Source organism: Salvelinus namaycush, chromosome 1 (genome assembly GCF_016432855.1).
Source record: "Salvelinus namaycush isolate Seneca chromosome 1, SaNama_1.0, whole genome shotgun sequence".
In the NCBI taxonomy this organism is placed as follows: domain Eukaryota; kingdom Metazoa; phylum Chordata; class Actinopteri; order Salmoniformes; family Salmonidae; genus Salvelinus; species Salvelinus namaycush.
In genome coordinates, this window is record NC_052307.1 from 82,059,157 (window position 1) to 82,131,245 (window position 72,089).

At 44.2% G+C, this 72,089-nt stretch overlaps 4 protein-coding genes across 4 annotated transcripts in view; 1 reads left to right on the forward strand and 3 right to left on the reverse strand.

Annotated features, from left to right (window-relative positions):
- Positions 1 to 5,287: 5,287 nt before the first annotated feature.
- Positions 5,288 to 21,203, reverse strand: LOC120049902 (APAF1 interacting protein). Its single transcript, XM_038996400.1, has 8 exons — positions 21,135 to 21,203; positions 20,409 to 20,599; positions 19,883 to 19,983; positions 19,677 to 19,725; positions 17,118 to 17,235; positions 15,544 to 15,679; positions 5,957 to 6,124; positions 5,288 to 5,761 (listed from the first exon to the last, which is right to left on the reverse strand). Exons 1-8 carry the CDS (start codon positions 21,169 to 21,171, stop codon positions 5,644 to 5,646), a joined length of 918 nt encoding a protein of 305 aa, XP_038852328.1. The 5' UTR covers positions 21,172 to 21,203; the 3' UTR covers positions 5,288 to 5,643.
- Positions 21,204 to 30,484: 9,281 nt separating this feature from the next.
- cd44a (CD44 molecule (Indian blood group) a) lies at positions 30,485 to 37,445 on the forward strand. Its single transcript, XM_039005538.1, has 5 exons — positions 30,485 to 30,639; positions 34,612 to 36,060; positions 36,554 to 36,616; positions 36,797 to 36,875; positions 36,986 to 37,445. The coding sequence occupies exons 1-5, from the start codon at positions 30,552 to 30,554 to the stop codon at positions 37,152 to 37,154; spliced, it is 1,848 nt and encodes a 615-aa protein (XP_038861466.1). The 5' UTR covers positions 30,485 to 30,551; the 3' UTR covers positions 37,155 to 37,445.
- A 5,947-nt stretch (positions 37,446 to 43,392) lies between these two features.
- On the reverse strand, positions 43,393 to 52,629 carry slc1a2a (solute carrier family 1 member 2a). The gene is made up of 9 exons (XM_039005550.1): positions 52,497 to 52,629; positions 51,313 to 51,465; positions 49,249 to 49,608; positions 49,018 to 49,144; positions 48,542 to 48,775; positions 47,643 to 47,837; positions 45,756 to 45,890; positions 45,356 to 45,566; positions 43,393 to 43,485 (listed from the first exon to the last, which is right to left on the reverse strand). Exons 1-9 carry the CDS (start codon positions 52,624 to 52,626, stop codon positions 43,393 to 43,395), a joined length of 1,638 nt encoding a protein of 545 aa, XP_038861478.1. The 5' UTR covers positions 52,627 to 52,629.
- Positions 52,630 to 68,744: 16,115 nt separating this feature from the next.
- Positions 68,745 to 72,089, reverse strand: part of si:ch211-102l7.3 (inactive serine protease PAMR1) — a 22,414-nt gene continuing 19,069 nt past the window's right edge. The window contains exons 9-11 of the mRNA XM_039000420.1: positions 71,479 to 71,741; positions 70,754 to 71,070; positions 68,745 to 69,317 (exon numbers count right to left, since the gene is read on the reverse strand). Of these exons, the coding sequence (XP_038856348.1) occupies positions 68,745 to 69,317; positions 70,754 to 71,070; positions 71,479 to 71,741 (1,153 nt within the window). The remainder of the gene's footprint in view (positions 69,318 to 70,753; positions 71,071 to 71,478; positions 71,742 to 72,089) is intronic.

Sequence of the window (72,089 nt, forward strand, 5' to 3'; positions counted from 1 at the left end):
TTGAAAATCTATGTCAAGGCTTGAAACCGGCTGACTAGCAATGATGAACAACCAACTTGCAAATATTGTACAATCCAGGTGTGCAATGCTCTTAGAGCGCTGTAATCGCTGCCTAAGGTGGTTCTAACATGTATTGTCTAAGGGGTGTGAATACTTATGTGAATGAGATATTTCTGTATTTCATTTTCAATAGATTTGCTAAAATATCTGAAAACACGTTTTCACTTTGTCATTATGGGGTATTGTGTGTAGAATTCAGGCTGTAACAACAAAATGTGGAATATATGCCACTCCAAATTGAGTTCAGGTGCACCCAATTTCCTTTGATTATCCTTGAGATGTCACTACAACTTGATTGGAGTCCACCTGTGGCCAATTCAATTGTTTGGACATAATTTAGAAAACATTTCTAGAGTGTTGAAAGTTTCCAAGAGCACAGTGGTCTCCATCATTGGTAAATGGAAAAAAAATATGGAACTACCCAGAGAGTGGCCAGATGGAAGCCACTCCTGAGAAAAGGCACATGACAGCACGCCTGGAGTTTACAAAGACATGTGAAAGACTCAGAGCAAAAACAAACAAAAATGACTCTTTGGCCTGAATGCAAAGCGCTGTGTCTGGAGAAAATCAAGCACAGCTCATCACCCCATCCCTACCGTGAAGTATGGTGGTGGCAGCATCATGCTATGGGGATGCTTTCCAGCTGCAGGTACAGGGAGTCTGGTAAGGATAGAGGGAACAATGAATGGATCCAAATACAAGCAAATCATTGATGAGAACCTGCTTCAGATTGCAAATGTCCTTAGACTGGGGAGAAGATTTACATTCCAACAGGACAACGACCCCAAGCATACAGCCAAAGCAACGCTGGAATGGCTTCAGATCAAGAATGTGAAAGTCCTTGAGTGGCCCAGCCAAAGCCCAGACTTGAATCCCATGGAAAATCTGTGGAAAATCTGTGGAAAAACTTGAAGATTGCTCTTCAACGCCGATCCCCATCTAACTTAACAGAGCTTGAGAAAATCTGCAAGGAAGAATGGGAGAAAATCCCCAAATCCAGATGTGCAAAGCTGATCCAGACATCCCAAGACGACTCAAAGCTGATCCAGACATCCTCAAGACGACTCAAAGCTGATCCAGACATCCCCAAGATGACTCAAAGCTGATCCAGACATCCTCAAGACGACTCAAAGCTGATCCAGACATCCCCAAGACAACTCAAAGCTGACCCAGACATCCCCAAGATGACTCAAAGCTGATCCAGACATCCCTAAGATGACTCAAAGCTGATCCAGACATCCCCAAGATGACTCAAAGCTGATCCAGACATCCCCAACGCGACTCAAAGCTGATCCAGACATCCCCAACGCGACTCAAAGCTGATCCAGACATCCCCAACGCGACTCAAAGCTGATCCAGACATCCTCAAGACGACTCAAAGCTGATTCAGACATCCTCAAGACGACTCAAAGCTGATCCAGACATCCCCAAGACGACTCAAAGCTGATCCAGACATCCCCAAGACGACTCAAAGCTGATCCAGACATCCCAAGACGACTCAAAGCTGATCCAGACATCCTCAAGACGACTCAAAGCTGATCCAGACATCCTCAAGACGACTCAAAGCTGATCCAGACATCCCCAAGACAACTCAAAGCTGATCCAGACATCCCCAAGATGACTCAAAGCTGATCCAGACATCCCTAAGATCACTCAAAGCTGATCCAGACATCCCCAACGCGACTCAAAGCTGATCCAGACATCCCCAACGCGACTCAAAGCTGATCCAGACATCCCCAAGATGACTCAAAGCTGATCCAGACATCCCCAAGACGACTCAAAGCTGATCCAGACATCCCCAAGACGACTCAAAGCTGATCCAGACATCCCCAAGATGACTCAAAGCTGATCCAGACATCCCCAAGACGACTCAAAGCTGTAATCGCCACCAAAGGTGCTTCTACAAAGTATTGACTCAGGGGTGTGAATACTTATTGAAAATGAAACACAGATTTCATTTACATAAATGTACTAAGATTTCTAAAAACATGTTTTCACTTTGTCATTATGGAGTATTTTGTGTAGATATATTTAATCCATTCTGAATTCAGGCTGTAACAATAAAATGTGGAATAAGTCAAGGGGTATGAATGCCCTGATGGCACTGTATATATTGTTTGTAGGCTTGTTGGGCTTTATGAATAGTTTATTTCTATGTGTTGGGCTGTAGCTGAGATCTTTACAGAGTCAAGTATATTTGTCCAGGTCTCAATTGTTCCCTGACTTGCACCATTTATTCTCGCTGTCGCTAATTATAATGTAGTAACTTCTAATAGTAACTGTAGCCCTTGGCGAATTGGGAGTCAGGTGATTGCCATCTAAGAGCCAGCAGTAATCGTCTCTGATTAATTGATTCAAGGGGCTATCATCGTTAAGTAACAGATGCAAAGCATTGGAATATTTACATTTATGCACTTCGAAATGAATTGAATCACTTTGCCCCAAAAGCATTTAACTGCAGGGCTGTCCCATATCACATGGAGGAATGTGCCTACCTGATTTAGGGGACACAGTGAACAGTTGGGAGTTCTGGCCAATTTCATCAAAAAACTTTTTCTTGGTGTCAAATACAGTCTGTATAAGTGTATAAATTTATGGTTCGGATTATGGGATGCCAAGATCATATTTTTACATATTCTATTCAGGTTAAAGGGTTGTTCAGATTCAATTAGGTCTGTGTACCATACTTTAATGGCTAGCTCAGAATAAGAGCTTTCCAAAAGGGAGATCTTTTCTTTGGGAGCCCAGATAATTTATTTATAAATCCCATCATTGGATGGTTTGCAAATTGGATTTCCCAAGGGACTCTAGCCAGCATTGCTGACCTACGTTGTAAATATAGAAAGAAAAAGGATTTGCCTGGTAATGTGTACAGTATGTCTTTCAAATCCTGGAACGTTCTCAAACCATTACTGTCCACGATTTCGGCAAGGGTACGGATTCCACATTTGGACCATTGAGGAAGGGGGATTCAAAAGGCCACCCTCCAGATCACATGGCATTTTGATTCCCAGTAACAATGTTTTTAAATGTTGCATCAAATTTAAATTGTGTGAGCAATAATAGGACCAAAGTGTAGTTTACTGTTTAAAGGATATATCAGTGGAGACCACCTCATCCAGGGCAATAGGAGACACCATATAACATTGTTTAAGGGATATATCAGTGGAGACCACCTCATCCAGGGTAATAGGAGACAACATATTACATTGTTTAAGGGATATATCAGTGGAGACAACCTCTTCCAGGGCAATAGGAGACACCATATTTATCTCTATACTCAGCCAGCGGGCAGAAGAATCATGTCTAAACCAATTTATGATGGGGTGAAATGCTTGTGCCTGGAAATACAATTCAGACTTACCTTGCTATATATATATATGGCTCCCGAGTGGCACAGCGGTCTAAGGCAATGCATCTCAGTGCAAGAGACATCACCAGAGTCCCTGGTTCGATTCCATGCTGTATCACATCCAGCCATGATTGAGAGTCCCATAGGGCGGCGCACAATTGGCCCAGCGTGGTCCGGGTTTGGCAGTCATTGTAAATAAGAATTTGTTCTTAACTGACTTGCCTAGTTAAATAAAGTTTCAATTAAAATGTTTTATTTTTATACACACTTTGAAACCACATTATGGATTTAATTCCAATAACCAGAAGGGGCAAACAATTGGGATTCCATTGGTAGAGATGGAGTCCTCCATCGGGGTTGAGAGAGGCAGTAGGGCAGATTTGGTTAGATTTATTTAGTTGAGATGGAGCTGAATTTGTCTATGATCTTCAAAGCTCTTGGGAGGAATTAGGATACACTGTCTAGATAAAGATATCGTCGGCGTATAATGATGTGCTATGAGCCGTAGATTTGAGATATTGGTGTAATTTTGGGATTGTCCAATTGCCTGGGCCAGGGTCTCCCTAGACAAAAACAGCAGAGGTGAGATGGGATCACCTTGCCTGCTACTTCTAGGGTATGAATACTTTCTGAAGGTACTGTCTAAGACATATATATGATTTTATCTAAACAAAAATCAGAGAGAGGGTATCAACACTTCTAATTCAGGTGAACCTAACATTTAACCTGCTATGCTGAACAGTCAAGCAGAGGTTGGTTACCCTCAGTAATCGCTCTTAATAAAATCCCAGTACTTAAAAACATATAGAATGCTAGATCTAAACAAACAAGGACACAGCAGTGATCTGAGATTCAGCACCATGGAACACGGCAGAATCAGAATCCTGGAATTGGAGAATTCAGCACCATGGAACACGGCAGAATCAGAATCCTGGAATTGGAGAATTCAGCACCATGGAACACGGCAGAATCAGAATCCTGGAATTGGAGAATTCAGCACAACATGAACAGCGACCATGCAATGACTGGTAGAACCCATTAGATAAAGGAAGACAAATCCAGGAAGAGACCGGGCTGAATTGGAAGACTCCCGCACCAACTATCTTCTATGTAACTTTCTTTGTCTCAGAGCAAGTATTAACCAATCCAGGCACACATTTAAATTTCATAATAAAATTGGGGGGGAAAAAGGTTGCACACTTTAACCCTCATCTTTATTGATCAGACATGATTCATGTTTTGCTTTATTATGTGAACATCTGTTCGCCTGTGACCAATCCACATCTGTCAGGTTGTTTGACCTGCAGTATGCAAGACAATAACCCTAGTTGACTCCCGCTAAATTTGAACTCTAAGTGCAGACAGGCGTTTGTGCGATATGACACACCAACCGCCCCTATAGGTCTTGTTCTTTCAGATGACACTGAATGCTCAAGAGACTTTAGAGAGAATAGACACTTAACAATCTTGTAATACCTCAGATGGTAGTGATACAGACTGTCTGGTCAGAGTACGACCACATAGTCAACTTTAACAGATCAAATGTTTCTTTGCCACCCATGTTAACATGAGACAGGCTCCTCATGTTGCTCTACAACTGCACTATGTCAATACGACAGGCCAATAGAACTGGCGTTATTGTGGAAAGGCTGAGCTTTAAAAAGAGATGAGTTAAACTTACACCACAAAGAATTTTTAAAAGGAGCTACATGTCATATTTTTGAGGCCAGCAAATCTCGTCAAATAAAGCCTGTGGCTGTAGCACAATGGGTTAGTGTGTGGCTCAGGCCCAGTCAATTTGACAACAGCCAGTCAGTTTTGTTCACAAGCTAAAAAAAAAGACAATGTAAGTAGCCAAGAAACACAAGGACAAGGTTTCACTTCAGTAGACTTTCTTTTCAAGTAAATTAGACCAACTTTTATGCCTGTGCACAGCGCTTCTAAAAATGTAATCTTTCACTCAGCTCTTCACGTGCGCACAGCCAAGCTGTGTTGCAGAGCGAGGTGGAATAGGCTATATATTACCAGCTATGAAACAAAAATGGCAGAAATATTTTGAAAACAGCTACTGCAGCATATATGTTACTATAAATGTGATCAAACTTGACTTTTTATATTCACAAATGCGAGTGAAATACTTGCACTGTGGGTCCTGACCACCCGGCGACACGGCTGGAGGAAAATCCACATTTGGCAAGTGTTAATTTTAGGCCATGATTGTTTGCCTCCATTTATTGGGATTGTTGGACATCGTAGTAATGGTTCTCTTCAATGGGTGGTGCTGAAGGGTCCATTCCACTCTGCTTCATTTGGACGGCGATGTCAAATAGGTAGTCATAACATTCACACCTGGAACAAGACACAGGGATAATCCATTACCACACAAACCTCTAGAAAGCACCAATGATGCATTTAAAACAGTGATACATTCAGTCTAAATGACACAGTAATACTTCTACAAACATTACTTTTACCCTATTTATAATTATTAGTTAATCACTTCTATAAAACATTGTGTTACTTCATAATTATTCATTAACTCACATGGTCTTTGCTTTCTCCCAGGACTCCCCCCACACGTAGACGCCGTGACGCCGGACGAGGACCGCACAGGAGTCTGGGTATTGCTCCATGGCCAGCGCCATGCGCTCCTTCAGGTCCCGCTCCTCCGGGGTGTTCTCAATGATGGGGACCACCAGCATTTCATCATATCTACACACACACACACACACACACACACACACACACACACACACACACACACACACACACACACACACACACACGTGTATCAGCAGAATGCACAGTCATAGGGCCACTATCTAAAATCAAGTGTCAGTTTCCCCTGGATGAAAATGTGCCAAAATTGACAGGAGTTACAAGGTAACATCCAGATTTCCACATTCATCTCCATAACCTGTCTGGGTATTGCTAGCAGACCCCTCCAGACTGTTTCAGTACAGACATTCACACTGTAGTACATTGGCAGGTAGCTTAGTGATTAGAGCGTTGGGCCAGTAACGGAAGGTTGCTGGATCGCATCCCCGAGCAGACAAGGTAAAAATCTGTCGTTCTGCCCCTGAGCAAGGCAGTTAACCCAGTGTTCCCCGGGCACCGAAGACGTGGATGTCAATTAAGCAGCTCCCCGCACCTCTCTGATTCAGAGGGGTTGGGTTAAATGCGGAAGACACATTTCAGTTGAACAACTGACTAGGAAATCCCCTTTCCCATTGAGCACTTATACAGCCGTCGTTGGCGCTGGAGGGGGTCTGCTAGCCTCTTACCTGACTGTTGGTGCTGGAGGGGTCCTCGAGCCACTTACCTGCCTGTAGTTGGTGCAGGAGGTGTCCGCTAGCCACTTACCTGCCTGTAGTTGGTGCAGGAGGTGTCCGCTAGCCACTTACCTGCCTGTCGTTGGTGCTGGAGGGGTCCGCTAGCCACTTACCTGCCTGTCGTTGGTGCTGGAGGGGTCCGCTAGCCACTTACCTGCCTGTCGTTGGTGCTGGAGGGGTCCGCTAGCCACTTACCTGCCTGTCGTTGGTGCTGGAGGGGTCCGCTAGCCACTTACCTGCCTGTAGTTGGTGCAGGAGGTGTCCGCTAGCCACTTACCTGCCTGTAGTTGGTGCAGGAGGTGTCCGCTAGCCACTTGCCCGCCTGTAGTTGGTGCAGGAGGTGTCCGCTAGCCACTTGCCCGCCTGTAGTTGGTGCTGGAGGTGTTCTAGCCATGTGCCCACCTGTAGTTGGTGCTGGAGGTGCCCTCGCCATGTGCCCACCTGTAGTTGGTGCTGGAGGTGCCCTCGCCATGTGCCCACCTGTAGTTGGTGCTGGAGGTGTTCTCGCCATGTGCCCACCTGTAGTTGGTGCTGGAGGTGTCCTAGCCATGTGCCCACCTGTAGTTGGTGCATGGAGGTGACCTAGCCATGTGCCCACCTGTAGTTGGTGCTGGAGGTGCCCTCGCCATGTGCCCACCTGTAGTTGGTGCTGGAGGTATCCTCACCATGTGCCCACCTGTATTTGGTGCTGGAGGTGTCCTCACCATGTGCCCACCTGTAGTTGGAACTGGAGGTGTCTTAGCCATGTGCCCACCTGTAGTTGGAACTGGAGGTGTCTTAGCCATGTGCCCACCTGTAGTTGGAGCTGGAGGTGTCTTAGCCATGTGCCCACCTGTAGTTGGTGCTGGAGGTGTCTTAGCCATGTGCCCACCTGTAGTTGGTGCTGGAGGTGTCTTAGCCATGTGCCCACCTGTAGTTGGTGCTGGAGGTGCCCTCACCATGTGCCCACCTGTAGTTGGTGCTGGAGGTGCCCTCACCATGTGCCCACCTGTAGTTCGTGCTGGAGGTGTTCTAGCCATGTGCCCACCTGTAGTTGGTGCTGGAGGTGTTCTAGCCATGTGCCCACCTGTAGTTGGTGCTGGAGGTGTCCTAGCCATGTGCCCACCTGTAGTTGGTGCTGGAGGTGTTCTCGCCATGTGCCCACCTGTAGTTGGTGCTGGAGGTGTTCTCGCCATGTGCCCACCTGTATTTGGTGCTGGAGGTATCCTCACCATGTGCCCACCTGTATTTGGTGCTGGAGGTGTCCTCACCATGTGCCCACCTGTAGTTGGAACTGGAGGTGTCTTAGCCATGTGCCCACCTGTAGTTGGAGCTGGAGGTGTCTTAGCCATGTGCCCACCTGTAGTTGGTGCTGGAGGTGTCTTAGCCATGTGCCCACCTGTAGTTGGTGCTGGAGGTGTCTTAGCCATGTGCCCACCTGTAGTTGGTGCTGGAGGTGCCCTCACCATGTGCCCACCTGTAGTTGGTGCTGGAGGTGCCCTCACCATGTGCCCACCTGTAGTTCGTGCTGGAGGTGTTCTAGCCATGTGCCCACCTGTAGTTGGTGCTGGAGGTGTTCTAGCCATGTGCCCACCTGTAGTTGGTGCTGGAGGTGTTCTCGCCATGTGCCCACCTGTAGTTGGTGCTGGAGGTGTTCTCGCCATGTGCCCACCTGTAGTTGGTGCTGGAGGTGCCCTCGCCATGTGCCCACCTGTAGTTGGTGCTGGAGATGTCCTCGCCATGTGCCCACCTGTAGTTGGTGCTGGAGGTGTCCTCGCCATGTGCCCACCTGTAGTTGGTGCTGGAGGTGTCCTCGCCATGTGCCCACCTGTAGTTGGTGCTGGAGATGTCCTCGCCATGTGCCCACCTGTAGTTCGTGCTGGAGGTGTTCTAGCCATGTGCCCACCTGTAGTTGGTGCTGGAGGTGTTCTAGCCATGTGCCCACCTGTAGTTGGTGCTGGAGGTGTTCTCGCCATGTGCCCACCTGTAGTTGGTGCTGGAAGTGTCCTAGCCATGTGCCCACCTGTAGTTGGTGCTGGAGGTGTCTTAGCCATGTGCCCACCTGTAGTTGGTGCTGGAGGTGTCTTAGCCATGTGCCCACCTGTAGTTGGTGCTGGAGGTGTTCTAGCCATGTGCACACCTGTAGTTGGTGCTGGAGGTGCCCTCACCATGTGCCCACCTGTAGTTGGTGCTGGAGGTGTTCTAGCCATGTGCCCACCTGTAGTTGGTGCTGGAGGTGTCCTAGCCATGTGCCCACCTGTAGTTGGTGCATGGAGGTGACCTAGCCATGTGCCCACCTGTAGTTGGTGCTGGAGGTGCCCTCGCCATGTGCCCACCTGTAGTTGGTGCTGGAGGTGTTCTAGCCATGTGCCCACCTGTATTTGGTGCTGGAGGTATCCTCACCATGTGCCCACCTGTATTTGGTGCTGGAGGTGTCCTCACCATGTGCCCACCTGTAGTTGGAACTGGAGGTGTCTTAGCCATGTGCCCACCTGTAGTTGGAACTGGAGGTGTCTTAGCCATGTGCCCACCTGTAGTTGGTGCTGGAGCTGTCTTAGCCATGTGCCCACCTGTAGTTGGTGCTGGAGGTGTCTTAGCCATGTGCCCACCTGTAGTTGGTGCTGGAGGTAGCCCTCACCATGTGCCCACCTGTAGTTGGTGCTGGAGGTGCCCTCACCATGTGCCCACCTGTAGTTCGTGCTGGAGGTGTTCTAGCCATGTGCCCACCTGTAGTTGGTGCTGGAGGTGTTCTAGCCATGTGCCCACCTGTAGTTGGTGCTGGAGGTGTTCTCGCCATGTGCCCACCTGTAGTTGGTGCTGGAGGTGTTCTCGCCATGTGCCCACCTGTATTTGGTGCTGGAGGTATCCTCACCATGTGCCCACCTGTATTTGGTGCTGGAGGTGTCCTCACCATGTGCCCACCTGTAGTTGGAACTGGAGGTGTCTTAGCCATGTGCCCACCTGTAGTTGGTGCTGGAGGTGTCTTAGCCATGTGCCCACCTGTAGTTGGTGCTGGAGGTGTCTTAGCCATGTGCCCACCTGTAGTTGGTGCTGGAGGTGCCCTCACCATGTGCCCACCTGTAGTTGGTGCTGGAGGTGCCCTCACCATGTGCCCACCTGTAGTTGGTGCTGGAGGTGCCCTCACCATGTGCCCACCTGTAGTTCGTGCTGGAGGTGTTCTAGCCATGTGCCCACCTGTAGTTGGTGCTGGAGGTGTTCTAGCCATGTGCCCACCTGTAGTTGGTGCTGGAGGTGTTCTAGCCATGTGCCCACCTGTAGTTGGTGCTGGAGGTGTTCTCGCCATGTGCCCACCTGTAGTTGGTGCTGGAGGTGTCTTAGCCATGTGCCCACCTGTAGTTGGTGCTGGAGGTGTCTTAGCCATGTGCCCACCTGTAGTTGGTGCTGGAGGTGTCTTAGCCATGTGCCCACCTGTAGTTGGTGCTGGAGGTGTTCTAGCCATGTGCACACCTGTAGTTGGTGCTGGAGGTGCCCTCACCATGTGCCCACCTGTAGTTGGTGCTGGAGGTGTTCTAGCCATGTGCCCACCTGTAGTTGGTGCTGGAGGTGTCCTAGCCATGTGCCCACCTGTAGTTGGTGCTGGAGGTGTTCTAGCCATGTGCCCACCTGTATTTGGTGCTGGAGGTATCCTCACCATGTGCCCACCTGTATTTGGTGCTGGAGGTGTCCTCACCATGTGCCCACCTGTAGTTGGAACTGGAGGTGTCTTAGCCATGTGCCCACCTGTAGTTGGAACTGGAGGTGTCTTAGCCATGTGCCCACCTGTAGTTGGTGCTGGAGGTGTCTTAGCCATGTGCCCACCTGTAGTTGGTGCTGGAGGTGTCTTAGCCATGTGCCCACCTGTAGTTGGTGCTGGAGGTGCCCTCACCATGTGCCCACCTGTAGTTGGTGCTGGAGGTGCCCTCACCATGTGCCCACCTGTAGTTCGTGCTGGAGGTGTTCTAGCCATGTGCCCACCTGTAGTTGGTGCTGGAGGTGTTCTAGCCATGTGCCCACCTGTAGTTGGTGCTGGAGGTGTCCTAGCCATGTGCCCACCTGTAGTTGGTGCATGTAGGTGCCCTCGCCATGTGCCCACCTGTAGTTGGTGCATGTAGGTGTCCTCGCCATGTGCCCACCTGTAGTTGGTGCTGGAGATGTCCTCGCCATGTGCCCACCTGTAGTTGGTGCTGGAGGTGTCCTCGCCATGTGCCCACCTGTAGTTGGTGCTGGAGGTGTCCTCGCCATGTGCCCACCTGTAGTTGGTGCTGGAGGTGTCCTCGCCATGTGCCCACCTGTAGTTGGTGCTGGAGGTGTCCTCGCCATGTGCCCACCTGTAGTTGGTGCTGGAGGTGTCCTCGCCATGTGCCCACCTGTAGTTGGTGCTGGAGGTGTCCTCGCCATGTGCCCACCTGTAGTTGGTGCTGGAGGTGTCCTCGCCATGTGCCCACCTGTAGTTGGTGCTGGAGGTGTCCTCGCCATGTGCCCACCTGTAGTTGGTGCTGGAGGTGTCTTAGCCATGTGCCCACCTGTAGTTGGTGCTGGAGGTGTCTTAGCCATGTGCCCACCTGTAGTTGGTGCTGGAGGTGTCTTAGCCATGTGCCCACCTGTAGTTGGTGCTGGAGGTGTTCTAGCCATGTCCCCACCTGTAGTTGGTGCTGGAGGTGTTCTCGCCATGTGCCCACCTGTAGTTGGTGCTGGAGGTGTCCTCGCCATGTGCCCACCTGTAGTTGGTGCTGGAGGTGTCCTAGCCATGTGCCCACCTTTAGTTGGTGCTGGAGGTGCCCTCGCCATGTGCCCACCTGTAGTTGGTGCATGTAGGTGTCCTAGCCATGTGCCCACCTGTATTGGTGCTGGAGGTGTTCTAGCCATGTGCCCACCTGTATTGGTGCTGGAGGTGTGTCCTAGCCATGTGCCCACCTGTAGTTGGTGCATGTAGGTGTCCTAGCCATGTGCCCACCTGTAGTTGGTGCTGGAGGTGCCCTCGCCATGTGCCCACCTGTAGTTGGTGCTGGAGGTGTCCTAGCCATGTGCCCACCTGTATTGGTGCTGGAGGTGTTCTAGCCATGTGCCCACCTGTAGTTGGTGCTGGAGGTGCCCTCACCATGTGCCCACCTGTAGTTGGTGCATGTAGGTGTCCTAGCCATGTGCCCACCTGTAGTTGGTGCTGGAGGTGCCCTCGCCATGTGCCCACCTGTAGTTGGTGCATGTAGGTGCCCTCGCCATGTGCCCACCTGTAGTTGGTGCATGTAGGTGTCCTAGCCATGTGCCCACCTGTAGTTAGTGCTGGAGGTGCCCTCGCCATGTGCCCACCTGTAGTTGGTGCATGTAGGTGCCCTCGCCATGTGCCCACCTGTAGTTGGTGCATGTAGGTGTCCTCGCCATGTGCCCACCTGTAGTTGGTGCATGTAGGTGTCCTCGCCATGTGCCCACCTGTAGTTGGTGCATGTAGGTGTCCTCGCCATGTGCCCACCTGTAGTTGGTGCATGTAGGTGTCCTCGCCATGTGCCCACCTGTAGTTGGTTCATGTAGGTGTCCTCGCCATGTGCCCACCTGTAGTTGGTGCATGTAGGTGTCCTCGCCATGTGCCCACCTGTAGTTGGTGCATGTAGGTGTCCTCGCCATGTGCCCACCTGTAGTTGGTGCATGTAGGTGTCCTCGCCATGTGCCCACCTGTAGTTGGTGCATGTAGGTGTCCTCGCCATGTGCCCACCTGTAGTTGGTGCATGTAGGTGTCCTCGCCATGTGCCCACCTGTAGTTGGTGCATGTAGGTGTCCTCGCCATGTGCCCACCTGTAGTTGGTGCATGTAGGTGTCCTCGCCATGTGCCCACCTGTAGTTGGTGCTGGAGGTGTCCTCGCCATGTGCCCACCTGTAGTTGGTGCATGTAGGTGTCCTCGCCATGTGCCCACCTGTAGTTGGTGCTGGAGGTGTCCTCGCCATGTGCCCACCTGTAGTTGGTGCTGGAGGTGTCCTCGCCATGTGCCCACCTGTAGTTGGTGCTGGAGGTGTCCTCGCCATGTGCCCACCTGTAGTTGGTGCTGGAGGTGTCCTAGCCATGTGCCCACCTGTAGTTGGTGCATGGAGGTGCCCTAGCCATGTGCCCACCTGTAGTTGGTGCTGGAGGTGTCCTAGCCATGTGCCCACCTGTAGTTGGTGCATGGAGGTGCCCTAGCCATGTGCCCACCTGTAGTTGGTGCTGGAGGTGCCCTAGCCATGTGCCCACCTGTAGTTGGTGCTGGAGGTGCCCTCGCCATGTGCCCACCTGTAGTTGGTGCTGGAGGTGCCCTCGCCATGTGCCCACCTGTATTTGGTGCTGGAGGTGTCCTCACCATGTGCCCACCTGTAGTTGGTGCTGGAGGTGTCTTAGCCATGTGCCCACCTGTAGTTGGTGCTGGAGGTGTCCTCACCATGTGCCCACCTGTAGTTGGTGCTGGAGGTGTCCTCACCATGTGCCCACCTGTAGTTGGTGCTGGAGGTGTCTTAGCCATGTGCCCACCTGTAGTTGGAGCTGGAGGTGTCTTAGCCATGTGCCCACCTGTAGTTGGTGCTGGAGGTGTCTTAGCCATGTGCCCACCTGTAGTTGGTGCTGGAGGTGTCTTAGCCATGTGCCCACCTGTAGTTGGTGCTGGAGGTGTCTTAGCCATGTGCCCACCTGTAGTTGGTGCTGGAGGTGTTCTAGCCATGTGCACACCTGTAGTTGGTGCTGGAGGTGCCCTCACCATGTGCCCACCTGTAGTTGGTGCTGGAGGTGTTCTAGCCATGTGCCCACCTGTAGTTGGTGCTGGAGGTGTTCTAGCCATGTCCCCACCTGTAGTTGGTGCTGGAGGTGTTCTCGCCATGTGCCCACCTGTAGTTGGTGCTGGAGGTGTCCTCGCCATGTGCCCACCTGTAGTTGGTGCTGGAGGTGTCCTCGCCATGTGCCCACCTTAAGTTGGTGCTGGAGGTGCCCTCGCCATGTGCCCACCTGTAGTTGGTACATGTAGGTGTCCTAGCCATGTGCCCACCTGTAGTTGGTGCATGTAGGTGTCCTCGCCATGTGCCCACCTGTAGTTGGTGCATGTAGGTGTCCTAGCCATGTGCCCACCTGTATTGGTGCTGGAGGTGTTCTAGCCATGTGCCCACCTGTATTGGTGCTGGAGGTGTGTCCTAGCCATGTGCCCACCTGTAGTTAGTGCTGGAGGTGCCCTCGCCATGTGCCCACCTGTAGTTAGTGCTGGAGGTGCCCTCGCCATGTGCCCACCTGTAGTTGGTGCATGTAGGTGTCCTAGCCATGTGCCCACCTGTAGTTGGTGCTGGAGGTGCCCTCGCCATGTGCCCACCTGTAGTTGGTGCTGGAGGTGTCCTAGCCATGTGCCCACCTGTAGTTGGTGCTGGAGGTGTTCTCGCCATGTGCCCACCTGTAGTTGGTGCATGTAGGTGTCCTCGCCATGTGCCCACCTGTAGTTGGTGCATGTAGGTGCCCTCGCCATCTGCCCACCTGTAGTTGGTGCATGTAGGTGTCCTAGCCATGTGCCCACCTGTAGTTAGTGCTGGAGGTGCCCTCGCCATGTGCCCACCTGTAGTTGGTGCATGGAGGTGCCCTCGCCATGTGCCCACCTGTAGTTGGTGCATGTAGGTGCCCTCGCCATGTGCCCACCTGTAGTTGGTGCATGTAGGTGTCCTCGCCATGTGCCCACCTGTAGTTGGTGCATGTAGGTGTCCTCGCCATGTGCCCACCTGTAGTTGGTGCATGTAGGTGTCCTCGCCATGTGCCCACCTGTAGTTGGTGCATGTAGGTGTCCTCGCCATGTGCCCACCTGTAGTTGGTGCATGTAGGTGTCCTCGCCATGTGCCCACCTGTAGTTGGTGCATGTAGGTGTCCTCGCCATGTGCCCACCTGTAGTTGGTGCATGTAGGTGTCCTCGCCATGTGCCCACCTGTAGTTGGTGCATGTAGGTGTCCTCGCCATGTGCCCACCTGTAGTTGGTGCATGTAGGTGTCCTCGCCATGTGCCCACCTGTAGTTGGTGCATGTAGGTGTTCTAGCCATGTGCCCACCTGTAGTTGGTGCATGTAGGTGTCCTCGCCATGTGCCCACCTGTAGTTGGTGCATGTAGGTGTCCTCGCCATGTGCCCACCTGTAGTTGGTGCATGTAGGTGTCCTCGCCATGTGCCCACCTGTAGTTGGTGCATGTAGGTGTTCTAGCCATGTGCCCACCTGTAGTTGGTGCTGGAGGTGTTCTAGCCATGTGCCCACCTGTAGTTGGTGCTGGAGGTGTTCTAGCCATGTGCCCACCTGTAGTTGGTGCAGGAGGTGTCCTCGCCATGTGCCCGCCTGTAGTTGGTGCATGTAGGTGTTCTAGCCATGTGCCCACCTGTAGTTAGTGCTGGAGGTGTCCTCGCCATGTGCCCACCTGTAGTTGGTGCATGTAGGTGTTCTAGCCATGTGCCCACCTGTAGTTAGTGCTGGAGGTGTTCTAGCCATGTGCCCACCTGTAGTTAGTGCTGGAGGTGTTCTAGCCATGTGCCCACCTGTAGTTAGTGCTGGAGGTGTTCTAGCCATGTGCCCACCTGTAGTTAGTGCTGGAGGTGTTCTAGCCATGTGCCCGCCTGTAGTTAGTGCTGGAGGTGTTCTAGCCATGTGCCCACCTGTAGTTAGTGCATGTAGGTGTTCTAGCCATGTGCCCACCTGTAGTTAGTGCTGGAGGTGTTCTAGCCATGTGCCCACCTGTAGTTGGTGCTGGAGGTGTTCTAGCCATGTGCCCACCTGTAGTTGGTGCTGGAGGTGTTCTAGCCATGTGCCCACCTGTAGTTGGTGCTGGAGGTGTTCTAGCCATGTGCCCACCTGTAGTTGGTGCTGGATGTGCCCTTGCGGATTCCCTTTATCATCTCCTGGTGAGTTATGCGGAACTCCTTGCCAGGATACAACAGAGTTGCCATGACGGCAGCCTTGGAGTGGGTGTGGATGACGGCCTGCGCCGCTGAGGAACAGGAGGGAGACAGTTAGCATGTTGGCCTACAGTCTCATTCCATCCATCAAAGCTGTTGAAATAGGGCAACTAAATATATTATCTAGCGACAGTCCATCAAGCAGTGACATCAGCTCCTCTGAAACCTAAAGTAGGAAGCTTGCGCTTATGACAACTTTGTGGGCACAACATGTTGTTGTGAAGGTGGGTTTCTTTCCCAGGTAGTCAGACAGACCTCACCTCTAATAGTGCATCAAACATGAAAAGAGAGAGCTCACCTCTCATAGTGAAGGCATTCATGAACAGAGAGGGCTCACCTCTCATAGTGAAGGCATTCATGAACAGAGAGAGCTCACCTCTCACAGTGAAGGCATTCATGAACAGAGAGAGCTCACCTCTCACAGTGAAGGCATTCATGAACAGAGAGCTCACCTCTCACAGTGAAGGCATTCATGAACAGAGAGCTCACCTCTCACAGTGAAGGCATTCATGAACAGAGAGAGCTCACCTCTCATAGTGAAGGCATTCATGAACAGAGAGAGCTCACCTCTCATAGTGAAGGCATTCATGAACAGAGAGCTCACCTCTCATAGTGAAGGCATTCATGAACAGAGAGCTCACCTCTCATAGTGAAGGCATTCATGAACAGAGAGCTCACCTCTCATAGTGAAGGCATTCATGAACAGAGAGCTCACCTCTCATAGTGAAGGCATTCATGAACAGAGAGCTCACCTCTCATAGTGAAGGCATTCATGAACAGAGAGCTCACCTCTCATAGTGAAGGCATTCATGAACAGAGAGAGCTCACCTCTCATAGTGAAGGCATTCATGAACAGAGAGAGCTCACCTCTCATAGTGAAGGCATTCATGAACAGAGAGAGCTCACCTCTCATAGTGAAGGCATTCATGAACAGAGAGAGCTCACCTCTCATAGTGAAGGCATTCATGAACAGAGAGAGCTCACCTCTCATAGTGAAGGCATTCATGAACAGAGAGAGCTCACCTCTCATAGTGAAGGCATTCATGAACAGAGAGAGCTCACCTCTCATAGTGAAGGCATTCATGAACAGAGAGAGCTCACCTCTCATAGTGAAGGCATTCATGAACAGAGAGAGCTCACAGTGAAGGCATTCATGAACAGAGAGCTCACCTCTCATAGTGAAGGCATTCATGAACAGAGGGCTCACCTCTCATAGTGAAGGCATTCATGAACAGAGAGAGCTCACCTCTCATAGTGAAGGCATTCATGAACAGAGAGCTCACCTCTCATAGTGAAGGCATTCATGAACAGAGAGCTCACCTCTCATAGTGAAGGCATTCATGAACAGAGAGCTCACCTCTCATAGTGAAGGCATTCATGAACAGAGAACTCACCTCTCATAGTGAAGGCATTCATGAACAGAGAGCTCACCTCTCATAGTGAAGGCATTCATGAACAGAGAGAGCTCACCTCTCATAGTGAAGGCATTCATGAACAGAGGGGTGCACTGGCTCTTCTTCAGCTTCTTCCAGGGGGGTGGGGAGCTGATGTCTCTCTCCTCCACATCACAGACAAACATGTCATCTGGCTACAGGGTGCAACACACACACAAAAAACATATCTCCAGAAAACTGTCAAACTAAGTACTCCAAGTTGGCTCTACGATGATATGAAGGCAAAACACCAGCCCTGCTCACCTGTAGTCTCACCTGTCTCTATGATATGAAGGCGAAACACCAGCCCTGCTCACCTGTAGTCTCACCTGTCTCTATGATATGAAGGCAAAACACCAGCCCTGCTCACCTGTAGTCTCACCTGTCTCTATGATATGAAGGCAAAACACCAGCCCTGCTCACCTGTAGTCTCGCCTGTCTCTATGATATGAAGGCAAAACACCAGCCCTGCTCACCTGTAGTCTCTCCTGTCTCTATGATATGAAGGCAAAACACCAGCCCTGCTCACCTGTAGTCTCGCCTGTCTCTATGATATGAAGGCAAAACACCAGCCCTGCTCACCTGTAGTCTCTCCTGTCTCTATGATATGAAGGCAAAACACCAGCCCTGCTCACCTGTAGTCTCACCTGTCTCTATGATATGAAGGCAAAACACCAGCCCTGCTCACCTGTAGTCTCTCCTGTCTCTATGATATGAAGGCAAAACACCAGCCCTGCTCACCTGTAGTCTCTCCTGTCTCTATGATATGAAGGCAAAACACCAGCCCTGCTCACCTGTAGTCTCACCAGTCTCTATGATATGAAGGCAAAACACCAGCCCTGCTCACCTGTAGTCTCGCCTGTCTCTATGATATGAAGGCAAAACACCAGCCCTGCTCACCTGTAGTCTCGCCTGTCTCTATGATATGAAGGCAAAACACCAGCCCTGCTCACCTGTAGTCTCGCCTGTCTCTATGATATGAAGGCAAAACACCAGCCCTGCTCACCTGTAGTCTCTCCTGTCTCTATGATATGAAGGCAAAACACCAGCCCTGCTCACCTGTAGTCTCACCTGTCTCTATGATATGAAGGCAAAACACCAGCCCTGCTCACCTGTAGTCTCGCCTGTCTCTATGATATGAAGGCAAAACACCAGCCCTGCTCACCTGTAGTCTCTCCTGTCTGTATGATATGAAGGCAAAACACCAGCCCTGCTCACCTGTAGTCTCGCCTGTCTCTATGATATGAAGGCAAAACACCAGCCCTGCTCACCTGTAGTCTCACCTGTCTCTATGATATGAAGGCAAAACACCAGCCCTGCTCACCTGTAGTCTCACCTGTCTCTATGATATGAAGGCAAAACACCAGCCCTGCTCACCTGTAGTCTCGCCTGTCTCTATGATATGAAGGCAAAACACCAGCCCTGCTCACCTGTAGTCTCACCTGTCTCTATGATATGAAGGCAAAACACCAGCCCTGCTCACCTGTAGTCTCGCCTGTCTCTATGATATGAAGGCAAAACACCAGCCCTGCTCACCTGTAGTCTTGCCTGTCTCTATGATATGAAGGCAAAACACCAGCCCTGCTCACCTGTAGTCTCTCCTGTCTCTATGATATGAAGGCAAAACACCAGCCCTGCTCACCTGTAGTCTCACCTGTCTCTATGATATGAAGGCAAAACACCAGCCCTGCTCACCTGTAGTCTCTCCTGTCTCTATGATATGAAGGCAAAACACCAGCCCTGCTCACCTGTAGTCTCTCCTGTCTCTATGATATGAAGGCAAAACACCAGCCCTGCTCACCTGTAGTCTCACCTTTCTCTATGATATGAAGGTAAAACACCAGCCCTGCTCACCTGTAGTCTCACCTGTCTCTATGATATGAAGGCAAAACACCAGCCCTGCTCACCTGTAGTCTCGCCTGTCTCTATGATATGAAGGCAAAACACCAGCCCTGCTCACCTGTAGTCTCGCCTGTCTCTATGATATGAAGGCAAAACACCAGCCCTGCTCACCTGTAGTCTCTCCTGTCTCTATGATATGAAGGCAAAACACCAGCCCTGCTCACCTGTATTCTCACCTGTCTCTATGATATGAAGGCAAAACACCAGCCCTGCTCACCTGTAGTCTCGCCTGTCTCTATGATATGAAGGCAAAACACCAGCCCTGCTCACCTGTAGTCTCTCCTGTCTGTATGATATGAAGGCAAAACACCAGCCCTGCTCACCTGTAGTCTCGCCTGTCTCTATGATATGAAGGCAAAACACCAGCCCTGCTCACCTGTAGTCTCACCTGTCTCTATGATATGAAGGCAAAACACCAGCCCTGCTCACCTGTAGTCTCACCTGTCTCTATGATATGAAGGCAAAACACCAGCCCTGCTCACCTGTAGTCTCGCCTGTCTCTATGATATGAAGGCAAAACACCAGCCCTGCTCACCTGTAGTCTCACCTGTCTCTATGATATGAAGGCAAAACACCAGCCCTGCTCACCTGTAGTCTCGCCTGTCTCTATGATATGAAGGCAAAACACCAGCCCTGCTCACCTGTAGTCTCTCCTGTCTCTATGATATGAAGGCAAAACACCAGCCCTGCTCACCTGTAGTCTCTCCTTCTGCACTCCAGACGGGGCAATATAGATCTGATCTCTAGGTACAACAAAATGGGGAGATGAATGTTCATTAGCTTCCATGCATATATATATTCTCTCTCTCCCCTTCTCTCTTCGTTTAACTAAAGACCAAGTCATGATTGAGGTCCTGAATTTAAAAAATGATTCAACAATATTAAAGCCAGAGCACTTACCCACGTCTCAAACTTAGCCCTCCTCCTGTCCCAGTAACCCAGCCGAGTTGGTAGAAAAGACGACATAACTCTGGGATGAGAACCCGTGGATGTTCCTTGTCCTGAAACAAGGTGATGGGGAAACAGTACATTACCCAGACACCATAATGGCTCATCATTTACCTTCAGGCACTTGTGCAAATTATGAATGTTGTGATGTGGACACATCCATTTACCTCTCCTCACTCTTTCTGGGTCTCAAACTGGAGCTGTGTGTATTCTCTCTCGCTCTCTCCCTGTTAAAGTCCCCCCTGTTGTTTCTCTCTAGCTCTCTGGCTTTGGACTTCCCAAAATATCTTCCTCTGACTTCCCTCATTGTTTCTATTGTCCTTATATTCTTGCTCTACTCACTATCTAGCCTACAAGTTAAGGTGTGAATCTAGCTAGCTATTTGTTTGCAATTTCAGATTGCAAGACTTGTTTTAAATGTGTTACTTAGCCTAGCTAGATAACCTACTACTGTTAGCAGTCGTTCTAAAGCACATACCTGAGACTCCGTCGACTCTGAACCATTTTCCTTGTCTTCATTGGTGGCATCACAAACAGATGTCATTTTATTTTGGATAGATGCAGAACGATCTGCTTTTTCAACCGGTGGAACCAGATTCTTCTTGCGACCACGTCCTGGGAGGTTGACTACAACTCCATGGACAGCATGCTTCCTGATAACATTACGAACTGTGGAAACAGCAATCCCAAGGTCTCGGGAGATGGACTTGTAACCTTGCTTAAGTCCATGTTTGGTTATAATCAAATTCCTTACATCCTCAGAGAGTTCTTTCCCCTTCACCATGTTCACAGTGGTAACGTTATAATGAAGCGGAATATCCTGTTCTCTTTTCAACACTATTTGAATGGCTGTTTTTACCTTGTAAAAATACCTGCAACTTACCACAGTACACGTGTGAACACGTTTATTTGTATATTTTTTTTTATTGTAACTTATATTTGAAGACGTATTGAATTATTTAAAATAAACGTACAAAGGTGCCAATACACTAGAGCGCAACTGTAACAGGCTGGCCAAAAAGCAAACTAGATAGCCAGTTAACGTTAGGCTCTGCTAGCTCGCTAACTAACAGGTACTACTTTAACATGCAAACACACGTGACGTTATTCCTCCTCAACGAAATCTAAAACAACATATCGTTTAAATACAATATTTCGCCACATGTTTACATGGAACAATTCAGTTTTATCTCTTTTTAAATACCTTTGTGTGTTTGTTTGTAAGCAGTGGGGGTCGTCATTAGTGCGACAGGATATAGTAAGGACCTCCAGATCTCTTGCACGTGGCCTTGTATTGTGCCTGAAGACAATTATGGAATAATCGCAGAGATCTTTGATAATCGGCGAAAATAAGATCAAACAATTCTTAGCAATTCAAAATCAAACGTGTTTTATTATTTGTTCATATTTTTGTTAGTACAAGTATATCCTATATCTGGGTATCTTCTACTTGGAGAGGGTGTTGCACAAGTATGCCCAACAAGCACTAGGTGGTAGCAGAGCCCAAATAAATTAAACCAAATTTATGGCAAGGACAGGTATTTTTTTCTTGTCTAGTTATGAAAAGTGGTCTCTCTTCCCAACTAGAGTCACCAATTTACATCATGGTGCTTGCAGGCTGCAGTCTAATTACAGTGTAGATGCTTACTAGTGCATTATATTATTATTATATAATATTTTTGTCATTTAGCAGATGCTCTTATCCAGAGCGACTTACAGTAAGTGCATTCAAGAGACCTGAGCTGGCAGAACGGAGTGCTTGGGTTAGGGTGTAGGGTTTGAGCATAGCCTGAAGTGGCAGTTCCTAGTGCTGTTCCGTAGATAAGTACCATGGTCTTGTAGTGGATGTGAGCTTCAACTGGAAGCCAGTGGAGTGTGTGGAGGAGCGGGGTGACATGAGAGAACTTCGGATGGTTGAAAACCAGGCGGGCTGCAGTGTTATATTACTGTATCTATCAGCATTTGAGTGGATAGTGTGGCTGTGACATGAACTCTTCATAACAAACATCTAGTCCTGCATGCATCTATTCCTGCAACCTGAAACATGACCATTAGGCCTTTAACATAATGTTGGTTTACAACCTTGTTGTCGGCCCATCCATCCCAGGGGGAGGGATGTTTCCTTGGGACAGCTTTACTTCACCAAAGTCGTCGTTAGATACATTATAATGGACAGATGACCATGTTTGTTATCAAGAAACATTTTCCACAAGTCTGCCTTTTACTTTGTGGTTTTTTGGACTGACAGTGTGTAGGATATCATGGGGATGTAGCCTATAGATGGCTGAGGTGAAAAGTGGAGGGGTAAGTCCAGGCCAATAGGGATTTCTAGGTTCTCGTCAGACAGGATAAAATGCCTTGTGTTGACAGACGTGCCGGGGACACGTGACAGGCATTGGATCGTTGCATGCTGAAGGCTTAGGCCGTCACTTAGGGAGTGGATATTTAAAGGCATGGTAACAGGCACGTTCACCAAAGCTGAGTTTACTGACAAGGAACAGATAAGACTGATTTAGACACAGTCTTAATGTATACTATGGCGATACTATGGTGTTACTATGGGATACTACAGTGATACTATGGTGATACTGCGGTGATACTATGGTGATACTATGGTGATACTATGGTGATACTATGGTGATACTATGGTGATACTACGGTGATACTACGGTGATACTACGGTGATACTATGGTGATACTATGGTGATACTATGGTGATACTATGGTGATACTATGGTGATACTATGGTGATACTATGGTGATAGTATGGTGATACTATGGTGATACTACGGTGATACTATGGTGATACTATGGTGATACTACAGTGATACTATGGTGATACTATGGTGATAGTATGGTGATACTACGGTGATACTACGGTGATACTACGGTGATACTACGGTGATACTATGGTGATACTACGGTGATAGTATGGTGATACTATGGTGATACTATGGTGATACTACGGTGATACTATGGTGATACTATGGTGATACTATGGTGATACTATGGTGATACTATGGTGATACTACGGTGATACTATGGTGATAGTATGGTGATACTACGGTGATACTACGGTGATAGTATGGTGATACTATGGTGATACTATGGTGATACTACGGTGATACTATGGTGATAGTATGGTGATAGTATGGTGATACTATGGTGATAGTATGGTGATACTACGGTGATAGTATGGTGATAGTATGGTGATAGTATGGTGATACTACGGTGATACTACGGTGATACTACGGTGATACTATGGTGATAGTATGGTGATACTATGGTGATAGTATGGTGATAGTATGGTGATACTATGGTGATACTACGGTGATACTATGGTGATACTACGGTGATACTATGGTGATAGTATGGTGATACTATGGTGATAGTATGGTGATAGTATGGTGATACTACGGTGATACTACGGTGATACTACGGTGATAGTATGGTGATACTATGGTGATACTATGGTGATACTACGGTGATACTATGGTGATACTACGGTGATAGTATGGTGATACTATGGTGATAGTATGGTGATACTATGGTGATACTATGGTGATAGTATGGTGATACTATGGTGATAGTATGGTGATACTATGGTGATACTATGGTGATAGTATGGTGATACTACGGTGATACTACGGTGATACTACGGTGATAGTATGGTGATAGTATGGTGATACTATGGTGATACTACGGTGATACTATGGTGATAGTATGGTGATACTATGGTGATAGTATGGTGATACTATGGTGATACTATGGTGATAGTATGGTGATACTACGGTGATACTACGGTGATACTATGGTGATAGTATGGTGATACTATGGTGATAGTATGGTGATACTATGGTGATAGTATGGTGATACTACGGTGATACTACGGTGATACTACGGTGATAGTATGGTGATACTATGGTGATACTATGGTGATACTACGGTGATACTATGGTGATACTACGGTGATAGTATGGTGATACTATGGTGATAGTATGGTGATACTATGGTGATACTATGGTGATAGTATGGTGATACTACGGTGATATTACGGTGATACTATAGTGATAGTACAGTGATACTACGGTGATACTATGGTGATACTATGGTGATACTATGGTGATAGTATGGTGATACTATGGTGATACTATGGTGATACTATGGTGATACTATAGTGATATTACGGTGATACTATAGTGATAGTACAGTGATACTACGGTGATACTATGGTGATACTATGGTGATACTATGGTGATAGTATGGTGATACTATGGTGATACTATGGTGATACTACGGTGATACTATAGTGATAGTACAGTGATACTACGGTGATACTACGGTGATATTACGGTGATACTATAGTGATAGTACAGTGATACTACGGTGATACTATGGTGATACTATGGTGATAGTATGGTGATACTACGGTGATATTACGGTGATACTATAGTGATAGTACAGTGATACTACGGTGATACTATGGTGATACTATGGTGATACTATGGTGATAGTATGGTGATACTATGGTGATACTATAGTGATATTACGGTGATACTATAGTGATAGTACAGTGATACTACGGTGATACTACGGTGATATTACGGTGATACTATAGTGATACTATAGTGATACTACGGTGATACTATGGTGATAGTATGGTGATACTACGGTGATACTACGGTGATACTATGGTGATACTATGGTGATAGTATGGTGATACTACGGTGATACTACGGTGATACTACGGTGATACTATGGTGATACTACGGTGATAGTATGGTGATACTATGGTGATAGTATGGTGATAGTATGGTGATACTACGGTGATACTACGGTGATACTACGGTGATACTACGGTGATACTACGGTGATACTATGGTGATACTACGGTGATACTACGGTGATACTACGGTGATACTACAGTGATACTACAGTGATACTACGGTGATACTATGGTGATACTATGGTGATACTACGGTGATACTACGGTGATACTACGGTGATAGTATGGTGATAGTATGGTGATACTATGGTGATACTATGGTGATACTACGGTGATACTACGGTGATACTACGGTGACACTATGGTGATACTATGGTGATAGTATGGTGATACTATGGTGATACTATGGTGATAGTATGGTGATACTATGGTGATACTACAGTGATACTATGGTGATACTATGGTGATACTACGGTGATACTACGGTGATACTACAGTGATACTACAGTGATACTACGGTGATACTACGGTGATACTACGGTGATACTATGGTGATACTACGGTGATAGTATGGTGATAGTATGGTGATACTATGGTGATACTATGGTGATACTACGGTGATACTACGGTGATACTACGGTGATAGTATGGTGATAGTATGGTGATACTATGGTGATACTATGGTGATACTACGGTGATACTACGGTGATACTACGGTGATACTATGGTGATAGTATGGTGATACTAGGTGTTAAAATGGCCAGCTCTTATGTAGCAGTTACATCAACCCTAATCTAGTAGTTAGTTGTACTTGTTCTCATTAGTGGTACCTACAAGACCCCACTTGTATCAGCCAATCACAGTCCACCATTCCCTGTGCACCTCACTGAACCTCGCTCCTATCTTCAGAGTGAGATCGCGGTCAGAAGAAAATGGACTCAATAATTATTTTAGCAACAATGTTTATCTTTAATTTACAATCTGTAGAAACTATGAGAATAGAAAGGGTCAGAACCTTTGTGAAACATCACAGCACAGTTGAAAAATATATATGGCAAATAGAAATCAAAACTGGATGGTGTTAAAGTTAGATGTGAGGGGTTGAATGGAGCTGAAGGGTGGGACTAATAACAACAAGATAACTCATTTGAAATATACTGTGTCCGTAAAAAGTATATAGGTTCAAAACTTCTGTGAAACAGCACAGTTAAAATATATATGGCAAATAGAAATCAAACTGGATGGACATCAGAAATAGATGGGAGATGACCATGTTTGTTATCAAGATGTTGCTAAGGTGGTCAAATTCATATTCACCATATTTATCAGGTATTTTCCTGTCATGTGTGTCATGTTACTGCTAGCCAGCTAAGCCAGAATGTGAGCCTCTAGCTCGTTAGGCTTGGTGATGAAGCTCACATGTACCGTTTCAAGGGAAATATATTCTGTTTATGTTGTCTGTTTATGCGTAGAGCTGTGTTTATGTACATTTACAGTCTTTATGTAGCCTCATGCTACCATGTACTGTGTGTAGCCTTATGATGTATGTATGTAGCCTAATTTAGCCTGTGCCTTCGCTTGTGGTGCAGTTGCTATTCCACGTTGGTCGTGGTCTTGTGCACATGCGCAGACCTTAGTTACATGGCAGTCATGTTTCAATTGTATATATGCTTACCAGTAACTGGGCCTTTGTCCTGTCAGTGTGTTCTACTAGCTGTGTGTATTTGGCTGTGCCCCGTACGTTGTCTGGAAGCCCCTACTTATGCTTATTATTTTCTTGTATCTTTCCATTGAACAACTTTTAGGAGTGTGGCGTGTTGAACCCGATATCTGCAATAAACCTGTTCTGAAGACATCTGATCAGTTCTTGCCAGACAGACCTGTGGTGGCTGAACCTTATCCACTACCACTTGTATCTCTCTATTAGTGCTGCTCTACATGGTCCCGACCCATCAGCCTTTAGTATTGCTCACTGTGGTGGAAGTGTTTCACTTGTCATCTGGCACGAACACACACAGACGCACAGTGTAGCCACAAGTAACCACATACAGGAAACTTCAGTCAATATGAAGCATGTTTGGAAATTCCCCCACAGGATTAATGATCCTTTCCACATCCTCCGTCCTTGTTACAGACATTTCTTTCCCCATCATCCTTCCATGGTATGGACATCTCTTTCCCCATCATCCTTCCATGTTCTGGACATCTCTTTCCCCATCCTCCTTCCATGGTATGGACATCTCTTTCCCCATCATCCTTCCATGTTATGGACATCTCTTTCCCCATCATCCTTCCATGTTCTGGACATCACTTTCCTCATCATCCTTCCATGTTATGGACATCTCTTTCCCCATCATCCTTCCATGGTATGGACATCTCTTTCCCCATCATCCTTCCATGGTATGGACATCTCTTTCCCCATCATCCTTCCATGTTATGGACATCTCTTTCCCCACCATCCTTCCATGTTATGGACATCTCTTTCCCCATCATCCTTCCATGTTATGGACATCTCTTTCCCCATCATCCTTCCATGTTATGGACATCTCTTTCCCCATCATCCTTCCATGGTATGGACATCTCTTTCCCCATCATCCTTCCATGTTCTGGACATCTCTTTCCCCATCATCCTTCCATGGTATGGACATCTCTTTCCCCATCATCCTTCCATGTTATGGACATCTCTTTCCCCATCATCCTTCCATGTTCTGGACATCACTTTCCTCATCATCCTTCCATGTTATGGACATCTCTTTCCCCATCATCCTTCCATGGTATGGACATCTCTTTCCCCATCATCCTTCCATGGTATGGACAACCTCTTTCACCATCATCCTTCCATGTTATGGACATCTCTTTCCCCACCATCCTTCCATGTTATGGACATCTCTTTCTCCATCATCCTTCCATGTTATGGACATCTCTTTCGGTGAAAAAGCAATAAAAACATGTATTGTAGTCATACATGGTTTGTTCTACTGGAAAACTAGGTCAATTGAGTCTGTCTGTGTGCATATGTAAATACTGTAAATACTGTACTCACAGGCATGCGTGTGTGTGTGTGTGTGTGTGTGTGTGTGTGTGTGTGTGTGTGTGTGTGTGTGTGTGTGTGTGTGTGTGTGTGTACATGCTTACATCTAGGTCTGTCAGCGTGTGTGTGTGTGTGTGTGTGTGTGTGTGTGTGTGTGTGTGTGTGTGTGTGTGTGTGTGTGTGTGTGTGTGTGTGTGTGTGTGTGTGTGTGTGTGTGTGTGTGTGTGTGTGTGTGTGTGTGTGTGTGTGTGTATCTTCAGCATGCATGCATGTGTAACCGGTGTGAAATGACTAGCTAGTTAGCGGTGCACACTTGTAGCGTTTCAATCATTGACGTCACTTGCTCTGAGACATTGAAGTAGTTGTTTTCCCATGGCTTTTGTGGAGAGAGATAGTTAACAATGCTTTTGTCAATGTGTTCAGAGAGTCCCTGGTTAAAGCCCAGGTTGGGTGGAAGGAGAGAGACGGAAGCAACACGTTACACATGGGAGGTGTGTCTGCGTGCAGGAGCAGGCCCTGTACCTTTTATTTTCTCTCAGGCTGTCTAAAGCTTCAAAGGCCTTAGTACTCAGACCAGGAAGTGATGACAATTCTGCTTTAAGACAGAGGGGGTGTGGTGGACGAGACGGGACAGGTGTCTACTACCCAGCCCACACATGTTTAGTCATCTGAGAAACACACCTCTTTACGTAGGTGCTGCTACTGAGTCATCCCGGCTTCCTGTTGGTCCTGACTGGGCCACCAAAGACCCTCTACTGCATGCCTGGGCAATTCCAGTCCTCGGGGGCCTGAATGGTGTCACTTTTCCCCCATCCCTAGCAAACACACCTGATTTAAACTAATTGCATTTTTAACTGAAGATCAAGATGAGTTGATTATTGGAGTCAGGTGTGTTAGCAGGGACTGGGGATAAAGTGTGACCCCAATCAGGCCCTGAGGACTGGAGTTGTCCAGACCTGCTCTACTGAGTTCTCCTGACTTCCTGATGGCCACCAAAGACCCTCTATTCCCATCAGGTACTGCAGCTCAGTGACTAAAGAGAAGAATGGGGCATGTTGAGCCATTTTTTACATTCAGCATCACTACGTCAAGTGAAATATAGCTTTCTTTCTAACAAAGATATCTACAGTACATATATTTTAGGATGTTGTGTATCCCTGGAAATAATCATCATTTATGTAAACATAACAGTTTTGAAAACATAGCTTGGTCTATTGGTATAACAGCGGGTATGGGGTAGGTTGAGCATAGGGACAGAGTCAATTGAGCTGCCTTGGGGTAAGTGAGTAATGGTGTCCTGTGACATGGTGCTGGTAGGTCAAAGTTTCATTCATGGAATGGAGTTGTGGTATATTGTATATCTTAAATGTATGCATACATTCAGATATAGATTCTCTCTGTTCAATATCACTTACCCTTCCATTTGTTGACCAGTTGTCAGGGACAGGGATGTTGTTTTGATGTGCCAATTCGTAGACAAGTTCTCTGTGTTTGAGGCTACTAAGCCCATGAGACGGATCTGTGAGACTCCATGTCATCAGATATGAACTCGTGTTCCTCTGCTACTCTATCTTTGCTGCTGTTCCAAAGGACTTCTTCCCTTCGCTCACTTCCTCTCTCAACAACGTCAAGGGGAACTAGACCACTGCTTGTTTTACGTTTGTATACATGGGACATGATGATGTCTGCTCTGTAACAATACAAATGCACTATCTTGAGTTCATATGCATGACATATCGCAAAAATACGATGCATATTATGCATAAAACTGACCAAATGTAATCAACAAAATACAATCATCATTTGTATGGGTTGTGGTGGCTATTGGCTCAACTTACCCCGAGGCAAACATATAGACTATGTTAATCCACACAGCTACAAGGATGCACTTTCCTGCTAGGTTTAAGACCTCATATTTGAGCCAGTTTTCTACAGCAGGTAAATAATCATGCTGCAACAGAAAAAGTGAAATATTATGTGAATTATAATTATTGGACATTTTTGCAGCTGTTTATATTTTTTTTGTAAGGGGAAATCAAGTCTGAAATTTAAAAGTTTAAATCACAAACTTCAGAAGCCTTTTTAAACCTCAAATACAATACACATCTTAAATGTCCCGAAGTTCTCCTGAAACAGGGTGATCAAATGAAGATCCTACATCTGTAAAGCAATCTTAAAACGATCTACTTTGGTTGAGATACAAGCATCATGAAACATATTAACACATTCACTTGACTTGGTGAAAATCAGTTTTTTTTAAGTGCTTACCACTTTTCCCGTGTGGTGTCGTCCTTCACAGACTCCATGAAATGACAACCTCTTCCTAAATATTTGGTCATGATTAATATGGTTGGATAAAAAAAATTATTAAGTTTCCTATTGGTAATGTGAGAAAGGGAGATATGGATAGTTAAAGAGAGAGACAGAGAGAGAGTGCGTGTGTGTGTGTAAGAAAGAGATAGAGAGAGGGAGAGAGTGCGTGTGTGTGTGTGTGTGTGTGTGTGTGTGTGTGTGTGTGTGTGTGTGTGTGTGTGTGTGTGTGTGTGTGTGTGTGTGTGTGTGTGTGTGTGTGTGTGTGTGTGTGTGTGTGTGTGTGTGTGTGTAAGAAAGAGATAGAGGGAGAAAGCCAGAGAGGGAGAGTTTTTGAAAGAGAGGGTGTGTTCTGTGTTCTTGCCCACCTCCACCAACCAATCGACTGTCACTAGCCATCAATGATGCCCTGATGTGACTCGCATCTCAGTATAAAAAGTTTAGCTACACCCTTCAAACCACTTCAGTCACCCCACAGATACTCCTTGGAAAACAAGCCTCTTGGGAACAGAAGCACAGAGCACAGCGGTACACGTTCTCTCATCTCTCCCTCCATGCCTATCTCTGATCTCAGGATGTGGACTCTACTGCTTGGGGTCGTTTTGGGACTTCTGACACCTGTTCAGTCCGACCCTGTTCCTGGTGAGTAACAATGTATTACTGTCCCAGGAAACAAATTAGTGAAACTCTGCTCTTTGGCTCAGTTGGTAGCGTATGGTGCTTGCAACGCCAGGGGTTGTGGGTTCAATTCCCAGGGCCATCCAAATGTAAAAATGCATGAGAAATTGTGTTCACATTAAACAAGATCAGATATTATTGTTGGGGTAGCTTGTCACAGTCTGACAACCATCCCCATTGTAACAACATACCCAGTAAGCTAAATTACGTTGAAAAGACACCTAGAAGTCTTATTTTCCAGACGTTGAAAAGACATCTATGTTTCACAAGTTTGGACAGCACAGTAGAGTACAGTCCAATGGAGTTTAATTCAGCACAGGCCAGTACAGTCCAATGGAGTTTAATTCAGCATGGTACAGTACAGTCCAATGGAGTTTAATTCAGCAGAGTACAGTACAGTCCAATGGAGTTTAATTCAGCATGGTACAGTACAGTCCAATGGAGTTTAATTCAGCAGAGTACAGTACAGTCCAATGGAGTTTAATTCAGCAGAGTACAGTACAGTTCAATGGAGTTTAATTCAGCAGAGTACAGTACAGTCCAATGGAGTTTAATTCAGCATGGTACAGTACAGTCCAATGGAGTTTAATTCAGCATGGTACAGTACAGTCCAATGGAGTTTAATTCAGCATGGTACAGTACAGTCCAATGGAGTTTAATTCAGCAGAGTACAGTACAGTCCAATGGAGTTTAATTCAGCATGGTACAGTACAGTCCAATGGAGTTTAATTCAGCATGGTACAGTACAGTCCAATGGAGTTTAATTCAGCAGAGTACAGTACAGTCCAATGGAGTTTAATTCAGCATGGTACAGTACAGTTCAATGGAGTTTAATTCAGCAGAGTAGAGTACAGTCCAATGGAGTTTAATTCAGCATGGTACAGTACAGACCAATGGAGTTTAATTCAGCAGAGTACAGTACAGTCCAATGGAGTTTAATTCAGCAGAGTACAGTACAGTCCAATGGAGTTTAATTCAGCATGGTACAGTACAGTCCAATGGAGTTTAATTCAGCATGGTACAGTACAGTCCAATGGAGTTTAATTCAGCAGAGTACAGTACAGTCCAATGGAGTTTAATTCAGCATGGTACAGTACAGTCCAATGGAGTTTAATTCAGCATGGTACAGTACAGTTCAATGGAGTTTAATTCAGCATGGTACAGTACAGTCCAATTTAATTCAGTGCAGTATATATTTTTTTAACTTTCTTGAACAAAATATCTTTCTCTGAGTCATTGTATTAGTATAAAATAATAGAATAAAAAAATATTTGGGAGCATACAATATAGCTCAGTATTTATATTATTTATTTTATACAGTCTTTTTTGGTCATCTTTATCAAGGATGTCAATAATTATGGACCTGACTGTATTTTGTATAACTGGACTTGAGGAGACATTAATCTGGGTTATTAAAGCATCACCCGCTGGCCATTGGTTGTGTATTAATCTGGGTTATTAAAGCATCACCCGCTGGCCATTGGTTGTGCATTAATCTGGGTTATTAAAGCATCACCCACTGGCCATTGGTTGTGTATTAATCTGGGTTATTAAAGCATCACCCACTGGCCATTGGTTGTGTATTAATCTGGGTTATTAAAGCATCACCCGCTGGCCATTGGTTGTGTATTAATCTGGGTTATTAAAGCATCACCCGCTGGCCATTGGTTGTGCATTAATCTGGGTTATTAAAGCATCACCCGCTGGCCATTGGTTGTGTATTAATCTGGGTTATTAAAGCATCACCCACTGGCCATTGGTTGTGTATTAATCTGGGTTATTAAAGCATCACCCACTGGCCACTGGTTGTGTATTAATCTGGGTTATTAAGGCATCCCCAGCTGATCACTGGTTGTGTATTAATCTGGGTTATTAAGGCATCCCCAGCTGGCCATTGATTGTGCAGCCAGGTAAAATGGGTCACTGTCTAAGACCTCCTGTTGTATCTGAACACAGGCTTATGGAATTCAAGTAATTCTATCCTCGTCTGATGAGTCTGCACTTTTCTACTTCACCGGAGAGCCTCATCGTGTTTCAAACCTAGCTGTACTCTAGCTCAGTGAATACCGGGGGACCTGTTCTTTACACGTTCAGTGCCTAAGTCCCCCTCCCCCTCCCCACGTAGACAGACACACAGCAGTCTTTGTAGCAATTGCTGAGCTGTTCCAGCAGGTGCATTAATGTGTATATCCTGAATTTCTGTGAAACCAAAGTGCTTTGGGGAGTTTCATACAAGCTTGGGTGAGAAGGGAGAAACCTTATACAGGTAAAACTGTTATTGGACAGGTAGAAACCTCATACAGGTAAAACTGTTATTGGACAGGGAGAAACCTCATACTGGTAAAACTGTTCACAAGTGTGTTAGAAATGGAGGCCTGAGATTGCTTGACGCACAGGATAATGTATTTGATGTAAAATTTTAAGAACAATGTCAAAGTTAAGAGCAGTTACTTCTCCTTTTGTTTGAAAACAGTATTTAATGACACTCAACATTCAATGAAACAGTTAAGATCCTTTGGAGGATTCAACAAATACCTAACGAAAGGGGTTAGAGATAAGTTTGGGATTGGGCAACAGTATCCCTGGTTAGCTCCCTAGTACCCCCTCTCGCCACAGTACACACTTAGAATTAGTGGTGACTTGAGGAACCCTGGAGATCCTCAAGGAACCCCTGGAGATCCTCAAGGAACCCCTGGAGATCCTCAAGGAACCCCTGGAGATCCTCAAGGAACCCCTGGCGATCCTCAAGGAACCCCTGGCAATCCTCAAGGAACCCCTGAGTTTCTCAAGGAACCATTGCTAGTCAATGGCTCATATTTCCACCTTCATTTATTTGAGGGGTTCTTGGAGGAACCTTAAACGTTTCAATGTAGCAACAGGTTCCAGGAGGAACCCTGGAGTGGAGGCGTGGCTTATTAGGGGTGTGGCTTTAAGATATATCTTGTTGGGTCACCGGTTTGAGTAAATGTCATTCCTGTTCATCTGTTCTGTTGTTCAAGGAAGCTTACAGAGGTGAATGACTTCCTCGGTCAAGAGCCTATGAAAATTGCAAAGTTGGAATAGTTTATTACTTTATTACTATATTTAATCAGCAATGTTTATATTATTCACATTATATTAGAATATGCAATATACATAAATATTGAAGGAATATTGAAATTTGCAGTGTACAAACTGAACATGGTGAATAGGAATGACATTTACTCTAACGGGTGCCCCCCAAAAATGATCTGAAAGCCACACTTCCAATAAGCCACGCCTCCAGTCTTCTCATAGGCTGCCACCCCTACAATATATTATTAAAAAGGTTGAAAATGGAACCCCTCCCATCACAAAAAGGTTCTGGTGGGGTTCCAATAACCTTTTTGAACTGGAAAGGTCTTGCCGGTGCGGCAACCCAAAAGGTCTTCCAGGCATCTTTACTGCTTAGAGTGTATCCCTGGTTGGCTCCCTAGTACGCCCTCTTGCAGGAATAAGATATATGCACACCTTATTCACGTGAATGCCTCTGTTGGGGCATAACATTTGGGCACCTCTTCAAAGCCTATCCTAAACTCTTTAGAAGTAGCACTGTTGACTAATTATGGCAACAGAACAGGGAAAAGAGACAAGCCAAGACATTGTTTATTTAAAGACTTGGGTGTGTTGATTTTGCGGTTCAATAAAACCGAATGATTTGATGAAACAGCCTCTGTCAAACACAAAGGCAGATGATTAGTCATCCCAGTTAATAATTATGTTTCCTGTATGGTTAGTCAGAACACAACAGGTTCACACAGGTACTCCAGGGAGGAGCCTGAAAGGCCACGATACCCCCAGGCCTTCCTTTGTCATGCAAAGACATCAAAGCTCAGTAATTTTCCTCTACTGTAAAGGTCAGGACATGACGTTAGTAGGTAATCATTGAGCTGAGGTCTTTTCTTCTCTTTGTCACAGCCTCGACAGAACTTCCTGCTCTGGCTGCTGGGGATTTTCTTGGGGAAACGTTCAAGTTCTTCAAGAAGCTTGTAGTGGGTCCCCCGGATGCCACCAATGGAACATCCAGCAGTGATGAAACACTGGACCTAGATCATCTGGTGACCCCTGACCCTGTGACATCTGACCCGGAAGACCAGCTGCCCACCTTTGACCCAGAGGAGGGCAGCACAGATGAGACAGAGGGCAGCACTACAGAGGGCAGTATGAAACACCCCACTTCGGGACAAGACGATGAAGGGGAGCTGTTTGAAGCCAACTTTAAACCTAACTTTAACCTCCGCTCCAGTCCAACTCCTCGCCCCAGTCCAACTCCTCGCCCCAGTCAAAGCAACACAGAGGACAATTATGAAAAGTACGACTATGATTCCAGTCCAAGTGAGAGACCTGATTCACCAGAGGAAGATGAAGTGATCCTGGATACCGAAAGCCCCACAGTAGAGTTTGTCCCCACAGCAGAGTTTGTCCCCACAACAGAGTTTGTCCCCACAGCAGAGTTTGTCCCCACAGCAGAGTTTGTCCCCACAGCAGAGTTTGTCCCCACTGCAGAGTTTGTCCCCACAGAAGAGTTTGTCCCCACAGTAGAGTTTGTCCCCACAGCAGAGTTTGTCCCCACAACAGAGTTTGTCCCCACAGCAGAGTTTGTCCCCACTACAGAGTTTGAGCCCACAGCAGAGTTTGTCCCCACAGCAGAGTTTGTCCCCACTGCAGAGTTTGTCCCCACTGCAGAGTTTGTCCCCACTGCAGAGTTTGTCCCCATAGCTGAGTTTGTCCCCACAGCAGAGTTTGTCCCCACAGCAGAGTTTAACCCCACCACTGATTTTCCGATGGATTTGGAAGATGTTAAAGCAATCCTTGACCCTAACCCCAGCCCCAGTCCTTATCCAACTCATGATGCTAGCACCACAACAGAGCAAGAGGAGTTGGAGGACGATATATTCAGACCAAACTTTGTCCCCAGCCCTAGTCGTGTACCGGATCCCAGCCCCAGCCATAGTCCCATCTCAGAGTTTGAAGAAGAAGACCTGTTACCTCTTAGCCTTGATGCAAGCTTTAGTACCACCTCCAGACCTAGCCAAAGTTCAGGGACCAGCCATACACCTCGTTCTAACCTAACCAGTATGACAGGCTTGGAGGAAGGCGTGGCTGCAAAGATGAATACAGAGCTGGCCTTCACCTCAACCACCAGTTCTGCCGCACCTACAACAGTCAGGATGAATTCAGACATCGAAGGGTCAGGGTCGGGATTCCTGCCTCAGAGTAGCACCACAGTAGCAGCCCCTGCTGGTGAGGAGGACCAAACATACAACTCCCTAGTCGATAAGCCATTCATTGAAACAGAGACAAGAATTCAAGGCACCAATAGGCTTGCTCTACCAAGGGAGGAACCGGCAGTGGATACCTCTACAGGTACAGTACTGTTTATCCAGGAGAAGTGTACCAATATTCTGTCCCTTCAAAGTTCTTGTGTTCATAATGGGTGTGGCATTCAGAGTTGAGATCCTTGTACTTTACTCATACTTCTGAGTAAATCATTAATTGATGTCAATGGAAGGCTTGCACAAAGATATTGGGTTGTCAAGTCTGAATACGTCCCATTGTATCTGTTAGCAGAGTGGGCTAGGGCATGTCCATTGTATCTGTTAGCAGAGTGGGCTAGGGCATGTCCATTGTATCTGTTAGCAGAGTGGGCTAGGGCATGTCCATTGTATCTGTTAGCAGAGTGGGCTAGGGCATGTCCATTGTATCTGTTAGCAGAGTGGGCTAGGGCATGTCCATTGTCGTAATAGTCAGCTCTCTGGCAGGTCTATATACCTGCTCTAATGAGAACAGAACTTTTTTGTTAGTACTGAACACATCTCTTTGAGTGTAAATTGTAGTTAATCTATCTCTATTTCCACAGTTCTTCATGATGCAGCTGCTGTAAAACCAACCCCATCCAGACAACATGATTCATATACATCGGGTCAGTTCCTGAATCATACATGCCCAACTAACAAGATATGCTACTGATACACGAGGGAACGTTCTGCTCCTTTTTGCAATTTAAATTTGAAGACAATGTTTTGTGAACATACTAGAGGACCCAGTAGACACGGTCACTTCCACTCACTGTCTGCTTTGTCTTCTTCTTCTCCTCCTCCAGGTTGGTTGATCATCGTTGCCTTCGTCGCGGGCGTGGCGGTCTTGGTCGTAATCTGTGTTGCCATAGGTACCAGAGACAGGTAAAATCCACCACTTTCAAACCCATCCCGGAAAATATGTTCATGAGATTGAAACACGTTGTCACTTAGTTACAAACCATGGAATTAAACCATGTCAAATCATCTTGCAGGTGGAATGCACCGGCCCAGGAATCTGAGAAGAAGGGCTCAGGAGATGAGAAGGCGGAGCGGGAAATGGAGAGGTTTCTGTCTAAAGAGAGGCCAAGGGAAAACGTCCACGCTGGAGAGTACACTGTTATACTTCTGGAGGACCTCCCAGAGAAAGAGCCGCTGGACTGAGACGGGCCGAGGAGATGCAGAACGGGGACAAAATAAGAACAACTGACATCTTAGAAATAGAATGGAACGGGTCTCCCCATTCTAGTCATTGGTGGCATAATGGGTGGCATACTGGGTGGCATAATGGGTGGCATAATGGGTGCCATTATGGGTGGCATAATGGGTGGCATACTGGGTGCCATTATGGGTGGCATAATGGGTGGCATTATGGGTGGCATAATGGGTGGACCCCCCCATTCTTGACACACACGGGAAACTGTTGAGTGTGAAAAACCCAGCAGCGTTGTAGTTCTTGACACAAACGGGTGCACCTGGCACCTACCCCGTTCAAAGGCACTTAAATCTTTTGTCTTGCCCATTCACCCTCTGAATGGCACACATACACAATCCATGTCTCAATTGTCTCAAAGCACAATCCAGTCTCCTCCCCTTCTTCTACACTGATTGAAGTGAATTTAACAAGTGACATCAATAAGGGATCATGGCTTTCACCTGGATTCACCTTGTCAGTCTATGTCATGGAAAGATTTCTCACAGCAGGAAAATAATCCTGCAGCAACTGGAAATGTGAATTAATGTGTGGATTATAATTAATGGACATTTTTGTAGGGGTTGATAATACATTTTTGTAGTTACGGCAAATCAAGTGTGACATTTTTAAGTGGAAATTACAAACTTTAGAACTCTTTTTAAACCTTGAATAACTACAAGTTTGCATTTCCTGCCTTGCAGGAAATTTGCTGCAACAACCGGGTGATCAAATTAAGACCCTACATCTGTAGCTAGTGATACCAGATTCTATGACTATGAAAGGAGACATTCTAGTGTGGGACACGTCTGTGGCGTGTGAGTTTGAACTGTCCCTTTGACCTTTGCTAGCCCAGATAAGTCAGGTTGATAAACACCTGTACCGATGGGCAATGGATAAACACCTTGCTATATCTCTGTTGACATTATGTATATTATCAAAGTTGCAAACACTGTCAGAACCATTGAAAGAAAAAGAAAAGAAAAACAAGGTCATGCTGAATTTCTAATTCTCACTCACCGACCAGTGTTGTTGTTGTTATTGTTATTGTTATTGTTATTATTGTTATTGTTATTGTTGTTGTTTTTGTTTTTGTTTCGATATTGCACTATTTTTTTTATCAACAAATCTTATTTGTGTACATGTTTTTGATCATCCTGTAAAAAAAAATACAGAACCCATACAGAATATAAATGAATGTCTTTCTAGATGTTTCATAGTGACACGTACACTCAGGGACTCACATAAGTGCTACACAGCCAGAATAAGTCAAGTATAGTAGAAAGTCTTAATACCCACCTGCTTAGAGCCCAGCTTTTCACTACATTTCCACTGGGTGTAAAATCCTGCTGACTTGTGGCATTACGTATTGTTCAGATGAATGCCGGTATGTGAGTTATAGTAAGTATAATATACTTTATACTTCATATGTATTCGTTTTAAACACTCAGTGTTCTTCTAGTGTTAGACAGTTGTATGATTCTCAGTGCATAGCTACTGCTGCAGTATAATGGATGCATTTTTAAACCATTACAACACTTCATTAGTCAGCTACACTAAATGGTTACCAAATTTAGTTTCTCCCTTCTATTTCCACGTCTGTTCATATAAAGTGTACTTCAGATCATTTTAAACTATGAACTGACTACAACTACTGGGGTTTAAATACAACAACTACTACCATGCTTTGCTACTCTGGGACCATAAGTCATGAAAGACACAATCAGTTTTTCATTTTTCATTTCAACATTTATTGGTTTCCATAATTATATGTACACAAGAAGTAGTAAAACACTTTACCACACTTTTAGTCCATTTGTCTGACAGAGAAAATTATATTTTTACATTTTAGACAAATTAAATTCATACTTTCTTTAATTCACTCACACACAGTCAACATCAGACAGATTCTAGAATCACACATTCACACAGTCAACATTAGATAGATTCTAGAATCACACATTCACACAGTCAACATTAGATAGATTCTAGAATCACACATTCACACAGTCAACATCAGACAGATTCTAGAATCACACATTCACACAGTCAACATTAGATAGATTCTAGAATCACACATTCACACATTCAACATTAGACAGATTCTAGAATCACACATTCACACAGTCAACATTAGACAGATTCTAGAATCACACATTCACACATTCAACATCAGACAGATTCTAGAATCACACATTCACACAGTCAACATTAGACAGATTCTAGAATCACACATTCACACAGTCAACATCAGACAGATTCTAGAACCACACATTCACACAGTCAACATCAGACAGATTCTAGAATCACACATTCACACAGTCAACATCAGACAGATTCTAGAATCACACATTCACACAGTCAACATCAGACAGATTCTAGAATCACACATTCACACAGTCAACATCAGACAGATTCTAGAATCACACATTCACACAGTCAACATCAGACAGATTCTAGAATCACACATTCACACAGTCAACATTAGACAGATTCTAGAATCACACATTCACACAGTCAACATCAGACAGATTCTAGAATCACACATTCACACAGTCAACATCAGACAGATTCTAGAATCACAAATTCACACAGTCAACATCAGACAGATTCTAGAATCACACATTCATACAGTCAACATCAGACAGATTCTAGAATCACACATTCACACAGTCAACATCAGACAGATTCTAGAATCACACATTCACACAGTCAACATCAGACAGATTCTAGAATCACACATTCCTACAGTCAACATCAGACAGATTCTAGAATCACACATTCACACAGTCAACATCAGACAGATTCTAGAATCACACATTCACACAGTCAACATCAGACAGATTCTAGAATCACACATTCACACAGTCAACATCAGACAGATTCTAGAATCACACATTCACACAGTCAACATCAGACAGATTCTAGAATCACACATTCACACAGTCAACATCAGACAGATTCTAGAATCACAAATTCACACAGTCAACATCAGACAGATTCTAGAATCACACATTCACACAGTCAACATCAGACAGATTCTAGAATCACAAATTCACACAGTCAACATCAGACAGATTCTAGAATCACACATTCACACAGTCAACATCAGACAGATTCTAGAATCACACATTCACACAGTCAACATCAGACAGATTCTAGAATCACACATTCACACAGTCAACATCAGACAGATTCTAGAATCACACATTCACACAGTCAACATCAGACAGATTCTAGAATCACACATTCACACAGTCAACATCAGACAGATTACAATGAGGAAAAATGTTCCAACACGTTCTTGGACCCGTATGTGCATTGAATCAAAATCAAGGATAGAAAATAGACAGAAGAAGAATGGTCTAAATGTACATTTAAACAGGTATTCATAGAAAAATAAAAAGAGGAAAAAGCCAAACTGAGAAAGAAAACATTTAAAGTGAATTTATGAAGCACTGATGTTTGACAGTGTTAAGCTATGTCTGGACAAGACTCAAGAGCATTTTGCATAGGTGCATAGGTTGCCTGAATTTCTTTTGCCTGAACCTGATATTCAGCTAACGTACATACATACAGTAGCTGCCAGCACCAAAGCTCTTTTGATGCCTGCCCCTGTCGTCTTGATAACCTGATATTCAGCTAACGTACATACATACAGTAGCTGCCAGGACCAACGCTCTTTTGATGCCTGCCCCTGTCGTCTTGATAACCTGATATTCAGCTAACGTACATACATACAGTAGCTGCCAGCACCAAAGCTCTTTTGATGCCTGCCCTGTCGTCTTGATTCCACTCTGAGAAAGCTACACCTTTAATTGGACTTTTCCCTCTTATCTTGTCAACCTAATAACAAAAGTAACAACGGATACTGTAAAACAAACAATAAAATAACTCCAGCCAGTCCATATTGGTGAAAAATACAGCATTCTTTCTCTTATTTTTGTCTCTCTTTCCAGGCCCATTGTCTGGATCCTTCTGTGTACGCATTAAGAGTATTCACATCTGTCTCCCCGAACAACACCAAACAACTACATGTGTATATTAGAAAGGTAATATATCTGTGAGACTAGTAGACTACGACCCAAAGTAAAAGGACAAACAACGTAGCTCTACATTTGCATATGGTTTTCCTATCGTTATAGAAACCCTGAGCAGAACATTTGTTTAGGATTCACTACAAAACGTTTCACCTAAATATCTACCTGGATCTAGTATATGTTATATTGACAAAGTGCAAGGAGGCACTTTGAACATGGAGATGTAAGATAACCCTGCTCTTCAACAGGTTCCGTCTAGAGTGTTTCTGAGACCCAGTACTGCTGTAAAGATCACTTCCCTATTGAGATCCTACCCAGCATCCACTGCAAGGTCATGGTCTTGTTGTTATATAACCTTACTGGTCCAGGTACAGAGGTTTGTACAGTGCAGTGCAGTGCTGTGTAATTGCAAGCTACCTTTGCGGTCTTTGTATTTAGCATGTTGATACGACATACATTAGAAGAAGTGTCTGAAACAGAACTTTATAAAGGTAGGACCGGCCTTCCTTTTTTTCAGAGTCACAAATTAGCATGCTGGAGATGGAGCTGGACTTCTCAAATCCAAATTGAAGGGCAAATTTTCTGTTGATATGGATTATTTGACTGTAATTAACATTGTCGTAATCATCACGCTGACTGACTGAGTAGATTGAGTAGATTGCGGTTGACAAGGCAAGGTTGTCGTTTAGCATAGAAATACAAACACACAAAGCACTGACTTTCAGAGCCGACCGGCTTACAAGACTATATTCCCTCTACCATCTCTCTACCATCTCTTACTCTCTCTACCATCTCTTACTCTCTCTCTCTACCATCTCTTACTCTCTCTCTACCATCTCTTACTCTGTCTTTTGTTCTCTCTTTCTCTTTCTCACTCTTTCTTTGACACACACATTCACACACACTCGAATGCACGTATACGTTATATACAGACACACAAAAACATATAGAATATATTGATTGTTGGTGTGTTTGTCCTCTTACAGCCAGGGGAGGGAACACATTAAATCCTCTTCCTGCCTCTGCACATGTCTTGTTAATGCTGTCCATATGCACCTTGCGTCGTTGGCTGTCTATAAATACGTAGCAGCCGCATTTGGAGGCATTTAGTGATGTTAAGTCCAGAGGTAAGCTCCAGTGCTTAGAGGCTGATCATGTGTGCCGATGCCAGAGTTTAATCCTCTAAGTCAAAGGTGTTGTAGCTCCTTCAACACACCCAACACTTGTTTTTATTCTGTCACTAGGGGGAGTCACATGGTCAACATTCTGCTTCCCTTTGCTGCGGGATGTTGTTACGTTAATGATTTCAGAACATATTTGCTGCTATTGGTTGACTGCAACAAGAGGCAGTAGTAAAGTCAAGGGCTTGTTGAGATAGTTCAGTGTTTGCCTTGGCGTTTTTGCCATTTTTATATTTTTAAGAAAATGTGCATTACCAAGGCTCTTTAAGTTATTTTATTAGAAGGCAGCAGGTTTTAGAAAGCGTCAAAGCCACTCTGGAAACCAAAGAAAAGTGAATCGACCACCACTGAATATCTAGCAATCCCTGGAACATCAAGTGTTTCTGGAACATTGTTATAAGGTTGTGCAGGGTCAGGAATAGGAATAGTAATGACTGACAGGAGGGTTCTCCAAGGTGGGGCTTCTCATCATAACACTCCTCAACTGGTCCTTGTATACAACTGGCAAGGCCACATCCCATAAGCACACATTCTCTGAACTGCCTCTGGCGCTAACAAAACCCCTACATTTTTTATACATAAAACAGACAGAAGGATTGCTTTTCCCCCAAAAGGTTGTGCAGCAACAAAAGTGCTGCATTACGTATATCACAGAACATGCAGTGTTGAGTAAGGTTCAGAATACAACCACCTGAATGGGTCCATTATACTAAACAATGCCTTAAAAATCACCAGCACAGCTTAAGCAATGTCATTTGGAAGTCCTAATCTAATTGTTTAAGATAGGTACAAGTGGATGGGTACCTACGTTGTCTTTGTGGGAGGGGAGCTTCATCCCATAGTCAATGAACTGACCATAGTCAGACCACAGGAAGTAAGACTGATGCACCAAAGCTTGTGATTACAGGGCTAAGTGTGGTTACGTTCTTTATTTTGGTCGGGAAGGGAAGCTTGTGGAAGTCAGGATGAGGTCGGAGCAGGGTGCTGCTTTACTCTCGTTTCCATGGTTCCTCCTCAACAAGAGAGAAATCGGCAGTGTTGGGGTGGCCGTTGGGGTGGCCGTTTCCATTGCCCATGGATACCTGCAAGCAATTACCAGGGACATCTAACTGTAAGACCAAGGCACAGTCATATTGAAGCTGTCAAAGGGTTTGAGCAGAGAAACCAAGGGGGTAATACTTGCAGGCCATCCTTTTGGTTGAATTTGGTTGGTCGGTTGAATTTTGGTTGAATTGGTTGAATTTACTGGGATTCCCGCAAATTTGGTCCCAATAGAAAGAAAAGAAAAGAAAGAATATTCTCTGAGTACTGAAGCGACAGCAGATACAGAAGATAGATTGAATCCTCTCTGAATACTGAAGCGACAGCAGATACAGAAGATAGATTGAATCCTCTCTGAATACTGAAGCGACAGCAGATACAGAAGATAGATTGAATCCTCTCTGAATACCGAAGCGACGGCAGATACAGAAGATAGATTGAATCCTCTCTGAATACTGAAGCGACAGTAGATACAGAAGATGGATTGAATCCTCTCTGAATACTGAAGCGACAGCAGATACAGAAGATAGATTGAATCCTCTCTGAATACTGAAGCGACAGCAGATACAGAAGATAGATTGAATCCTCTCTGAATACTGAAGCGACGGCAGATACAGAAGATAGATTGAATCCTCTCTGAATACCGAAGCGACAGCAGATACAGAAGATAGATTGAATCCTCTCTGAATACCGAAGCGACAGCAGATGCAGAAGATAGATTGAATCCTCTCTGAGTACTGAAGCGACAGCAGATACAGAAGATAGATTCAATCCTCTCTGAATACTGAAGCGACAGCAGATACAGAAGATAGATTGAATCCTCTCTGAATACCGAAGCAACAGCAGATACAGAAGATAGATTGAATCCTCTCTGAGTACTGAAGCGACAGCAGATACAGAAGATAGATTGAATCCTCTCTGAATACCGAAGCGACAGCAGATACAGAAGATAGATTGAATCCTCTCTGAATACTGAAGCGACAGCAGATACAGAAGATAGATTGAATCCTCTCTGAATACCGAAGCGACAGCAGATACAGAAGATAGATTGAATCCTCTCTGAATACTGAAGCGACAGTAGATACAGAAGATGGATTGAAATGTGTTTTCTCACTGACAGGAGAATGTAAAACGTTGATGAGTCAGTTTGTTTTCTATCTTGGCCATGTATTTTATGGATTCTCTGCCCAACAGAATTACCGGTACAATAATGTTGAATAAATCGATTGTAAGAAAACAACTAAATAACAGTATAAAACAGGGATTAGTAATTGTCCCATGCAAGCAAAGCAATAGAACAATGACCCATGAAAACTGGATCAGTAAAATGCTCTGAAAATAAGAGCATGGACTTTTCATTGAGTTTCTGGTCTAAAAAATAGCTAGCTACAGTAGAAAGAAGGATTTTTGACAGGTCCATAATATGTCTGCCACTGTTTGGATAAACATGATGAAATAGCAGTCTTCATGTGTACCACTAGCCATACAATGTGGATTTAAAAATGTGCCCTAAAACTGAATCGAATCATGTAAGCAGGGCTGCCACAAATACATGTCCAATTAAGAAAAAGAATCCCACTCATGTCACAGATTAATACAAGACATAGGAAGAAAAGTAAAGTGCGGAAAAATGTTTTCAAAAGAAAAAACATAACATCAGAATGATAGTAAACTGTCGATCAAAAGTACACAGGTATCACAAAAACTGCTTTCCATATAATTAGTGAGTGAGTAAATAAATATAAGAACATATTTATTTAGTTTCTCCACCTTGTAATATTGTTTTCTCCAAAATAACTGTATAAGGTGACATCAATGTATGTCGACATTCCAAATGACAAGAGAAGAAGAAGCAGCAATTACGGGGGAAGTCTACATGCACGTCTCTATATCCTTAAAGATGAAATGTACCTTGCAATCATCTATCATGACTGTGCTGTGGGCTGCAGCGTAAACACACTGGTTGGTGTTGTTCTCGAAGAAGGATTGGGATTTTGTCAACTCAAATTCATCAACTTTTTGCGCGGCGTCAAACGCGTCGAGCTCATCTTTGGATAGGTGGTAAACGATACCCGCCCCGTAGGAGTCCCCAACCACGTTGACGGAGGTTCGGAACCGATCCCTGTAGGGTGGGGAGGCAGACACAGAGACAGACAAGTGCAGAAGGTCATCTCTCAGGGGAACAAAGCTGAGGACAATATTTTGAGGAAGACCAGAGTTTTATCCTGAGGTAACAAGAAGATATTGTGTGTGTGTGGAAACATTCTCTGTACTTGTGAATGCAGGTACAAGTACAAGATTGAGTACTCACAGCAGCCAGTCAACAGCCACCAACAGACTGATGTCTTGGGTGGGTAACCCAACGGCTGTTAGGATCAGTAGCATGGTCACCAATCCAGCACTGGGGATACTGGCCGCTCCCACACTGGCCAAGGTAGCTGTCAGGCTACAGTCAGGATGAGAGATCTCAGTCAATTACACACTGGCCAAAGTAGCTGTCAGGCTACAGTCAGGATGAGAGATCTCAGTCAATTACACACTGGCCAAGGTAGCTGTCAGGCTACAGTCAGGATGAGAGATCTCAGTCAATTACACACTGGCCAAGGTAGCTGTCAGGCTACAGTCAGGATGAGAGATCTCAGTCAATTACACACTGGCCAAAGTAGCTGTCAGGCTACAGTCAGGATGAGAGATCTCAGTCAATTACACACTGGCCAAAGTAGCTGTCAGGCTACAGTCAGGATGAGAGATATTAGTCAATTACACACTGGGCAAGGTAACTGTCAGGCTACAGTCAGGATGAGAGATCTCAGTCAATTACACACTGGCCAAAGTAGCTGTCAGGCTACAGTCAGGATGAGAGATCTTAGTCAATTACACACTGGCCAAAGTAGCTGTCAGGCTACAGTCAGGATGGGAGATATTAGTCAATTACACACTGGCCAAGGTAGCTGTCAGGCTACAGTCAGGATGAGAGATCTCAGTCAATTACACACTGGCCAAAGTAGCTGTCAGGCTACAGTCAGGATGAGAGATCTCAGTCAATTACACACTGGCCAACCCAGAGACTCTGGGTTCGCGCCCAGGCTCTGTCGCAGCCGGCCGTGACCAGGAGGTCCGTGGGGCGATGCACAATTGGCCTAGCGTCGTCCGGGTTAGGGAGGGTTTGGCCGGTATGGATATCCTTGTCTCATCGCGCACCAGCGACTCCTGTGGTGGGCCGGGCGCAGTGCGGCTAACCAAGGGAGCCAGGTGCACGGTGTTTCCTCCGACACATTGGTGCGGCTGGCTTCCGGGTTGGAGGCGCGCTGTGTTAAGAAGCAGTGCGGCTTGGTTGGGTTGTGTTTCGGAGGACGCATGGCTTTCGACCTTCGTCTCTCCCGAGCCCGTACGGGAGTTGTAGCGATGAGACAAGATAGTAATTACTAACAATTGGATACCATGAAATTGGGGAGAAAAAGGGGGTAAAATTTAAATAAATAACACACTGGGCAAGGTAGCTGTCAGGCTACAGTCAGGATGAGAGATATTAGTCAATTACACATACATTAATTTCAACCTTATATTGTAGGTACATGAATAAATGTTTTTTGTCAGGTCAATACGTCATGTATAGGGCACCTTGTTTTGAACAATCATGTCACATGACCTGAATTTTAACCTTTATTTAAAGGGTTTTCAACAAACGGTCCCTTTCTTATTATGTCAGATGGGCCAGCACTGTCCTCCAGCACTGTCCTCCAGCACCGTCCTCCAGCACTGTCCTCCAGCACCGTCCTCCAGCACTGTCCTCCAGCACTGTCCTCCAGCACCGTCCTCCAGCACTGTCCTCCAGCACCGTCCTCCAGCACTGTCCTCCAGCACTGTCCTCCAGCACCGTCCTCCAGCACTGTCCTCCAGCACCGTCCTCCAGCACTGTCCTCCAGCACCGTCCTCCAGCACTGTCCTCCAGCACCGTCCTCCAGCACTGTCCTCCAGCACCGTCCTCCAGCACTGTCCTCCAGCACCGTCCTCCAGCACTGTCCTCCAGCATAATCCTCCAGCACCATGCTCCAGCACCATGCTCAGATAATTGCTTTTATTTTTGTTGTAAATCTAATGTCTGGAAAAGGCTTATAATAAAAATGAAATCCTAGGTCATGTGACATGATAGTCCAAAACGCAGGGCCCTAGTCATGTAGGATTAGAAGTGTCCTACCTGACAGTGACGATCTGGCCGTAGTCGAGGTCGATGTTGTTCATCTGGGCGATGAAGATGGCTGCCACAGCCTCGTAAAGCGCAGTGCCGTCCATGTTGATAGTGGCGCCCACGGGGAGCACGAATCGCGTCACTCGCTTATCGATGCCCAAGTTCTCCTCCAGACAGCGGAATGTGACTGGCAGGGTACCAGCGCTGAGAGACGGGTACAGAACTTGTACTTAATACATATCACAAGACTTGGAATTGTATTAAACACTGAATTTACATAATATCTATATTATGCATTGAGCATTATGTTCTCTCAAAGGGTGACTTTTAAAGGGTCTTACTTTAAGCAGTAAGATTAGTCGACAAGAGTCTAAATACATTGTGGTAGCTAAGCTCTACAAAGCTGGTGTCATGCATGAAGGTATCAGACGACCGTGAAATGTGGACACCCCTCTAGGGCACGAACCACATCTCTGTTGCTGTTATCATCTCAGTGTGAGCTTCGGCTGTGGCTCAAAGCCTACTCTGTCATACAATCTATCAAATAGGTTGGGTAATGCAGAGTCCTTAATATAAATGAACTATTTATCCTAAACTAAGCCAAGGTTTTTAATCTTTGAAAGCAACTTTGCGCTGTACGAATAACATGACTCTTGTTTTTAGTTTATCTGTAGATTGGAGACAAAACAAGCAAGGTCAAGGCATCTTGTTTTGTCTGTCTTATCGTAAACAAGCAGAATGGCTTCTAGAATGGCTTCTAGAATGGCTTCTAGAATGGGTTCTAGAATGGCTTCTAGAATGGCTTCTAGAATGGGTTCCGGGAAAGGCAATAATAAGTATGACAGAGGGAAAAGGGAGTGTGACAGAGAAGAAGCGAATAGGTTAGAGAATAGGTTTGGGTCTTGTACCTAGATGCTGTCCCAATAGCGGTGACCCAGGCCTGGAAGATTCCCATGAAGAAGACATAGGGGTTTTTCTTCACGATGACTAAATATATTAGCGGTAGAAATATGGCACCGTGGATGACAAGGCCCACGATCACGGTCACCATGTACATTCCCAGTTGCCTGGCAACCATTTCCAGATCATCGATTGAGATGATCTTCCCACAGATGAGACAGGCGATACCGAAAGGGGAATACCTGGGAGAGACCTTGGTGAGATTAGTTTTGCAGTTTGGTAACACTAATGAAAGGTCAATAGTAGTATCTAATTGGGAATATTGGGGAAAACATGTACATTGGGGGCTAATTTCCTGTAATAAATAACACTTTTCTCCTTTGGCCACAGTGACTAGAGTGGACTTCCTAGAATGCCTGTTATTTTAGGGGGGGGGGGGGGGGGGGGGGTAGAGGTATATAACTCTAGAGAGGATGAGACTTACCACATAATCATGCCAACAATCCTCATGACGATCTCGTTGAGAACGTTAAAAAACTCCAGCATGAGCTTGGCCTTGTCTCCCATCTTCCCCATGATTATCCCGAAAGCCACAAAGAAACCGATCAAACCTACAGTTTCAAAAGGAGGCAAAAAGTGTCAAATCAATGATTTGGACTGCTAAGACAATCATTCCAGTTAAGAGTTGAGCATGTTTTCTGGTAAGTCTACCAACCTAGCACATTCATCCCACTCTTGTACTGAAGACCCCTTTTGATGGTAAACTGTGGTGGTCCCCTGGTCCTGTTGGTGGGTACGGGGACTTTTGTGGTGACTGTCTGGATCTGCTGGAAGCAGGCCTGAACCAGGTTTTCTGGGAAAAGGTTTCGAATTAGATCGAAGAAGGCGTCCAGACTGGAGACGTTGTCGTTCTTCTTGCCAGGCCCGAGGTTGGACTTCAGCTTGGGGTTACCTGGGTGGATGAGCAGCACCAGAATGACACCCAGAGCGGCAGCGATGACTGTGGTGGACATGTAGTACACCATGGCTCGGGTGCCCAGGCGGCCACTGGACTTGGCATCCAACCCTGCCAGTCCTGGAGTGGGAGAGAGGTGAGAGAGGCCCGCAGTTCAACAACCGGTTACGTAAACTACAGAAGATATAACTTCCAGATACTCTAGTGATAAATGCAGTGGCGGCTGCTGAGGGGAGGACAGCTCATAATAATGTCATGGAACAGAGGAAATGGAATGGCATCAAACAGGTGTTTGATGTATTTGATATCAATCCACTGATTCCGCTCCAGTCATTACCACGAGCGTGTCCTCCCCAATTAAGGTGCCACCAACCACCTGTGGATAAAAGCTATAATAACACTCTAACGTACAATGCCTCTAGTGCTAGTACAGACACACGCTAGCAAACGCACTCTACACACACGTATACTGTAGTACATTGTAATATTGTTGTATGGTGATATTATACATTTTGTATTGTAGATATGTAGTGGTGTAAAACTGTTATATGATGTACTGTTTTCTCTTTAGTTTTATGTGTGATGTAAGTGCCTTAATGTGTTTGGACACCAGGAAGAGTACCTGCTGCCTTGGCAGGAACCAATGGGGATCCATAAGAAACACCAGAAGAGTAGCTGCTGCCTTGGCAGGAACTAATGGGGATCCATAAGAAACACCAGGAAGAGTAGCTGCTGCCTTGGCAGGAACTAATGGGGATCCATAATAAACACCAGAAGAGTAGCTGCTGCCTTGGCAGGAACTAATGGGGATCCATAAGAAACACCAGGAAGAGTAGCTGCTGCCTTGGCAGGAACTAATGGGGATCCATAATAAACACCAGAAGAGTAGCTGCTGCCTTGGCAGGAACTAATGGGGATCCATAATATACACCAGGAAGAGTAGCTGCTGCCTTGGCAGGAACTAATGGGGATCCATAATAAACACCAGGAAGAGTAGCTGCTGCCTTGGCAGGAACTAATGGGGATCCATAATAAACCCCAGGAAGAGTAGCTGCTGCCTTGGCAGGAACTAATGGGGATCCATAATAAACACCAGGAAGAGTACCTGCTGCCTTGGCAGGAACTAATGGGGATCCATAAGAAACACCAGGAAGAGTAGCTGCTGCCTTGGCAGGAACTAATGGGGATCCATAATAAACACCAGGAAGAGTAGCTGCTGCCTTGACAGGAACTAATGGTGATCTATAATAAACCCCAGGAAGAGTAGCTGCTGCCTTGGCAGGAACTAATGGGGATCCATAATAAACCCCAGGAAGAGTAGCTGCTGCCTTGGCAGGAACTAATGGGGATCCATAATAAACCCCAGGAAGAGTAGCTGCTGCCTTGGCAGGAACTAATGGGGGATCTATAATAAACCCCAGGAAGAGTAGCTGCTGCCTTGGCAGGAACTAATGGGGATCCATAATAAACCCCAGGAAGAGTAGCTGCTGCCTTGGCAGGAACTAATGGGGATCCATAATAAACCCCAGGAAGAGTAGCTGCTGCCTTGGCAGGAACTAATGGGGATCTATAATAAACCCCAGGAAGAGTAGCTGCTGCCTTGGCAGGAACCAATGGGGATCTATAATAAACCCCAGGAAGAGTAGCTGCTGCCTTGGCAAGAACTAATGGGGATCCATAATAAACCCCAGGAAGAGTAGCTGCTGCCTTGGCAGGAACTAATGGGGATCCATAATAAACCCCAGGAAGAGTAGCTGCTGCCTTGGCAGGAACTAATGGGGATCCATAATAAACACATATAATGGCAGTGTTCTGGTCTCCCACCTGTGATGAGACTGGAGATTATCAGGGGCAGGATGAGCATCTTCAGCATCCTCATCAGGATGTCTCCTGGGAACGAGATGATCATGACCACATCAGGGGGGAGCGGCGACATGGGACGCAGTAGTATTCCAGAAACAGAGCCAGTGATCACACCTAGAACACAGAGAGAGAACCCACAGTCATATCAACTGGACCTCATTGGTTTCCTGTTGCATTATTTAGACCCACCGTTTACACTCACCGGGCTGTTTGTATTCATACACATCACCTAGTGTTTATACCCTGAACACAACAAGCTCTACCTCAGCTCTCGCTACACTTTCACCCACACCTTTTAGGCAACCTTATGCACTGTGAGGGATGGGAGGTGACTAAGTGCAGAAAAACTCAATTATATAAAAACTAAATTATATCAAACCCCACACTTTTCATTGTTAAAGATGCAATCTGGGATCTTAAGAATTTACTAATTTGTAACATATTGTACAAATTTGAATTTGTTTACATAAAATATGAGTTGCAAAAAACGAAAATACAAATAAAACGTGCTTTTTGTAACTTAACATACAAAATAGATGACGTAGTACACAATTGCGCACAATTTTCAGGAACCCATTTTGGCTCATTAGCATTAGTTTCAAAACTACTGACTGAAATTATCTAAACAACAGGCTAACTTACCAAGACAGTAACATCTATACGACAGGCTAACTTACCAAGACAGTAACATCTATATGACAGGCTAACTTACCAAGACAGTAACATCTAAACAACAGGCTAACTTACCAAGACAGTAACAACGACACATCTAAATGACAGGCTAACTTACCAAGACAGTAACATCTATACGACAGGCTAACTTAACAAGACAGTAACATCTATACGACAGGCTAACTTAACAAGACAGTAACATCTATATGACAGGCTAACTTACCAAGACAGTAACATCTAAACAACAGGTTAACTTACCAAGACAGTAACATCTAAACAACAGGTTAACTTACCAAGACAGTAACAACCAGACACATCTATAGGACAGACTAACTTACCAAGACAGTAACGACCAGACACATCTATACGACAGGCTAACTTACCAAGACAGTAACAACCAGACACATCTATACGACAGGCTAACTTACCAAGACAGTAACAACCAGACACATCTATAGGACAGACTAACTTACCAAGGATGGTGAGGAAAAGGACCAAGTTATTCATGATTTTGCTGCATATTCCCCAACACATAGGCTGAGGAGGCTCCACGATGGGCTCCAAATGGCTTTCATGCATTCTGACCTCCACTTGCCTCTGCATTGTGTTGGCACTAGAGAGAGAGAGAGAGATAGAGAGGAGGTTTATTAATTTACTCCTCCTTGACCCATAATGCCTAGCTGTGTCGACAGGTATGACCATATTTGCTCCAGTGAAAAGGTCACTGATGCAGCACACCATAAGGGTTTGATGTGGCTTCTTGTCCATTTGTAATAATGGCTCGGGAACTGATGGCAAACAGAATGATAATGTATTCATACTATCACAAAGATGTATGAGGGAGAGGAGACTGAACGAGTGGGTAGAGAGAGAGACATGGGAGATGTGAGTATGTAAATCATTCTAATTATATTTTTCCAAAACATTTGTATATTGTCAAAAACAATTATCTGTACTCTTATTTGTTGTATTATTTTGGGAGGGTGACCCCAGTGCAATTCCCCATTTCCCCGACTTTGAATAGTACTGACGTAGCCCCTCGTATTAGTGAAAGGGTTCCACTTGAAACAAATAGTTATTTTTAGAGGGTTCACCTATTGGGACAATTCAAGGTGAGACACCTTCTTTTCTAAGAGTGTACCTTGGGACTTGCTACCTGATATCTTGGTTTCAAAGCACACCAGTTATTTATTTAACATTTTTACTTAACTAGGCAAGTCAGTTAAGAATAAATTCTTATTTACAATGACGGCCTACCCCAGCCAAACTTGGACGATGCAGGGCCAATTGGGCGCCGCCCTATGGGACTCCCTATCACGGCCGGATATGATGCAGCCTGGATTCGAACCAGGGACTTGCACTGAGATGCAGTGCCTTAGACCGTTGCGCCACTCGGGAGCCCACCATGACTTGTGTGTTAGTACACTATGTGTGTGTGTCCAGTGTCTGTCGACAGCAACTGACTTAAACTTAACCTCTGTTATCTCTGCCCTCTGATCTGGGCCAGTCTGAGGATGCAGTGATTTTCCAGTGAATGGAGCTTCTTCGTAATCTTATTCCTCTGAGATGGAAGTCTTCACTTTCAGGTCATGCCCCCATCTCACACTCCTCACACTCCTCCCTCCATCTCTCTACCTAATCGCCTCATCACGTCACCGCAGCAACAAGTCTCCTGGCTTTGTTGTGGTCTGGCTTAAAAGCTCTTCAACTTAAAGGTCCCCGACAGTCCCTACTCCCAGCATCATTTAAATCACATCTCTTGGGGTGTATAACCTTGTGTGCTGTTGCGTAACTTTGTCCCCCCCGCCATTCTGGAACATCCGTGTGTTGTCACCGTGTCCCATATTGTTTCATATTTACACTAACACTCACTGTCAATACCGTCCATTTCCTGAGATGGGGCTTTCTGCTGGGTCCCCCTGCTACACTGTTACACTGTCCAAAAAATGTTGCACCCCCTGAACAGCCCTGTACTCACTGGCAAAATGTCTCTCGGATTGAGAGGAAAATTGAGGTTTGGTGAAAATCCCTGTTTCTAAAACCATATTGAGTGAATTTGTAACTGGAGTAACTGTTTGTGTTGCATAATGTTTACATCCACAGAAACAAAGACATGACGGGGAGGCAGTTAATAGGTTGTGACTGGCAAATCAATCAGAGGCTGTCTCACACACAGTGCCCGGACATAAGCCTGATAAGGCCGACAAAATTAGCCTGTCTTGCACACCAGTGGTTTAGTTACACAACCTCTCAGGGGTGACCCAGGAACTGTCAAGGTGTGCCAAGCTGCGATTAGACAGTCTTGAGCAAGGGATTACTGTTTGATTCACAGATTCAGAAATACAGATTCACAATACATATTTAAAAAAACACAATTCTTCACATAGCTCTTTGGCAAGAAATGGTCCCCTCACCAAGAGTCATCCATACTGCCTATCTGCTCTATGGTGCATCAGTACCAAAAGCTTTTACATTCAAAGCCTAAACAATATATCGCTACAGTCAACTGCAGCCTGACTGTAGCAATTGTGAAGCTCTTGAATCAGGATCCAGGGCACATACGATTTGCTAATGTCATTATGTGTCTCATTAGATAGGGTACATCTCATTGAGCTGGATGGTTCTCAAGGCCACCTGGCTGGGTTGGTGCAGATGAGGTCAAAGGGGAGAGTGTCTCAGCTCTCTCACCAGAAAGGGATGACCTCTGATTCCCAAAGGTCAAATGACAATAAATTAAGAATGATCAGACACCGGAGCATTTTCCCTTTTTGCGTCAGGGGACAACAACGATACTGTAGCATAATACTGTGATGAGGAAATTCTACTCAACAATACTGTAGCATAATACTGTGAGATGCAAACTTTCAATCCTGCCTTCAAAAATCCATGACAGCAACTGCCTATTAGCAGTAAAATAAATACAGCAGGGTAGGAGTAGAATGTAGAAGGTTTGAAGAGAAACATTCTGGAGCACTTCAAGAAAATGTTTCAAACCTTTTTCATATTCAATTAAAACCTTTACATTTAGTTTACCTGTAGTTGTTGTCTGGAATTTGGAATGGAAAGTGACGTACTAAAGAGTCACTACTCAGTCAGCCATGGGCTGCAAGGATAGAGTCAAAGAAAGTCAAGGAAATTCACGGTCTATCCATCTTGGAGATTCAGTGAAGATCCACAAACGTATGAAGGTCCCCCCTTGCCCCTTAAATAAGGGAATGTAGAAATCTGGAGGCTATGCAGGAGTAGATCTCAAGAAGAAAGCCAGCAGCACCTTCTCAGCATCCAATCGAAATACAATGAATAATCAGCAATGCCCATGGAAGACTAAGAATGGTATCCGCAGTCACTGAAGTCGACTCATCCAAGCATGTGTGTAGACCTGAAGTGACCAACCTGCAGGCTGGACTGTGGACTCCACGTTCAGCTTAATTGTAAGCAGCGAGTGAAATCCTTGGTGCCCTCCTCTTTCTCCTTCTCTACCTGTCTAATCCGTCCTTAAAGCATGCGCTGTAATGCTTTTCCCTCGGATGTGAGGCGGGATAAAGACGCACGAGATTCTCAAACAATCAAAGCAAGCCTGCAAGCCAAGTGCTGAAGAATAGGAACACTTGGCTGTTGCATTGAAGAGACATGTGCGTTGTATAGCCAACCCAGATGTAAACAAAGAGGAGAGGGAAGTTTGAGTAGTAATGAATCAGACAAGATGGGCTCTGTCAACTCACACTTTTAGAAAAAAAGATCTAGAACAATAAAGGGTTCCTCGGCTTGTCCTTGAAGTTTAGAAGAACCCTCATTCCAGGTAGAACATTTTCTCCATACAAAGAAGCCTTTTAGAACCCTTTCTTAGAGAAGGATGAAAAGGGTTCCATATAGAATCAGTCCTTGTTAAACTAAGGCCAATGTCCTCACCCCTGGTGAAAGGTGACAGAGCTAGATCAATGTTTGTCAGACCATGAGACATCCTGAAAATCGGTCTTCTCACAAAATTGGCTGTACCGGCCGAACAGTTTGGCATAGAAAACGAATATTACTATTTGATGAGACTCACAAACACACGGTGGTGTTCTCCGTTTTGATCTACTGCCCTCACAAGTGTCTTGGGACTCGTCTGAAGTTTGGTGCAGCCGATCTGCCAACTTCTGTCTGTAGCGTCCAAACAGTTTAGGCTACACAATAATATGAGGTGAGACACTCACAAACATATCCAGTGCATTCGGAAAAGTATTCAGACCCCTTCACGTTTTCCACATTTTGTTACATTACATCCTTATTCTAAAATGGATTGAATAATCTACACACAATACCCCATAATGACAAAGCAAAAACAGGTTATTAGAATTTATTTTGTCCCAAAGCCACTCCTGGGTTGTCTTGGCTGTGTGCTTAGGGTCGTTGTCCTATTGGAAGATGAACCTTCACCCCAGTCTGAGGTCCTGAGCAGGTTTTTATCAAGGATCTCTCTGTACTTTTCTCTGTTCATTTTCCCCTTGATCCTGACTAGTCTCCCGGTCCCTGCCGCTGAAAAACATCCCCACAGCATGATGCTGCCACCATCATGGTTCACCGTAGGGATGGTGCCAGGTTTCCTCCAGACATGAAGCTTGGCAATCTGGCCAAAGAGTTTAATTATGGTTTCATCAGACCAGAAAATCTTGATTCTCATGGTATGAGAGTCCTTTAGGTGCCTTTTGGCAAACTTCAAGCGGGCTGTCATGTGCCTTTTACTGAGGAATGGCTTCCGTCTGGCCACTCTACCATAAAGGCCTTATTGGTAGAGTGCTGCAGAGATGGTTGTCCCATCGGGTTCTTTGTCACCTCCCTGACCAAAGCCCTTCTCCTCTGATTGCTCAGCTTGGCTGGGCGACCAGCTCTAGGAAGAGTCTTGGTGGTTCCAAACTTCTTCCATTTAAGAATGATGGAGGCCACTGTGTTCTTGGGAACCTTCAATGCTGCAGAAATGTTTTGGTACCCTTCCCCAGGTCTGTGCCTCGACAAAATCCTGTCTTTGAGCTCTACGGACAATTCCTTCGACCTCATGGCTTGTTTTTTGCTCTGACATGCACTGTCAACTGTAGGACCTTATATAGACAGGTGTGTGCCTTTCCAAATCAAGTCCAATCAATTACCCAAGGTGTACTCCAATCACATTGCAGAAACATCTCAAGGATGATCAATGGAAACAGGATGCACCTGAACTCAATTTCGAGTCTTATAGCAAAGGGTCTAAATACTTATGTAAATAAGGTATTTCTGTTTTTTCTTTTTAATACATTTGCAACATTTTCTAAAAACCTGTTTTTGCTTTGTCATTATTAGGTATTGTGTGTAGATTTTTTTTTAAATGAATGCATTTTAGAATAAGGCTGTGACGTAACAACACGTAGAAAAACGTGGAAAAATATCGGTTATTTTGCTCTAGGGCGCCCACAGGCCTCACAAGACTTGTCTGAAGGTCCCCCGGTACCAATTGAAAAATAAATGGAAGTATATATGGAGAGTGTTTAGTGCCAAAAATAATGGGTTAAATACCTATAAAAAAATATGTATATGTTTCCTGATCTTTCTTATATCTCTCAGATATAGGACAGACACTTTAGAACAAACTTCCTTAAGATTTTTTGGGACTGTCCATGTAGTGAATCTGTTATTCAATGTGTTTGTATGGGCTAATAATTGTAGTTTTTTATGCTTCATAGCATCTTAAAATTCAAAATCAAATAGCAAAATGGTCCTTGGTATGACCTCATTAAACAATTTAATATAGATAAGTAGAACCCCCCCCCTCCCCCGCTTAGACAGGGTTATGAGTTAAGCATCCTAAAGATTTAATATTTTTGGTAGTCCACTTAAAATGATTGCTGTAGATTGTAAGCTATTCCTTTTCCTATTATTTCGTTTTTTCCTAATTTGATTTCCTGAGATTTTAGACTATTCTGAAAATATTTTTTAGCTAAGGGGGCATTGAGTGTTCAATATTGGTCAGGTATATAAGTAGATAATCTACAAATAAGTTTAGTTTATATTCATGTTTACCAATATTGATTGATACCTGTTACAAATGGGTCCTGTCTAATTCTTTCTACAAGTGGTTCAATTGCCAGTGCTAACAGGAGGGTGAGATGGGACATCCCTGTATTGTGCCCCTTTCTAAAACAATCAGATAATGTATTATTTGTGTATACTTATGCTTTAGGACATTTATACAATGGTTTTATTAAATGTATTATTTCAGCTCAAAAGTTGAGGGCTTCCAAAGTTTTCAATAGAAAAAGCCATTCAAGATGGTTGAAAGCCTTTCGGCATCAACAGCCATTATTGATGAATCTAAGTGTCTATTTTTAATAAGCCCTGTTTGATGGACATGTATCAAGTCTGTTAAGACTTTTGCCATTCTATTGCTTATAAGTTTTGTTGCCACAATTTATTACATTTATGGGTCTGTAATCAGCAGGGGACTCTCCATATTTTCCTGGTTTTAATATAACTGAAATAATTGTTTGATACATGGAACTAGGAAGTACTGAATTGAGTGACATGTGTGTTGTCATTTGTGTAAATAGTGGGGCTACTTTGTCCCAAAATGTTGAATAGAATCCCATTGGAAAGCCAAATTCCTGGTGCCTTTCTCCTTTTGAATGTTTTAACACTATCTAGTATTTATTCTTGGGTAATCTCTGTTTTTAGTGATTCTTTTTTTGTGTTTTGGTAATTGCTTCAGAGATGATGAGTCTAAGAAGGATATGCGATCCGTCCAATTGTTGTTCGATTCTGATTTATAAAAATGTTCATAGAAGCTTTTAAAATTGTCATTAATCGCATTGTTTATTTCTAATTACCACTTTTGTATCTGTACCTTTTAAAAGTATAACTGGTTTAGCATGTTTTTGTTTTGTGAGAGCTCTGAGATATTTACCAGATTTATTTGCCATTTAGTAGTTTACTTTATTTAGATTTTACCTGTAGTTTTTGGCTCTCTTCAAAAGTAAAAGATTGTATTTGTGCTTAAGTCCTGAAATTGTATTATCTTCTTTACCTTGTAAAGATTTATTTATGTTTTTTTCCCCCTAAAATAGTGCAGAGTATGAGATTATCATTCCCCTAATGTACGCCTTAAAGGCACCCCAAATGATATCAGGGTTCAGCTCTTCTCTGTCACCAACAATCAATGTATCACCTTTTACAGGCCCCTTTCCATTTGCTATCTACATTAGCCATATTGGATTGGAACACACATCATGAAAGGAAGTCTCACATATCTATCTTGTCGTCCAATGAGGGGATAAAAGATTTCCAAATGAAACATATCATCGTGGTAGTTCATGACTTGAGGCGTGAGCAACACTCATGCAGTTGTTCCAGAGAGTTCAGCATCATACAGATGTGGGATCTTAATTTGAATTTGAAAATAATCCTGCAGCAAAAGGAAATGTGAATTATTATGTGGATTGTAATTAATTAATTTTTCATAAGTGAGAATCAAGTCTGAGATTTTTAAGTGCAAATTACAAATGTTTTAAACCTCAAATACACTAGAAGTTTTACATTACCTGCATTACAGGAAAGTTCTCATGCAACAGGGTGATCCAATTAAGATCCTACAGCTGTACTTTAGTGTATGATAGTAATGCATATTATTACAAATCGTCTCTAGAATTCAGCTACGTCTGACTACTTCCTGTGTATGTTACATTTTCCTTGGTGGTGGTCTGGTTTGTTGCAATAAGTGATCTCTGATCTTCATTGGTACGGTGTTAACCATCTCTGAGCCGTGTTCCCACTGGGCACAGACGTCACTTCGACGTCTAGTTTTAATTTACATTTGATTGAATTGTCAAATTACGAATTCCCCAAAACCGTGCTTCTACACCTGCATTGCTTGCTGTTTGGGGTTTTAGGCTGGGTTTCTGTACAGCACTTTGAGATATCAGCTGATGTAAGAAGGCTATATAAATACATTTGATTTGAATTTGATTTGAAAACATTTTACCATGTCATTTGGATTTTGCTTAAAAGTTGTGTTGAAAAAAAAAAGGCTAACATTCCAACATCCCTTTACATTGAGGAATCTCTGCAAATCTGATCAGTTTTCCACATTGATTCACCATCATCACCTCAACTGTTATAGTTGGAATGCCGTTGATTCAACCAGTTTGTGTTCAGTCGGTTAGTCCACATGAAGGGAGGGAGAAGATGGCAACGCGTCTGTTTCTAGCTCATGCATCCCAACGTGGGACTCCACCCTTTTAGGTACACATTCCTCACGCAACTCCACCTGACCACACCAACCATGAAGAGAGGACATGGTGTCTATAAATAACTCATCTGTCCTGAGCTCTCCTAATCTACCACACATACACACACACAGAGGGACATACACACATGCGCAAATGTACACACTCATGACACAACAGATATACCATGATATGAGTTAACTTACCACTTCCTAAGAATCTATCTATTATTTTATTTTCTTAAAACTCACTAAGAATAGACAATCTTACAATACAATAATTAAATCATGTCAATACCAGTCTAGTAGAAATACAATTCCCAGCATGCATCTGTTTCTCTAATATCATGTACATTGATCATTTCCTGGACACCATATGGTGGTGAATTGGCTCAATTTGAAAACGCATTCTTTGCAACTCCTTTTCCTGAATGATCATCTGTGCCCGGTTCCTGCATCCAGGTGTTATGGTAATTCCCTGCATCTTACTTTCCCTACCAATGATATCTTAGCAGAGTTGAAAATAACATAGCAATTAGTTGGACATATCAGTTTAGCAATCTTTACACAACAAGTGTCTTTGCTGCTCCATCTTAATAAAATAATTGTATTAATTTCAATGTAATCTTGGAACCCTGAACCAAATCTCATGTGCGCTAGCTAGCTAGTTAACTTTATTTATTACTTCTAGGGGCGCAAGTGGCTAAACAGCAGATTCAGCCTCTCTTCACTACAAACCACCCGTCTGTCTAGAGAGACTAGACATTCATGCACACAATTATGATTCATCAAAATAACTAAAAATAATTATAATCACATAAATCTTCCCATATCTCTGATTCAGCAAGGTATGCTGGCATAATGTAAACATTTATGGTTATGTCTGTCGCTATTGGGCCTCCTTCCCAACTGGACTTATTTACAACTCATGTGAGACTTCCTGAATAATTTGGCCACCAGCTGAATAAGACAAACGACCTACTGAATTATTGTTTCATCATCTTTGAACATCTGGTTAAATGAAACAGACTACCCTAAAAATGGCAGAATGTACTGACAATTAAGAATTCCCTACCATATCAATAATGTTATAACAAAGGGGAAGCATTTTTCCTGTATCATTGCTAATTTCTGCTCAAAGATGAGTGTGCATTTCTGAGCAATCACAGCCATACCATGGGAAACCCTGGGGAACAAGCACAAGCATTTCGCTACACCCACAATAACATCTGCTAAACACGTGTATGTGACCAATACATTTTGAGTTGGAAAACTGTACGTTAGCATCACCACTAGCATATGCTACCGCTGGTTGGCATTGGAGCTAGTCTGAGCAAGCTGCGAAGCTAAGGTTTAAAAAGGCTTCTGAAGTTTGTAATTTCCACTTAGAAATGTCAGTCTTGATTTACCCAGACAAAAAATGTATCAACGCCTACATAAATGCCCATTCATTATAATCATCATAATAATTTACATTTCCTGTTGCTGCAGGATTATTTTCCTGCTGTAACACACTGGCTCAAATTAAGATCCTACATCTGTACTAACTAGCCTCTGTTACAGGGAAACTATAGTAGCTACTAGCCTAATATATTGCTCCACTAGTTAGCTACTTTGGTGTGAGGCTTAGTGTGAAGTGTGGTTGGTAATCAGTAATTTAACTAGTTTGCAAAATGTTGTTATTTGTTTCAAGAATAAAACTACTTCAAGAGCAAAACCTTGTCTTACAGTAATTCCAAAATGAATTGATGAATCATTTTAATTGTATCCATGTTCTTCTGCACTAATGTCTCCTTTACTGTAGGAGCCAGACTAAAGTGTTCCCTAAACCAGAGCCCCTTCCTCCCAACCTGCTCAACCCACCACCCACTTCACTCCTTCTATACCAATGCACCAATAAAACACATATCCATCAATAGTTGTCACGAACGTCGTCAGGGAAATGACTGGACCAAGGTGCAGCGTGGTGAGTGTACATTTTCCTTTATTATAAATGTCGCCAACAAAAACAAGAAACAACAAAAACGAACGTGAAGCTTACTAGGGCTATACAGGCCACTAACAAAGACAACTACCCACAACTAAGGTGGCAAAACAGGCTGCCTAAGTATGATTCCCAATCAGAGACAACGATAGACAGCTGCCTCTGATTGGGAACCGCACTCGGCCAAACACACAGAAATACAAAACATAGAATGCCCACCCCACATCACACCCTGACCTAACCAAATAGAGAAATAAAACGTCTCTCTAAGGTCAGGGCGTGACAATAGTACTGTAACGACAATGACAAACAAATGAGTTGCAATGATCACAATTGTATGTTATTATTGTTATTTCTAATTTTAGCTACTATTATCATGATCATAAGTCACAGCTGTAGTACTAGTAGTAGTAGTAGTAGTAGTAGTAGTATTAGTGGTGGTAGTGGTAGTAGTAGTAGTAGTAGTGGTAGTAGTGGTAGAAGTAGTAGTAGTAGTAGTAGTAGAAGTAGTATTAGTAGAAGTAGTAGAAGTAGTAATAGTAGTAGTAGTAGTAGTAGTAGTAGTAGTGGTAGTAGTAGTAGTAGTAGTAGTGGTGGTAGTGGTAAAAGTAGTAGAAGTAGTAGTAGTATAAGTAGTATTAGTAGAAGTAGTAGTAGTGGAAGTAGTAGTAGAAGTATTATTATTATTACTATTAGTTGTACTAGTGGTAGTAGTAGTGGTAGTAGTAATAGTGGTAGTAGTATCATAAGTATTATTATTTGTATTATTAGTAGTAGTAGTAGTAGTGGTAGTAGTGGTTGTGGTAGTAGTAGTAGAAGTAGTAGTATTATTATTATTATTAGTAGTAGTGGTAGTAGTAGAAGTAGTAGTATTAGTATTAGTAGATGTGGTAGTAGTAGTTGTAGAAGTAGTAATTGTAGTAGTAGTAGTAGTAATAGTAGTAGTGGTAGTAGTAGTAGAAGTAGTATTACTAGTAGTAGAAGTAGTATTAGTAGAAGTAGTGGTGGTAGTAGTAGTAGTAATAGTAGTAGTGGTAGTAGTAGTAGTAGTAGTAGTAGTAGAAATAGTATTACTAGTAGTAGTAGTAGTAGTAGTAGCAGTAGTAGTAGTAGTGGTGGTAGTAGTAGTAGTAGTACTAGTAGACGTAGTATTACTAGAAGTAGTAGTAGAAGTAGTATTAGTACAAGTAGTGGTGGTAGCGGTAGTGGTAGTAGTAGTGGTAAAAATAAAAGCTATTCATGAAGCCTCTTTAGTCATAAGAGTCTCACCTAGTCGACAGCTATTTAAGACACCTCATGAGCTGTCCTAATCAATTAAGAGTTACCAGCAAGTGTCTTGATCATAGAAAAATACAGCAAGTCAGTGGTTCCTGCCCCACATGATATTGCTCTGGAGCCGTTAAAATAATGTTTTGATATTTCTATATGATCAACCCATAAATGATCTGGACCTACATGAAACAAACAGTATCTATAAATGATCTGGACCTACATGAAACAAACAGTATCTATAAATAATCTAGACCTACATGTAACAGCATCTATAAATAATCTAGACCTTCATGCAACAGCATCTATAAATAATCTAGACCTACATGTAACAGTATCTATAAATAATCTAGACCTTCATGCAACAGCATCTATAAATAATCTAGACCTACATGCAACAGTATCTATAAATAATCTAGACCTACATGTAACAGCATCTATAAATAATCTAGACCTACATGCAACAGCATCTATAAATAATCTAGACCTACATGCAACAGTATCTATAAATAATCTAGACCTACATGCAACAGCATCTATAAATAATCTAGACCTACATGCAACAGTATCTATAAATAATCTAGACCTACATGTAACAGTATCTATAAATAATCTAGACCTACATGCAACAGCATCTATAAATAATCTAGACCTACATGCAACAGCATCTATAAATAATCTAGACCTACATGCAACAGCATCTATAAATAATCTAGACCTACATGCAACAGCATCTATAAATAATCTAGACCATGCAACAGTATCTATAAATAATCTAGACCTACATGCAACAGCATCTATAAATAATCTAGACCTACATGCAACAGCATCTATACATAATCTAGACCTTCATGCAACAGCATCTATACATAATCTAGACCTACATGCAACAGCATCTATAAATAATCTAGACCTACATGCAACAGCATCTATAAATAATCTAGACCTACATGCAACAGCATCTATAAATAATCTAGACCTACATGAAACAGTATCTATAAATAATCTAGACCTACATGTAACACTATCTATTTTAACATAATCCTAAAACCTACTCTGAGTTGGGAGTCTTAAAAAAGGGTTTAACAGGATTCCTAGGACCTTTTGTGAGATGCTTTGTGGTTACGGTTCCAGGTTTTGAAATTTTCACTCAGACAGGTGAATGCACCAATTTGTAAGTCGCTCTGGATAAGAGCGTCTGCTAAATGACTTAAATGTAAATGTAAATGTACATAGGCCATGAATTCTCTGAAATTGAAATCCTCTCAAATCTGTGTTCAATGATGCAAGTGAGTAGTTTCATTCAAGTGCAGCATCATGTCTTTCCACACAGTTTCTACTCTTACTATTCTGTTAGTACAGGAACGCCTTGCACCTCCCTCTATCCTGCTCAGACAAACACATAGACAAACCCTTCAGGTGTTAGTATGCAGGTGTGTATGTGTGATAGAATGGGGGGAGGGAGGTTGTACTCCAAGCTAAGAAGCAATGGATTACCAGGCTTCCATCCCCATCACATTGACAGTGTCATGACAACCTGGATCCTCCAAGTGAAAGTAATTCCAAGTGAAAATAATTCCATTATTCTCTATTAAAGATACACTTAGTTATCATTATAACGAGAGCGTTACTTAACCGCAAGGCCACTAAACTGGTATGGTGTCTTCTTGAGTATCACAATTCAATCACAATTACTCTTTTTTCATTAGTGTAACTGCCTTCTCCACTTGAACACGATTTTATACAGTTACTATGCGAGTCATTGATTTAGAGAACAGTAACTGAAGCTTCAGTACGCCATTCCAACCACTTCTCAAATACATTCCATTTTATGGTCAACCATGATTTGGGTTACCCATTGATATCCACACTAACCATGGTAGTGACTGTTGCTATGGTAACATGCATGGGAAGAATCTCAATTGCATTTCCTTGACTCCTCGCGTCCTCTCTCCTCGCCTCCTTCTCAAAACGCCTCTGACCTTCTCCTCCAACGGTTCTTGAGAAGGAGGCGAGGAGAGAGGACGCGAGGAGTCAAGGAAATCCAACTGAGAACCTCCCATTGTGTAATTCCGTTGGCTGTAAGGTTGTCGTCCTGTTCTGAGGAGCTGGGGGAAAGCTGAGGTGTCTGTCTGTCTGACAAACAGAGGATAAGGACGACAAATCCTCTAAGTGATTCTCAATGACTGACAGCACATGTTTGACTGTCTACAGTGAGGCTCACACACGCCAACACAGACACGCAGGTACACACAACACACAATCACCTTCACAGTCATTTTAATGTACACAGTACATACAGCATAGTATATATAGTACAGTATAGTACAGTACAATACAGTATAGTACAGTACAGCATAGTACAGTACAGTATAGTATAGTACAGCATAGTATAGTGCGTAGACCTACTGTACTGTACATAGGGAGCGACATACGGACAGACACAACAGAACAGTACAGTACAGTATAGTAAAGTACAGTACAGTATAGTATAGTGTGTAGACCTACTGTACTGTACATAGGGAGCTACATACGGACAGACACAACAGAACAGTACAGTACAGTACAGTACAGTACAGTAAAGTACAGTACAGTATAGTATAGTGTGTAGACCTACTGTACTGTACATAGGGAGCGACATACGGACAGACACAACAGAACAGTACAGTAAAGTACAGTATAGTATAGTATAGTGTGTAGACCTACTGTACTGTACATAGGGAGCGACATACGGACATACACAACAGAACAGTACAGTACAGTATAGTACAGTATAGTATAGTGTGTAGACCTACTGTACTGTACATAGGGAGCGACATACGGACAGACACAACAGAACAGTACAGTACAGTACAGTAAAGTACAGTATAGTATAGTATAGTACAGTAAAGTACAGTATAGTATAGTATAGTACAGCATAGTATAGTGTGTAGACCTACTGTACTGTACATAGGGAGCGACATACGGACAGACACAACAGAACAGTACAGTACAGTACAGTATAGTATAGTATAGTGTGTAGACCTACTGTACTGTACATAGGGAGCGACATACGGACAGACACAACAGAACAGTACAGTACAGTACAGTACAGTACATGCATACAACTATATACACACATACGTTCAACAAAGAAGTATTTATTATTCTATTATTTAAATGATCCAAAATGTACAAAAAGCTTGTATTTAATAACCCCGGATGAAACAAGGCTATGACATGGTTATGATATGGTTATGATATGGTTATGACATGGTTATGATATGGTTATGATATGGTTATGATATGGTTATGATATGGTTATGATATGACTATGATATGATTATGCATGGTTATGATATGGTTATTTTATGGTTATGATATAATTATAATATCGGTTATTTTATTGTGATTTTATGGTTATGATATAATTATGATATGGTTATTTTATGATTATGATATGATTATGATACCATTATGTTACGGTTATTATATGGTTATTTTATGGTTATGATATTATTTTATGGTTATTATATGGTGATTTTATGGTTATGATATGGTTAGGGTATGGTTATGGCATGGTTATGATATGGTTATGTTATGGTGATTTTATGGTTATGATATGGTTAGGATATGGGCGTAATCGTTTTACTGGCCTTGCAAGTGATGCGTCTGACTTCTAAAATCTTCATAATTTCCTTGCAGGTCATGACATTCTCATTGGATGAGTAGTAAATCAATATACGTCATAGTAATAGTGCTAAATATATACTGAACAAAAATATATATGCAACATGCAACAGTTCATATCAGGAAATCAGTCAATTGAAATCAAATCATTAGGCCCTAATCTACAGATTTCACGACTGGGAATACAGATATGCATCTGTAGATACCTTAAGAAAAGGTAGTGGCGTGGATCAGAAAACTAGTCAGTATCTGGTGTGACCACCATTTGCCTCATGCAGCGTGACACATCTCCTTCTCATACAGTTGATCAGGCTGTTAGTTGTGGCTTGTGGAATGTTGTCCCACTCCTCTTCAATGGCTGCGTGAAGTTATTGGCGGGAACTGGAACACATTGTCGTACACGTCAATCAAGAGCATCCCAAACTTGCTCAATGGGTGACATGTCTGGTGAGATTACATGCTATGGAAGAACTGGGACATTTTCAGATTCCAGGAATTGTGTACAGATCCTTGCGACATGGGGCTGTGCATTATCATGCTGAAACATGAGGTGATGGCGGCAGATGAATGGCACAACAATGGGCCTCAGGATCTCGTCACGTTATTGTGAATGTATTATAATGTTTAAAAAATGTATAACAGCCTTAATTTTGCTGGACCCCAGGAAGAGTAGCTGCTGTCTTGTTAGCATTTAATGGGGATCCATAATAAATACAAATACGGTATCTCTGTGTACTCAAATTGCCATCGATACAATGCAATTGTGTTCATTGTCCGTAGTTTATGCCTGCCCATACCATAACCCCACCATGGGGCACTTTGTTCACAATGTTGACATCAGCAAACTGTTCACACGACACCATACACATGGTCTGCGGTTGGGAGGCCGGTTGGATGTACTACCAAATTCTCTAAAACAACGTCCTAGGCAGTTTATGGTAGAGAAATTAACATAAAATTATCTGGCAACAGCTATTGTGGACATTCCTGCAGTCAGCCTGCCAATTGCACTCGCCCTCAAGACTTGAGACATTTGTGGCATTGTAACCAAACTGCACATTTTAAAGTAACCTTTTATTGTCCCCAGCACAAGGTGCATCTGTGTAATGATCATGCTGTTTAATCAGCTTCTTGATATGCCACACCTGTCAGGTGGATGGATTATCTTGGCAAAGGAGAAATGCTCACTGACAGAGATGTAAACACATTTGTGTACAACATTTGAGAGAATTCAGCTTTTGTGCATATGGAACATTTTGTGGGATCTTTTATTTCAGCTCATGAAACATAGAACCAACACTTTACATGTTGCGTTTATATTTTTGTTCAGTGTACATAATAGTAATTAGTGCTAAATATACATCATAGTAAATAGTGCCAGGGTTGACTGTCCTCCACACATCTCGTCTTAGGAAGTTTCCAATTGGCTCAGCCGAATACACTGCCAAGCACTTAGCCCTGTTATCTGTTTCAGGGAACTGGCAACAGTGAGTAAGTGAGTTGTTAGAAAATAACACAGACTGTCAATGATGGTGAGAGAGTGGCTGAGACTGGAGTCAAATCAGAGATCTACTGCATGTTTTTCTGTATCCAGTCTTTGAAGTTGTTTATCCGGGTATGGACTGTGTAAAGCCCTGGGCCACAGTTCCATTTCTCAGAACCAAAACTTTCTAAAGCCAGAAGCTCCCAGACAACACTATCATCCCCCTGTCCCTCCGAAGGACCAGATGATGGCTTAGTGGCAGGAGATGGTATGATTGTAATGCCTGCACTGACAGTGGGACAAGGCTTGGTGGGATTGAGAGGGTGGCGCATTGCACACAGCATATTGTCAGTGATGGTGACAGGGGCCCCGCTCTGAGCAAACTGCCTCTCGCACTGAACGACATCCCCCAGCTCGACCACTCCAGTCTGGGCTGTCTCGGCGTCTAGGCTGGGTGTGGAACTGGACCTTGAGTCAGATGCAAGGAGCCAGCCTGTGGCATAGCCCTGTGTGGCGGTCACCTCCCCGCCTTGCATTTTGGGGAGACACACGGGCAGCACACGCTCACTGATCTTGGCCTTGTCCCGTAGCTTCAGAACGGCCAGGTCCGAGTCCATTGTCACAGGATCAAAGCTGGGATGGACCAGGACAGAGGAAACCTGTTGGATCAGAGGAGACATGAGACAGATGGAGCAAAATGAATGCCGTGCGGAGAGTTAGAGCAGTGGCAGCTTGCTTGGCTCAGTCTAAACACATAAGTGTCCCAGCATGCAACTTGGCCGGACCTAAGCACAGCTTACTGACTTGCCATGTGCATTGAGATTTGGTCGGTGAGGTTGGCGACAATAGTCTTACAATCTGTTCTCCGGAGGGAAGTGTTTGTGCATAACGCAAGGAGGTCTAATTGTTTAGGACAAACCCCCAACCTTAGTTCCCTACATCTCCCATTGACATGACAATATATGATTTATACCAGTGTGTCATACAGATGCAGGATCTTAATTTGATCACCCTGTTGCAGAAGAACAGTGCTGGAAATGTAAAACTTGAAGTGTATTTGAGGTTTAGAAAGTCTTCTGAAGTTTGTAATTTACACTTTGAAACGACAGACTTGATTTCCCTTATGCAAAATGTATCAACCCCAACAAACATGTCCATTAATTATAATCCGTATAATAATTCACATTTCCTCTTGCTGCAAGATTATTTTCCTGCTGTAGCAAACTGGCTCAAATTAAGATCCTACACCTGTAGGTGTTTCTCAGTTCAGGATTTGAAGTGACTATATTGCCCAACATATTAACACCTTATGGGCCTACTTGAAGCTCCATTTACCTAATGATTTTACAATGCTGACAGAAATGTGTTTCAGTGAAATCTGATGATATCCAAATATTACAGCATTTGTTGGAAATGATGATGTGGAGGATACAGGACCTTTTAATGGTATTTTACAGTTCTACCACAACCCGTATTAGAGGAACAACAAGTTGGTTTATAATCTGATATGATATGGAAATCAAGACAATTGGACTGCCTCTTTAAAATGGGCCTATCACAAATCACCTTGGCATGTTTTGGTAGGCATTAAAGGAGCAATCTACAGTTCCTTCATCCACTTATAAATGAATGATAAATACCCATTGATACCCATTATTATACCCATTCTTTTAGAATATAACTTAAAAATGCCTCATGAATTTAGTTCAATTGTCGTACTCCATCTGAACTCAACAAAAAGCTTCTTTTGCTCCAATGTTTGTAAACAACGTAAATGTAAACAAACACTGTATAGCCTCAAAATACGGTTACAATATAATTTTTTATATCATTATGGATGGTCAGCCCTTGCAATCCATAGCTCTGTCTATGAATTTGAGAATGGTTACATTTCTCCATCCACATTCCACAGCTTTTTACCAAAAACAGTGGTGGTGTGCCTGCTTTGTTATTGTTTCAACTGCAGATTGCCCCTTTTACACATTGTCAAGAAAGTATTATAATGGCTTCACAACTGTGTTCACAGACTTCAAGAGATACTTTTACCCCCTGTCTAGATACAGCATCCCCCTAGCTTAGCATCACTCACACCCACCTGCAGTTGTTTCAGTGTCCTCATCTGGCCCAGGCTGTGTATTCCCATCACCACTTTAATGTCAGCTGGATCTACCCACTGCGGCTTGCCCACTCCTGCCACCACCAGGCAGTGAGCTGCCACCAGCACACTGAGCTGGGTGACTAGTGCTCCACTGCACGCCAGCTGCCAGGGAGAGGAGGCCTCCTCTGGTGCCGCTTGTAGGCCAGAGCCAGCACTGCGGATGATGTGGGAGCGGAGGTAGATGGCTGCATGCCAGGGCCATCCAATCTCAGTGAGGTTCTGAGGGCTGAAGGCTGCTGGGAGTTGACCACACACTGTTACAGAAAGAGAGAGGAGTAGGTGTCAGAGATGGGAGAGGAAATAGGTTGTTTCTGACTATGTTTCTAACTACCATGTACACCTGTGGAGGCAGGTAGCCTAGCGGTTAAGAGTGTTTGGTCAGTAACCGAAAGGTTGCTGGTTCAAATCCCCGAGCCAACTAGGTAAAAAATCTGTCAAATGTGCCCTTGAGCAAAGCACTTAACCGGAGCATCTGCTAACTGATGTAAATGTATTAGGGACACTTGTACAGTAATCTGAAATGTTTCATTAATGTGTACTGAATTGTATAAATGGATCAAATAAAGTGGGACCATATTCGTAAAACCAAATCTGTTCATTCCCTCAAGACATTGGCTAAGTTTGAGCACATCTCCTTTTCTTTAAGTCAGCGCTGCCCTCACCTGGCGAGCAGGAGACATGATGCCCGCTCCACCTGCCAGTCTTCAGACAGGTGCGCCGGGGGCTACCGTAGTGTTGGTAGAGAGAGGAGGCACACTCATACTCTATGCTAGTGTACAGGTGGTGGAAACCACGGGGTAATTCCCCCAGGATAGGGTCTTGGGTGCTGGGGAGCTTCCCTGAGGAGGGTGGGTCCATGCCAGGGGGGAGACTGTCATAGACCTTATGCCTGGACGAGGTGTGAAGCCCGTGGACTGGACTCTGCCTGTAGTAGGGGACAGAGAAGGTGTTTGTGTACAAGGAGAACAGCTTAACAATGGGCATGTTTAAAAGAGATGTAGAATAAATGTTTACTGGGAAGTTATTGTCTGTAAAACACGTGTCAAACTCATTCCAATGAGGGCAGAGTGTCTGCGGGTTCTCTCCTCCCTTGTGCTTGATTGATGAATGAAGGTCACTAATTAATAAGGATCTCCCTTCACCAGGTTGTCTAGGTCTTAATTGAAAGGGGAAAAAAATAAAAACCTGCACACATTCGGCCCTCTGTGGAATGAGTTTGACACCAATGCTGTAAAATAAAACCTAATTCACTCAAAAACCAGAAGCAGTGTTT

Coding starts and splice junctions, on each gene's coding strand:
- LOC120049902 (XM_038996400.1), bottom strand. CDS start 21,171: ATGACGACCCCCACTGCTTACAAACAAACACACAAAG. Junction 20,600..21,134: donor TTACAAACAAACACACAAAG/GTATTTAAAAAG, acceptor CTGTTTCCACAG/TTCGTAATGTTATCAGGAAG. Junction 6,125..15,543: donor ACATCCAGCACCAACTACAG/GTGGGCACATGG, acceptor GTGTGTGTGTAG/ATATGATGAAATGCTGGTGG.
- cd44a (XM_039005538.1), top strand. CDS start 30,552: ATGCCTATCTCTGATCTCAGGATGTGGACTCTACTGCTTGGGGTCGTT. Junction 36,617..36,796: donor ACATGATTCATATACATCGG/GTCAGTTCCTGA, acceptor CTCCTCCTCCAG/GTTGGTTGATCATCGTTGCC. Junction 36,876..36,985: donor GCCATAGGTACCAGAGACAG/GTAAAATCCACC, acceptor ATCATCTTGCAG/GTGGAATGCACCGGCCCAGG.
- slc1a2a (XM_039005550.1), bottom strand. CDS start 52,626: ATGCAGAGGCAAGTGGAGGTCAGAATGCATGAAAGCCATTTGGAGCCC. Junction 49,145..49,248: donor GAGTGGGATGAATGTGCTAG/GTTGGTAGACTT, acceptor TTGAAACTGTAG/GTTTGATCGGTTTCTTTGTG. Junction 45,567..45,755: donor GTGGCTGTTGACTGGCTGCT/GTGAGTACTCAA, acceptor CCCACCCTACAG/GGATCGGTTCCGAACCTCCG.